The 59277-nt window shown below is 37.1% G+C and overlaps 11 protein-coding genes across 17 annotated transcripts in view; 4 read left to right on the forward strand and 7 right to left on the reverse strand.

Moving 5' to 3' along the window:
- Window positions 1-4558: 4558 nt before the first annotated feature.
- LOC111447517 (BTB/POZ domain-containing protein NPY2-like) lies at window positions 4559-15665 on the forward strand. Of its 3 annotated transcripts, XM_023086735.1 has the most exons (7): window positions 4568-5119; window positions 7893-7962; window positions 8057-9220; window positions 9351-9564; window positions 13288-13405; window positions 15031-15156; window positions 15249-15665. In XM_023086735.1, exons 1-7 carry the CDS (start codon window positions 5058-5060, stop codon window positions 15370-15372), a joined length of 1878 nt encoding a protein of 625 aa, XP_022942503.1. In that variant the 5' UTR covers window positions 4568-5057; the 3' UTR covers window positions 15373-15665. The 3 variants fall into 3 exon arrangements, 2 of the variants coding, with proteins under 2 accessions (XP_022942502.1, XP_022942503.1); XM_023086734.1 differs by lacking the exons at window positions 13288-13405; window positions 15031-15156; window positions 15249-15665 and having other exon boundaries at window positions 4559-5119; window positions 9351-10366; XR_002711283.1 differs by lacking the exons at window positions 4568-5119; window positions 7893-7962; window positions 8057-9220; window positions 9351-9564 and adding an exon at window positions 13038-13129 and having other exon boundaries at window positions 13260-13405; window positions 15038-15156.
- On the reverse strand, window positions 10967-12596 carry LOC111447519 (40S ribosomal protein S29). The gene is made up of 3 exons (XM_023086737.1): window positions 12427-12596; window positions 11265-11364; window positions 10967-11170 (listed from the first exon to the last, which is right to left on the reverse strand). Exons 1-3 carry the CDS (start codon window positions 12486-12488, stop codon window positions 11162-11164), a joined length of 171 nt encoding a protein of 56 aa, XP_022942505.1. The 5' UTR covers window positions 12489-12596; the 3' UTR covers window positions 10967-11161.
- Window positions 15666-15755: 90 nt separating the features above from the next.
- On the reverse strand, window positions 15756-19097 carry LOC111447518 (FAD-linked sulfhydryl oxidase ERV1). The gene is made up of 6 exons (XM_023086736.1): window positions 18836-19097; window positions 17890-17961; window positions 17278-17325; window positions 17030-17094; window positions 16253-16330; window positions 15756-16068 (listed from the first exon to the last, which is right to left on the reverse strand). The coding sequence occupies exons 1-6, from the start codon at window positions 19040-19042 to the stop codon at window positions 15945-15947; spliced, it is 594 nt and encodes a 197-aa protein (XP_022942504.1). The 5' UTR covers window positions 19043-19097; the 3' UTR covers window positions 15756-15944.
- A 514-nt stretch (window positions 19098-19611) lies between these two features.
- Window positions 19612-21561, forward strand: LOC111447829. 2 transcript variants are annotated; one of them, XM_023087180.1, is made up of 2 exons: window positions 19612-19852; window positions 20162-21561. In XM_023087180.1, the coding sequence occupies exon 2, from the start codon at window positions 20271-20273 to the stop codon at window positions 21330-21332; it is 1062 nt and encodes a 353-aa protein (XP_022942948.1). In that variant the 5' UTR covers window positions 19612-19852; window positions 20162-20270; the 3' UTR covers window positions 21333-21561. The 2 variants fall into 2 exon arrangements, with proteins under 2 accessions (XP_022942948.1, XP_022942947.1); XM_023087179.1 differs by having other exon boundaries at window positions 20200-21561.
- Window positions 21562-21713: 152 nt separating this feature from the next.
- On the reverse strand, window positions 21714-23351 carry LOC111447830 (PXMP2/4 family protein 4-like). Its single transcript, XM_023087181.1, has 4 exons — window positions 22897-23351; window positions 22327-22555; window positions 22131-22255; window positions 21714-22050 (listed from the first exon to the last, which is right to left on the reverse strand). The coding sequence occupies exons 1-4, from the start codon at window positions 23230-23232 to the stop codon at window positions 21970-21972; spliced, it is 771 nt and encodes a 256-aa protein (XP_022942949.1). The 5' UTR covers window positions 23233-23351; the 3' UTR covers window positions 21714-21969.
- Window positions 23352-24627: 1276 nt separating this feature from the next.
- LOC111446906 (uncharacterized protein At2g23090-like) lies at window positions 24628-27601 on the reverse strand. Its single transcript, XM_023085829.1, has 3 exons — window positions 27426-27601; window positions 27268-27308; window positions 24628-24978 (listed from the first exon to the last, which is right to left on the reverse strand). The coding sequence occupies exons 1-3, from the start codon at window positions 27496-27498 to the stop codon at window positions 24859-24861; spliced, it is 234 nt and encodes a 77-aa protein (XP_022941597.1). The 5' UTR covers window positions 27499-27601; the 3' UTR covers window positions 24628-24858.
- Window positions 27602-28992: 1391 nt separating this feature from the next.
- On the reverse strand, window positions 28993-32554 carry LOC111446963. Its single transcript, XM_023085908.1, has 5 exons — window positions 32223-32554; window positions 31632-31790; window positions 31373-31545; window positions 29565-31281; window positions 28993-29470 (listed from the first exon to the last, which is right to left on the reverse strand). The coding sequence occupies exons 1-5, from the start codon at window positions 32355-32357 to the stop codon at window positions 29414-29416; spliced, it is 2241 nt and encodes a 746-aa protein (XP_022941676.1). The 5' UTR covers window positions 32358-32554; the 3' UTR covers window positions 28993-29413.
- Window positions 32555-33665: 1111 nt separating this feature from the next.
- Window positions 33666-36940, forward strand: LOC111447762 (zinc finger SWIM domain-containing protein 7). Of its 3 annotated transcripts, XM_023087091.1 has the most exons (6): window positions 33679-33932; window positions 34018-34039; window positions 34132-34237; window positions 35501-35608; window positions 35716-35861; window positions 36664-36940. In XM_023087091.1, the coding sequence occupies exons 1-5, from the start codon at window positions 33872-33874 to the stop codon at window positions 35815-35817; spliced, it is 399 nt and encodes a 132-aa protein (XP_022942859.1). In that variant the 5' UTR covers window positions 33679-33871; the 3' UTR covers window positions 35818-35861; window positions 36664-36940. The 3 variants fall into 3 exon arrangements, with proteins under 3 accessions (XP_022942857.1, XP_022942859.1, XP_022942858.1); XM_023087090.1 differs by lacking the exon at window positions 36664-36940 and having other exon boundaries at window positions 35716-35983; XM_023087089.1 differs by lacking the exon at window positions 36664-36940 and having other exon boundaries at window positions 33666-33932; window positions 35501-35809.
- Window positions 36941-38791: 1851 nt separating this feature from the next.
- On the reverse strand, window positions 38792-41284 carry LOC111447761. Its single transcript, XM_023087088.1, has 3 exons — window positions 40613-41284; window positions 40033-40380; window positions 38792-39959 (listed from the first exon to the last, which is right to left on the reverse strand). Exons 1-3 carry the CDS (start codon window positions 41066-41068, stop codon window positions 39327-39329), a joined length of 1437 nt encoding a protein of 478 aa, XP_022942856.1. The 5' UTR covers window positions 41069-41284; the 3' UTR covers window positions 38792-39326.
- Window positions 41285-49108: 7824 nt separating this feature from the next.
- On the reverse strand, window positions 49109-51301 carry LOC111448040 (probable indole-3-acetic acid-amido synthetase GH3.1). The gene is made up of 3 exons (XM_023087486.1): window positions 50919-51301; window positions 50733-50834; window positions 49109-50612 (listed from the first exon to the last, which is right to left on the reverse strand). Exons 1-3 carry the CDS (start codon window positions 51236-51238, stop codon window positions 49244-49246), a joined length of 1791 nt encoding a protein of 596 aa, XP_022943254.1. The 5' UTR covers window positions 51239-51301; the 3' UTR covers window positions 49109-49243.
- Window positions 51302-58125: 6824 nt separating this feature from the next.
- The window catches only part of LOC111447439 (homeobox protein HAT3.1), a 9585-nt gene continuing 8433 nt past the window's right edge, over window positions 58126-59277 (forward strand). Inside the window, exon 1 of one of the 2 annotated variants that reach the window (XM_023086608.1) lies at window positions 58126-58398. The gene's annotated coding sequence lies outside the window, so the exon portion shown is untranslated. The remainder of the gene's footprint in view (window positions 58399-59277) is intronic. The other variant, XM_023086609.1, reaches the window with a different exon arrangement.

Consider the following 59277-nt stretch of genomic DNA (forward strand, 5'->3'; position numbering starts at 1 on the left):
TTTTTTTTTTTTTTTTTTTTTTTTTTTTTTTTTTTTTTTTTTTTTTTTTTTTTTTTTGTATTTTTCTTTCTTTCCAAACTTCTGATTGTTCTTGGTGAGGCGAGAGAGACAGAGCCTTAGATTTTGGGATGGACCCATCAGTAGCATTCTAAACGTGTACAGATGCTGTGTTTCTATAAACTTATTTCCTCTATTGTTTTTAAGGATATGGATAACACTTGGATTTTTCATATATTTTTGTCCTTCCTACAATACTAGTTGATTTACCTCTACTATCTTGAAAGTGAATTAGATAATAATGCAACCCTTTTCGATTTTAATCCATCATATTAATTTTTTGGTTCAGGTCCCATTTTGAGGTTAAATTATCTAATGTTTGAGGTCGTGATTTTTCATACATACATTGGGTATCTCCGATGTATCTCCTTTATAAAAGATTTCTTCATTATAGGAACATTACTGTTAATGTGTCCAAATAGTCAATAGGTGATTTTATACTATAAAATCAACTCGAACAATTGGTTGATTCTATTTTAGATGTAGTGTATTATAAACTATCCATCCATTTTAAAAAATTCTTGGCATGATTTAAAGTTTGATTTAAAACAAATATGTATAGAATGACTTTAATTCTATTTTCAATCGCATGATGAATAATTGCTAATGCTACTACAATATGCCTTATGCTATTGATTCAAAGTTGAATTCTATCCCACCACTAAGTTCTAAAGAGAATACGAAGAAAGATTAGGGTACCCATGAATGATTCAGCTTTGTAATGCTTAGTGTTGCTATCATTATATGTGTTTTTTTAATAGATAGAGAGAAAGTGGAGGATGTGAGCTGGGCAAAGATCCAAGCATGAATGTGGCCAAGAAGCTTTTAAAGCATGCACAAACAACATACTTCGACAATAATTGAGCATACCCAAAAGGTCAGCTTAGATTTTTGCATGATTGTCTCATAGCCCCTCATTTCTATGGTTTAACCATTATGACACTTACAAGTGACATCTTTTTGGGTGCCAATTTGCACACACAGATGCTTCCCTTCCCAACCACACTTTCTTCTCACAAACTAACTTTCCTTTTTTCGTGGGGCAACAATCTTGTAACAGTTCAAGTTTACCTGTAATAGTTATTATTTGTTTTGGTCGGTTACATATGGGCGTCAATCTCATAATTTTAGAACACGAGAGAGGTTTCTACACTCTTGCAAGGAAGAGTTTAGAGAGGTTTCCACACTCTTGCAAGGAAGGGGAGAGGTTTCCACACTCTTGCAAGGAAGGGTTCAGAGAGGTTTCCACACTCTTGCAAGGAAGGGGAGAGGTTTCCACACTCTTGCAAGGAAGGGTTCAGAGAGGTTTCCACACTCTTACAAGGAATGGTTCTCATAATTTTAGAACACCTATGTTAGAGAGAGGTTTCCACACTCTTGCAAGGAAGAGTTTAGAGAGGTTTCCACACTCTTGCAAGGAAGGGTTCAGAGAGGTTTCCACACTCTTACAAGGAATGGTTCGTTCTTCTCTCCAACCAATATAGGATCTCACAATCCACTCTTCTTGGGGTCCGATGTCCTCGTTGGCACACTGCTTGGTGTCTGGTTTTGATACCATTTGTAACCGTCTAAGTCCATTGCTAGCAGATATTGTCCATTTTAGTCCATTACGTATCGCTGTCAAACTCACAGTTTTAAAACGCCTTTCTATGGAAAGGGCATAGCCCCACTCCAACAAGTCCTCGCACCGTCCGGTGACTAACTCTATACCATTTGTAACAACCCAAGTCCACCACTAGCCGATATTGTCCGCTTTGACCCATTACGTTGTTAGATGAACACGACTCTCCACAATGGTATGATATTATCCACTTTGAGCATAAGCTCGTCAGCCTCATAATTTTAAAACGTGTCTGTTACAGAGAGATTTTCACACTCTTATCGTTCTCCTCTCCAACCAATGTAGGAACTCACAAACCTCCCCACTCTACTTTCCTCCCCTTTCCTTTGACAGTTCATAATGAAATCATAGGCATCATGGAGTCCTTGAAAACTCCCCACCTTAGACAGACCCAAAATCACACTGGCTTCAATATGCTACAAGCTTCTAGGATGTCATGCTTAGCTTAAACTATTCACAAGAATTGGAATGATTAGAAAAGAAAAAGATAAGCTGAAACTAAGCGTAGAATCGTGAGTATCTTGACTAGCTTTTGGAATCTTCAAACTTGTTCTTCCAAATATTTTTTCTGGTGTTGTAGAACTATAAATCTAGAGTAGTGCCATAAATGGTATGGGTTTAATATTATGGATAAGCTCATGTGATTGTTCTGGATTGTGTAGTGAACGTACCACACAGGCAATGGCTGTCATGATTCAAAATAAAGTTGTGGATTCAGAAATTTGTGTTAATTATGCAGGGAAATGCATTATTAGAAGTACTGCAAATGTCAATTTTGTTTCAGCCTTAAAGTGGCCATGTGCTTTTTGTTATGAATTTGAAGTTGAATATAATATAATATATATGAAAATGTGTACTGAGTTCGATGAAAATTAAAGAAGAATATTTTGGATTTCAGGCTCCAAATTGATCTGAGATTGTTAGCTTGTCTCCCATGAATTTGCCTCAGTTTCCCTAACCTCGCAGTGCCAGACAATGAGCAATTACTACTAGATGTGATGTGATTCCCCTTCAAATAAGGGATGAATTATATGTAGATTACCTCTAAATTATGGTTATATTGGCCACGTTTGATGTGTTCGCAAGTTGGGCTAGATTGGGTCGGATTAAGACTTTTTTTAGACTTCATTCTATTTGTTTGAGTTGTAATTTTTTTAACTCAAAATTTTCATTAAATTGATCAGTTTTCAGGTCACCGATTTTTTTTAATATCCCTATTTGAAAGAGTTAATATCCCAACTCTTCACCGAATAAAATTATGAAATTTTGGATTATGTTTTTTTTTTATAATAATAATGTTGTCATTTCTTAACGTGTTAGTTTAAAAAAGTTTCCATTTTTAAAATAGAAACGTTCAAAAGTTGAACTTTCTCCACTCGTTCGTATCATTGTCATTCTCGTAATTCATAATAAATCCATCCAATTTTAAAAATAAAAACTTAGATTAAGAGAATTAAAAGCATGCCTACATAACACGAACATGAACATATAATCTAAGAAGACGAAGAAAAAAATGTGGGGCCGAACATATAATATTGAAATATTCCTGAGAACATCCCAAGCTTTAATTATATATATATATATATATAATATGGTCCTTTTGATAACCCTAAGCCGTTGACTCTCACTCTCTCTCATTACCCTAAAAATCTCATCTTTTTCAGTTTGAACAGAGAGAGAGAGATTGAAGGGTTGAGGAATCTTTCGGTTATAATATTAATATGAGAGAGAGCAATGTTGGTACAGTCAGCACCATGTGCTTCAGCTCTTTAGATCTTTTGGGGTCCTCAATTACCTAACCTTTCCCATTCCACTCCTCTAACCAAATACATTAATAAAAATCTAAGCTTTTACCATAAACACATGGGGTGTGACTTTCATCCGCCATCCACAAGAGGAAACACGTTGTCTCGGGTCATTGGAATCTTATGAGATTAACTGAATAGAATGATAATCGATTGACAATGTTGAGCAAAATTGCTGACTTGAAGAGTGGAACTGACCCGTAACATCATCAACGGTGTAAAAAATGAAGTTCTAGTTGATAAATAGAAAAAACCTGCACCATTCTTTTTGGAGACTGATTAATTAGGTTATGAAAAATATGAGAAAACGAGTGATTGGTGGGTCCCACGACAATTAGAGAAGAAAACAAGTGTTAGTGAGGACGTAGAGCCGAAGAGCAGTGAATTGACTTTCTCCATATTTTCTTAACCCTTTTTAATCTTTACTCCAAGTAACTATAATTGGCTTTCTTTCATGGCTTGGTTTTATAGCAGATACGAATTATCAAACGAGATCGTGAAAATGCTTCAATGTTCACTTCAAAACCACAACTTTCTCAAAAAAATTGCAGAGAAAAACACAAACAAGAGACAACCAACACGACATCTTCTACCAACATATCTTATTTCAACACAGCTTCATTGAAACAACATTTATGTTCTTTCCTATGTTCGATTGGGTTCTAAAATTCAAAATAGTAAGCTTAGAAGAAAATTTTCATGCATTTCAAAAGTCCACAGATTGCCATTTTTTCATGTGGGTTTATTGAATTACAGAGCATACACAATTAAAAACTCGATCTTGATGATTCTTGACCGTAGCCTTTTCCCTACTATATATTCTGATAGATTCTTTAGATATTCACTCCAATTTCTATGCAGATTTGGTTGTTGGGTAGTTCATCATTGATTCTCTCGTTACACCAAAACAAAAGGTGAATAGCATAATAATTTAAGTGATACCAAAATGGAAGCCCAAAAGTATTAGTATTGATATCTACATTATCATTTGAATCATAGCATAGAATAGCATAGCATATGTTGGGGCTTGCAAATTGAAAGGCTTTAAGAAAAGGGGTTTAAAAAGAGGAGAAAACAGAGAAACAGAGTCACCAGAGATGTGAATTCTTTTTATTTTTAGTGTTTTAGAAGGCTTTTGGGTTAGCCATGTCTCCAGAGCTGACTAGCTGACCCGGGCACCGTGGGCTTTGCCGCCGACCGGGGAAACACCCACTTTCTTACCCTTTTTCTTTTTAAAAAACTTCACAAAACCCTTCCTTCCCCCATTTTTTTCTCTCGTTCTTACCTTTTTGCCTCGGTTTTTGTCAAGATTCCATCCACCCCACATCCATATATCCACAAATGCTCTGTTTTTCTTTACAAATTTGGTCATTTTTAGAGTCTTGATCGCTAAATCTCTCTCTCTCTCTCTCGTGGGGTTTTTGCAAGGTTGTGCATTGGAGTGTTGCTGTTTGTTGACGTTTTGAGTTCATTTTGGTGTCATTTTCGTTGTGGGGTTCTGAGAAAAAGGGGTTTTTTTTGTGGTTTTGATTGAGAAAACTTGAAGTTCTTTCATTGATTGCTTGATTGTGAAGATGAAGTTCATGAAACTTGGATCAAAACCTGATTCGTTTCAGACTGATGGGACCAATGTTAGGTGAGATCTCCTCTGCCTTCTTCATTCACTTTGCTTTAGTTGATACTCATTATTATTAGTGTTCTTGGCTTCATGCATTTTATACTTCACTTCCACCACCCAATCCGCCGCTCTCCGGCGGTGAGCTGGGGGTGGTTTAGCAACTAGCTGTGTAGCTGTTCTTATGTTCTTGAAAGAATGGTCTGTTTGAAAAGGCGTTTGTGTGGGGGTAAAGGGTCAGTGTGTTGAAGCTTTGGTTGTTATTCACTTTTTGTCTTTTCAGAATGACTGGCAAAAGCTTTCAAGTTCGTTTCTTTTTCACTCTTTTCTATGATGGTTTTGTTGGTTCAAATCTTTGCTTTGGGTGTCCACTAAGTGGCTTCATCGTTGGGGCTCCTCATTTTCTTTTATTGACTTTCATTTAGATGTGAACTGTTTCATGACTTTAAGGTGGTTTCAGAAGATATTGAAGTTGTTTAACGTTGTTTCCATGTATTTGAACTAAATAAACCATGAAAGGAGTAGCTATGGAAGCAGTATGAGCTTGACATAGTGTTGTTCTTTGTATGAGGGTGATGTTATCGAACGTGGTATGATGTTGTTGGGTTAAGTATCGATTCGTAGGTGTGAGATCCCGCGTCGGTTGGAGAGAGGGATAAAACAGTCTTTATAAGGGTGTCGAAATCTCTTTCTAGCAGACGTGTTTTAAAACCTTGAGGGGAAGCCTGGAAAGGAAAACACATAGAGGACAATATCTGATAGTGATGGGCTTGGGCTGTTACAAATGGTATTAGAGCTAGATATCGGGCGATGTGCCAACGAGGACGCTGGGTCCCGAAGGAGGTAGATTGGGGGTCCCCACATCGATTGGAGAGAGGGATAAAACAGTCTTTATAAGGGTGTGGAAACCTCTTCCTAGCATACGTGTTTTAAAACCTTGATAGGAAGCTTGGAAGGGAAAGCACAAAGAAGACAATACCTGTTAGTGGTGGGCTTGGGCTGTTATAAATGGTATTAGAGCTAGATATCGGGCGATGTGCCAATGAGGACACTAGGTCCTGAAGGATGTAGATTGAGGGGTCCCCACATCGATTGGAGAACGGAATGAGTGCCAACGAGGATGTTGGGCCCCGAAGGAGGTGGATTGTGAGATCCCACATCGGTTGGAGAGGGGAACAAAATACTTTTTATAAGGGTGTGGAAACCTCTCCCTAGCAAATACGTTTTAAAACCTTGAGGGGAAGCTTGGAAGAGAAAACCCAAAGAGGACAATATTTGCTAGCGGTGGGCTTTGGGCTGTTACAAATGGTATTAGAGCTAGACAATGGGCGATGTGCCAGCGAGGACATTGGGCGCCGAAGGGGGGTCCCACATCGATTGGAGAGGGGAACGAGTGCCCGCGAGGACGCTGGGCTCCGAAGGGGTGGATTGTGAGATCCCACATCGGTTAGACAGAGGAACAAAATGCTCTTTATAAGGGTGTGGAAACCTCTCCCTAGCATACGCGTTTTAAAACCTTGAGGAGAAGCCCTGAAGGGAAAGTCCAACGAGAACAATATTTGTTAGCCGGTGAGCTTGGGCTGTTACAGTAGGGTCTCGAGAGAAGATATGACTAACTTGGGAAAAAGAAATGAACAATGTAAGAAGCTAAAATCATTTATGTTTCATAGGATTAAGATCGTATATTAAACACAATCCAAATTACCAAATATCAACTCTTTTCTAGTAAATGATATTACCTCTTCTACAGATCAATAATCATTCTCGAGTTATAATGGTTCATAGATTATACTTTCGTTTATCGACTGCTTCATTGGATCATTCACGTGTCGGAAAGTGAATATAGTATTTTGAGCTTCGAAACTATGCTGAAATTGGAGAGCTAACATCACTTGTATATGTTCTAATGTCCATTACATGTGCATCAAATTTTCAAGTAGCGTTAGAATGTTTCCTACACATCTAGGCCGCTATGCCTACACGTATTTGGGGAAAGGATCGAATCATATGCTATGGAATTAAGTTCACGACACTTCGAACATGCTCAAATGACCACACATTAGAAAGATGCTTTGAGACAAGAACTGGAATCGTGAGCCAATAGCATATTTCGTTGCTGTCGAAACAGTCGAGAGCACGAGTATGATAGTAGAGAGATTCCACGTTTGAATTTTTTTAAACTCAAGAATCACCTTTCTGTCTCTGTCTGTTTTGGGAACATTAAGAATCACCTTTCTGTCTCTGTCTGTTTTGGGAACATTAAGAATCTTGTCACAAGGAAATGCTGAATGTTTGTGTATGTTCTTTGGTACCATTGTCCACATTCAGCTTTCACTTCTTTTCAAAGCCTCAATGCATGAGAATTTTCTGTATTGGATGGCTCACTCTGATGTATAGTAGTGGATAACTGTTATTTATATGCTTTAACGTTAATGCGTTAACGGTACTAATAATTTAGACTTACGAGCATCTTATTTGGTTGAAATATGTGCTAACGGGGAAGTGATATTCTGTAACAGCCCAAGCTCACTGCTAGCAGATATTGTCCACTTTGGCCTATTACGTATCGCTGTCAGCCTCACGATTTTAAAACACGTGTGTTAGGGAGAGTGGAACGACACACCCTTTATAAGGGTGTGGAAACCTCTCCCTAATAGAAGCGTTTTGAAACTGTGAGGCTGACAACGATACGTAATGGGCCAAAGCGGACAATATCTACTAGCGGAGGGCTTGTGCTGTTATATATTCAAATTAAACAATCATGCAACTTTCTCATTTCACGTTTATGTTGCAGGTATGTTGTAAGTGAATTAGCCACCGACATCACTGTTATCGTTGGGGACATCAAGTTTTACCTCCATAAGGTATGCTGATTCTTACCCTTTACAGATATTCGTAGATCGTGACGAACTCCGTGGGAACGGTATTAGGAAGTTAGTGATATCGGATTTTTTGCAGTTTCCCCTTCTGTCAAAGAGTGCTCACTTGCAGAAGTTGGTCACAGATCACAATGATGAAATTTACATTCCAGACATCCCAGGTGGTTCCGTGGCATTTGAGATATGTGCCAAGTTCTGCTATGGCATGACCGTAACGCTTAATGCCTATAACGTAGTCGCAGCTCGTTGTGCTGCTGAATACCTAGGAATGCACGAGACAATGGAGAAGGGAAACCTCGCGTACAAGATCGATGTTTTCCTTAGTTCGAGCATCTTTCGGAGCTGGAAGGATTCGATCATTGTTCTTCAGACTACAAAGGCATTAATGTCATTGTCTGAGGAACTGAAACTAGTAAGCAATTGCATAGAAGCTATTGCTGTAAAGGCCTCTTCTGATGTTGCTAAAGTTGATTGGTCTTACACGTACAACCGTAAGAAACTACCGGAGGAAAACGGGAACGATCCTAACTGGAACGGTATCAGGAATCGCAGTGTGCCGAAAGACTGGTGGGTTGAGGATCTGTGTGAGCTTGAAATTGATCTATATAAACGTGTTATAGCGAGTATAAAGAACAAAGGAATAGTTCCTAATAATGTGATTGGCGAAGCGTTGAAAGCTTATGCTTACCGATATCTTCCGGGTTTTAGCAAAGGCGTGCTTCAATGTGGGGATCTGCCGAAGTACCAATCGGCAGTGGCCACGATTGTCTGGCTGTTACCTGCCGAGAAAGGCAGTGTCTCAAGTAGTTTTCTGTCCAAATTGCTGAAGGCTTGCATTGTCATAGCTTCTGGAGACGAGACCAAAGAAGAGCTCATTCGACGAATCGGGCAGCAGCTAGAGGAGGCTTCAGTGAACGATCTTTTGTTACGAGCACCGGAAGGTGAAGTTATGTATGATGTTAATACCGTGCAGAAAATCGTGGAAGTGTTTCTTTTGCAAGATCATAATAGTGAAATCGAGTCGGTTGAAGAGGGAAGTGAGCTTCAAGAGCCAAGAGGGCCAGGGATTTTATCAGATGCTACTAAGTTGATGGTGGCAAAATTGATCGATGGTTACCTTGTTGAAATTGCTAAGGATCCTAATCTACCATCAGTGAAGTTCATTAATCTTGCAGAAATGGTGTCTGGCATCGCTCGGCCTTCACACGACGGGCTTTATCGAGGTATCGACATGTTTCTGAAGGTACCAGTTTGAAGTTTTTGGCTTTCGATTCATTAGAATGTTATGTTCATATAGCGTAGTCGTTTGCATCATAAGTTATGTTCATTTTTCCAACCGAATTTCAAATAGAAGTTCATTACTTGATTTACAGGAACATCCGGGGATCAGCAAGAGTGATAGAAAAAGAATCTGCAAATTGATAGACTGTAAGAAACTATCTGCAGAGGCGTGCATTCACGCCGTACAAAACGAACGACTCCCTTTACGCATGGTTGTGCAGGTACTATTTTTCGAGCAAGTCAGGGCATCGACATCATCGGGCAGCAGCACACCCGAGCTACCTAAAGGCGTCAAGGATCTAACAAGTGGGTCTCACGGAAGTTCGAGATCAGGTACAACCCCAGAGGAAGAGTGGGATGCTGTTACCATGGCTGAGGAGCTGAAGGCCCTCAAAGGAGAGCTAGCTTCCTTGAGGCTAGCTACTGGTGGAGGAGGAGGAGGAGGAGGCAGTGAGAAAGCAGCTCTTAGTAAAATGAAAGGCTTGCTCAAGTCAAAGAAGCTTTTCACAAAGCTATGGTCAAGCAAAGGAGGATATGGCGAGAACAGCGGCTCGGATTCATCGGAGAGCCTCGGTTCTGGTAATCAAGAGGAAGGTAAGTCGACACCGTCGAGGAACAGAAGGCATTCCGTTTCTTAGCAGTGGGCTTTTAGTGGTTCAGATGAGAAGAGTTTTGGGTGACCATTAATGGCTAAAATGAGGAAAGAATGAAAGTATATATAGGCTAAGAGCGTGTAGAGTATAGCAATTAAGGGCAACAGTATTAGTATGTATGGGGAGGTTATGAAGTCTAACAGAGATTTGATGAAAGAAGGATGAGAATGATTCTGTAATATTGTTCAGGTGAATGGAATAAGGCATTGTGTTTGCTTTTGAGAGCACTTTGAGTTGGTGTATTGGCCTCTTTGTCTCCTAAAGAAGGTGTCTTAGGTTAGGTTTATTGGGTGCAAAGAATTGATTCATCTTAAAATAAAAGGCTTGAGAGGGGGAATCACAAAAATATGCATTCAGATGCCAAGTGTTTGTTCATGCTATTCAACTTCAACCCCCTGCATTAACATTTGAGACCATATTTCAAATAAAATGATAATGCGAATGCCTTTTGTTCATCCTATATTCATATGAACTTATGGTCACCCACTAATACTAATATATTTCATGAACTAATACTAATACATTTCACGAATAAGATTCTATGATCGTTAAAAGTGGACAATTAATGTGTTCCACTTATTGAATAGGGTTGTTGTTCTATGATCGTTCTGTGACCACCAGATACTGAAAATGTCCTTGGAGTGACCTCGTAGCTCCCAAGGGTGGAGATGATGAGATTGCTCCATAAAATTTCCTCCTTTAGACACATTTCGCCCAAAGGTCGAACGAAATTTGTGCATCAATATTCACAATCACAAGGGTCAACTTGATCTTTTTCCCTCATGTCCCAAATGAGGTTTTATGCAAAAAAATTTCGTACCACCCTCTCTTGTCATAATTTGTGTATGGTCAATTATTTCTATTTAGATAGAAACATATAGAAGAAATTGAAATCAATTCTAAAACACAAACATTGGCAAATCACATGAACACAATTTGTAACCATACAATTTTTAATTTAAAAACGTGATGGATTAACGAATTAATCGCTGCTCTAGATGCACCAAAAAGAGACATCACGTAATGAATACGCTTAAAGACTGGAAAAACAATATAAGGAATCTTTGACAAAATATATCAAAGGGCAAGCTCAATTAAGAAACGTTAAATATGGTAGTTCATAGCAAAGTGTCACAATTGTCGTCTAATAACAACCATTTTTCAGACCAAGTAAATAAGAGCAAAAACATCGCAAAACATGGGGAAATCTTCAAAAAAGAATTCAACCCATCGTCTCTGATATAAGCTTCTTAGCGGTACTGCAAAAATGGAAAGTTCAAAGTTTAGATAATGCAGAAGATAAAGGAGTGTCACTACAAATAATAAACAGTATAGACCAAAGAGATAACTTGCCTTAATGAAGCCAATTTCCTTGGCATTGCTACGGAAGCATTGTCTGCAACACATAAGTCCATACTTCCTGATCAAACCATGAGGATTTCCGCACACACGACTGAGAATAGAATTGACAGAAAAAGGTTAATGAAATTCAACTTTCTCAGCAGTCAATGATTATGAGACAAAATTAAACCCTAGACATCCATAAGCCTGATAGCTTATAGACAAAAAATCTAGCCATAAGGCATGTTTAGAAATGATTTTAATCATGATTTTAAAATGTTTAAAATCAGTTTTTGTTACGTTCAAAGCTACACCAAAACATGTCTTTAATCATTCAAAATCAACTTAATGTTGGATCTTACATATTAAAAGGTGATTTTCATACCAAAATATTGATCTTGAATAACTAAAAACATGTTAAGTGATATTGAATACAATAAAAGTGATTTCATCTATTTCAAAATCACTCCCCGCTCCAACATGCATCTAATGGGTTGTCTTTTAAAGTTAACCAACTTCGAGAATTCTCGAATAATATTAGGCATATTCCATCTAAACACACTTCATATATAATTCATCCAGTTAAACTTAGAAATTCAAATGACTCACCCAAACGAAGAACAATCATCGTTCAGTAACGGATAAAATGCTAAAATTATAGGCAGCGTACAATGAAATAAATAATGTACTCTTAAGGACATAGAAAACGAAATACCATACATCATAAAAACTATTGATCTTTGATACGATCACTATATAAATCCAAGGTCAAACTAGAAATTCATCTGCCATTGTAACGACTCTTACGATGCAGTAACAACAGAAACCCCACACATCAGCACAAAATTTAAGCATCTCAAAATCTCATCCAAGTTGGGAAAACCTTGAAGAGGACAGCTTAAAGCCATGTTATATAAACTGGAAACAGAAACTTAGGCATCTGATTATCTATTCAATCCTTCCTGGTAAAACACGAATAGTAATACATAATGCATCATCAACCGCAATACTCTTCAGATTTGATTACAAATCGCGCAAGAACAAACATTAAAGAGAGATATATACACTAAAATATTTGTTACTTCGTAGACGAACTCCCGAATCCTTCAAATAAACCAAACAAAAACAGAAAACAAAACTAACGTTCCAGAGGAGTGAGAAGATATTTTCTTACCAGGTGCGAGAACCAGGCCCATAGCTCTTAGGATGAGAGTTCCACACGTTGGAGTGCCCCATGATCGTGAGGTATTGAGACGCTTCGAAATCACAATGTGAAGCAGAATTCTTGCGAGGAAGAAGACGACGGATTTAAAGGATTGATTTTATATGAGAAATAAAACCCTAATTGTAGCGTATTTACGATTTTATCCACTTATAAAAATACCCGACCCGCTTGGGCCGGGTTTGATAATCCGTCCCATTATAATTTTCACTCACTTTTAAATAATAAAAATAAAAATAAATGAATTTATAACAAAATTTTCATATATAAATTATGGAACACTTAGTTACTAGTTATCTGTGTCGGTTGATGAAAGTCCCACATCGACTAATTTAGGGAATGATCATGAATTTATAATTAAGGAATACTATCTCCGGCTTTTTGGGAAGCCCAGATGAATAGTGAATGTTCAAAGTAGACAATATCATACTATTCCCGCTCTAGTAATAAATTTAAAATTTTAATTTAAATAATTGTATAATATTTTAATAATAAATCGAGACTAATTAAGAAAAATGTATTAGTTAAAAATTAATGCGGAATCCTTATTAAGAAGGAAGGTCATTGCATTATCAAGTCCAAGCAACTCCTGAAATTCTCTGTTCATCGTTCATCAATGGCAAACGAAGCCGGCTCCTCCTCCTCCAACCCAGCGGTATCGTAATCAGAACACTCCGGCCAGTTCTCTTCGAGTCGCCGGAAAATATCCTAGTTCCTATTTTTCTTTTGTCGCTGTTGAATTGAATCGGTGATCTTGGCTAAAATGTTGTTTTCATCTTCTCTAGCCATGCGTAATCGAAGAGGAAGTTGGAGAAGAGTTCTTGTACGGTGCTGAATCGGGATGGGTCGAAGCTTTGACTTCTTGTGATCATCTCCCTTCGCTGTGTTCCGACCTTGCTCATATTCCACCCCCTGATACTGCCTGCTGCGAGTCAGTTTTTCTATACCCTAAACCGTGTGTGTAGTTCCTTTTTCAGTGGGGTTTTCATTTCTGCTGTGGACATTGCTGAAGGGTTATGTGCTTAATTTTTGTTTGATTTGAGAATTTCTTTGTCAGACAGTTAAGAATGATGTCTTTTTTTGGATTGTGGGTTTGAATCTCCTTGGGTATCTATGAAGACTCTGAAATATGGTATCCACCCCAAAGTTTTAGGTTAAGGTCTAGAAAACTGGCCATGTTCTTCTTCCTGGATTCAAATAGGAAATCAGAACTGAATTTCCTTTCTTCTAATGCTTTGCTATTTTCAAGGAACAAAATAGGGTAGAAATATGGTATACGTTAAGCTATTTGTTTGTGTATGCTGTATTGTGGGATCCACATCGGTTGGGGAAGAAAACGAAGCATTCTTTGTAAGGGTGTGGAGACTTTTCCTTAGCAAACGCTTTTTAAAAACCTTGAGGGAAAGTCCGAACAGAATAATATCTGCTAGCGGTGGGCTTGGGCCGTTACATTGTCTTCCTCCCATCTATTGTGTTTCATTCATTCGTGAGTAGATTAGATTTCCTCAAACCTTGCATGAACAGCTTACTAGATTTTCATCTCAATGAGGCTATTGTGATTTATGAAACATGGCAATACGTGAAAATATAGTAATGCCTTTAATGTATCGTGGACTTTCCTCTTATGCTGGCTTAGATTTGGTTTATCAGAGAATTGTTTTCTTACCTAAATTATTTTTGACGAATCTTAGATATCTGGAGGCTCCCCTCCCTGCAATTATGTTCATAGTCACCTCCACTAATCCTTAGGAGCAACACCCACTCCAAGAGACAATAAAGATTTTAAATTTATTGTCTACATGGAGGCTTTAAAACCAAGATCTCGTTTATATGACAGCAAGTGGAGTGCATAAGCCCCTTTAGAGATAGGGGCGAGTACTACACCAGCTCGTAAGTCAAGTACGGAATGAGCCTTGTCTACGAACTTTAGAAATAGGGGCGAAGCAGCTCGACTGATGGGGAGAGGGTTGACCTCATCTTGCTTGCTTATGGCGAAACTTAATACACTAGATAATCAGGTAGGAATACGACTTTTTAGGCCAACCACAATAAATATCATAAGCAATAGTGAAGCCAAGTCAGATAAAGGCGAGGAGCCCAACTAGCAATAGCAAAGCCTCTTTTTCCCCTTACTTCCTATTATCTCTTAAAGCTAGCCTTTACCACTAAGGTCACCATCGGAAGTTAGTATTCCATTGCTGCCATACATTAAAGGTTTAAGTTCTTCATGTCATTCCCAAAAGATCTTGAAGGATATATTTCAAAATTTCAAGCATTTACCACTAAGGCGGCCACCATTGGAAGTTAGTATTCCATCGATATCATATATAAATGATTCAAGTAAATCCATTTCAGCTGGACATCTCTTTTAGATGGTCTGTACGAGTCTAATATAAGTAGATGTTTTGGTATCTTAACTTTACAAGTGGTGTATAATTTTCGGTCTGTAAGTGCCTTCAGACCCATTTTTATGTTTCTGTTTGGTTTCAGTTTCATGATTTGGAAAACACCTATTTATTTGGTTTATTAATCCATAGAACAATCTACTTATGCAAGATGTGAGAATCCCAAGGAGAACTGGTTGTGTTTATGCTGTAAGAATGTCTTCTGTAGTCGTTTTGTGAACAAGCACATGCTTCAACATTATCAGCAATCAAATCACAGTCTTGCACTCAGCTACAGGTAAATGTAAAATGGTTCCTTAATGATACATTACTTTCTGCTCTTAAGGTTCCTCGATGCCTTGTTTATTAACAATTTGCATTTGGAAACAGTGATTTGTCAGTTTGGTGTTTCTCCTGCGATGCATATTTAGATGCGCAATTGATCCAGGAATTACGACCAGTACACGAAGTTGCCTATATACTAAAATTCGGCGAGGTCCCGCCATTTCGATAGGCTTAATCTTCCTGCAGGGAGACTTAAATTTGAGACTTGTGTTGTAATTTTTATAGTCTTGATATCTTTAGGTGTCTTGGTCTCTTAGTTTGAGGAAGTGAGCATTTCAAAATGTGATGTTCTTCACATGAATTGGGTTGAGCTTGTCAGATGTTCATGATGGGTTGCTGATTGTTTCTTTTACAGAGATATGAGGGACAAAAAGTTGGAATCTCCTATCTTGTTCAGGAAAATTTTAGGGACTTCTTACAGATCTTGATGATAAATCAAATTGGTTCTCACAGTTTCAACTATCTAGCAAAATATATCTCTTTTCAAGTCATTTTCGTCAATCCAGCTTCACTTATCATTGAAGAAAATTTAGAAAAAAAGAAGACAGAAGAAGATGTGAAACAGAGACATTCAATTCGAACGCAGTAGAAACCTATATCAAGCCATTGAAGTTGCAGCATTGCATAAGAATCAGTATGATGAAGATGCAATGTTTTAAGTATGACAAATAAACATCGTTGCAACTGTAATTACTATGAGAATGTAGACCTCGCTGTGATAGTTGTAGGCTGTAACCAGTATCAACGTCTATCTTCGTCCCCAAAATTTGGCAAGCTTCCAAGCACATCACAGGCACGTTGCTCACATTCCAATTTGCCCCATCTTGCGTCGACACGTTCGCATGGGAATTTTGGTTTTCCGAGACTGCAGTAGTAACCATCGAAACGGAGATAACCAAATTAATACGATTTAAAACACTGGTTCAAACAAAATATGTCTTGTGAGTCAACTAAGTGAAACCTAAAGAGTTATGATATAGAAATTATACGGTTGAAGACAAATTAATTAGTTTGGAACTGATGAAATGAATCACTGTTTGAGAAATAACCTTCGATTGACAACATTATGTACACGGCACAGCCATCCGGAGAACTCAGCATGAGATCCTGCCTCCACAGGGTTTGCTCTGTAAAACAATCACCAAAAAAATTACTACTGGAAGATTTTGGGTAAAAAATAAGATTATTGTGAGATCTTACATCGATTGAAGAGGGGAGTACTTAACAGGCCAAAGCGGACAATATCTACTAGCAGACAATAATACTTAACAGGCCAAAGCGGACAATATCTACTAGCAGCGAGGGTTTGGGATGTTACAAATGGTATCAGAGCCAAACACCAGACGGTGTGCTAGAAAGGACGCTGGCCCCCAAGGAGGGTGGATTTTGAGAAGCCACGTTGGTTGGAGAGGAGACAAAACATTTCTTATAAGGGTATGGAAACCTCTTCTTAATAGACGCATTTTAAAAATCGTGAGACTGTGAGCGATATGTAACGGATCAAAGCGGACAATATCGGATGTTACATTAATACTCATTTATAAAACATTTTTTTCTGAACAAAACCATTTACTTCAATGATACATAAAATGTTGAAAAAAAAGGGTAAAAGAAAAGGAACAAGATATGAGTTTACATTTTATCCATAGGATTATATCCTTAAACAACGAAGTTTACATTTTCTTTAAAAAATTATTATTAGTCCCCTTTCCATTTTCTTAAAAGGATTATAAAAGGTCATAGTATTTTTAGAAATGAACAAATATTAAGGTCTAGTGGAAGGGCTTCCAGGCATACTCAATTTGAAGAGAGGATAAACGACATACCTCAAAACTTCTTTAAAGTGGTCTGCACATTCTCCACAGGGATACATGCGAGATAATATTGCCATCTGCACACACAACACAAGTTATTACATATAGCCATTGTCCATGCTTTATCACAAGCTCAAGGATCCGTTTGTCTAAGTTAAAGACAAAATTAATCATAGCACTCAAAATGAAGCTTTACATCTTTGAAAAGGCTAATAGAGTGGAACAAGAGACCTACACATGGTTTAAAAAGGATACCCTACCAATTCTTTTACATCCTTCTTCTGCTGCCTCGTCGGGTGATCTGGGTACTGTCAAAATTAAAGGCCAACAATTCAATAGATTTGAATGGAAGGCATGGAATATATATTGAATTGTTATCTCTTCATGCTTGAATGGGGTGGGAGGTTGTTTCTTCTAATTAGAGAAAGACATTTAATTTATAAAGAAAAATACACAAAAAAGGGGAAGAGAGAAAGCCAAAGAGATTACAAAAACAGCTGCAGTCTGAGAAGAGCATGAAGGAAGGAAGAATTACAGGGTTCTCTCCGAAGTTACACCATAAAGAGGCCAAAAATCGCACTGGTTTTCAAAAACCACTGTCCTTTTTCAACGTTATCCTTGACGGTTCTTGTATGTCCTCATAACCAAATTTCCCAAATCAAAGCCTTTACCATTTTTTTTAAAATAAAAAAACTAGCTGTGGATTTGAAAGGATGAGGACAAAGGAGTTGATCCAATAATTCCTCAAGGTTCTTGGGGAACTAGATAATTATACTTGGGTTGCATTGCGTGTTTATATATACACATATAAATAGAGATTTCAACGTCAATGGTGGAGAACAAAATTAAAAAGGTAACATTGCTGAGAAAACCTGAGCAGCAAGGATGTGAAGAAAAGTCCACGTAGCCCTTCCAAGCGCTTCCTTAGTTACAGGTGCAGCAGGCTTTCCTCAATAAAAATTTTCAAATCAAAACCAAACCAGTATGAGAATTTCAAAATCAACTCTATAGGAACTACACAAAGAAGCTGATACATAACACAGCCGAATGATCATTGCAACTGAATGAGTTCAAAATTTTCTCAATGGTAAGTAACTTTGCGTAGATGGATTTCATTTTGTTTCTTCAAGCAGTCTTTTTTCATACCAACCCAAGCTCCATTTTTAGATTACAATGGAAATTGGTATCAGCTTAGCTGTGATCATGAGATATTAAATCCTATTGTTTTCTCTGATTCAGTTCAAGAAATCCATTAAACTGTTTTATTTGATACAAAAGCCATTTCTTAACCTGGGACAAATTCTCAAGAAGCTACCAAGTAAAAACACGCAACCCAAAATGGCCTCAAGATTTCAGAAATTAGATGCACATGCTATGAATCACAAATTCAACAATCTCAAAAAGACAAATGAAAAGCAGATTACTTTTCTTTCAGGATTTATATCAAACACTTACAGAGCATACGAGTCAATTCACGAAAAATACAGCTACGGCAACCAAAATTTGAACATAACAGCTCAATCGCAGGCAAGAGAAGGAAAGAAGTGAAAATAAAATTAAAGAAGCTACCAAGTAAAAACACAACCCAAAATGGCCTCAAGATTTCAGAAATTAGATGCACATGCTATGAATCACAAATTCAACAATCTCAAAAAGACAAATGAAAAGCAGATTACTTTTCTTTCAGGACTTTAATCAAACACTTACAGAGCATTCGAGTCAATTCACGAAAAATACAGCTACAGCAACCAAAATTTGAACATAACAGCTCAATCGCAGGCTAGAGAAGAAAAGAAGTGAAAAAAAAATTAAAATTACCTTTTTGAAAACTTCATCAGATTGCAAATAAGTGGCATCAGTGTATGAAGGAGTAGCATATGACGATGAAGAAGGGGAAGAAAGGGGTTTATGGTAGGGCCGTGAATGGTGGGGCGGCTGCGGAAGAAGATTAGAGAGATGGGTTTGAATGGAAGTCGAAATCTTTTGAGCAGTTTCAAAGAGAGCTTGCAAGGCGAACTCAGGCATGTTCGGAAATCTGAGCGGGAAAAAGCTCTGCGGATGTTATCAGATACGCTTAATCGGAAATGTCCGGAAATCTTCCTCAACTTAAATAGCTTTAAAACTTTTAAAAGTTTATTAATATTTTATTTTTAAAATATATTTAAAATTTTAAAATAATTTAAAAAATACCATTTAAATTTTAAAAGTATTTAAAAAAATATTATTGAATATTCAAAATTTTCATTAATACCTTTAAAAAATATTTAAAAATTTCAAAATTATCTCAATGGACATATTAAAAATATTTTTTTATTCTCATTAATTTATGGATAATTTTTTATTAATTTCACATTTTTATTTTATTTAAAATTTAAACTTCAAAAAATGAGATGAATTAAGACGAAATTCACTCAGATATCTTTAATTTATTTAATGGGATCGCGTAGTCTAATTATTTTATACAAAATACGTGTTTTATTTATTTATTGAAAATGTATTTTCTTTTTATCCACTCCCAACAAATGGGAACTATAAACAAAATAAAAATAAAAGAAAAACATGTTTGGAATTAGTGGGAGGAAAAGAAAAAAGGAAAGGCGCACGTGCGTAATTGAAATGCGATACGATTGGCCGAGGGACAAACGCATTCGCAAGAACTCTGGTCGATGATCGCTGTTTTGATTTCGGTCTCCTATCTGCAAATCACCAAAAGCGATCGATTCAAGATTAAACAATTTAAAGAAGCGGCAAAAACTTGCGAATTTTCGATTCAGAAGACGCCGCTAAATTCATCCATCATTCATCCCAGTTACACAATTCCGTCATTTCTTTTCGGTGAGTTTCTGAATTGATTGCCTGCTTGTTAGGGTTTGCACTTCACCTTCAAATTTGAAGTTGGAATTGAATGATTTTTTTACGTTTACGATGCTTTAGGCTTTTAGTTTTTATGTTTTCGACGATGATGAAAACCCTTGTTAGAGCGCGATTTTGCTGCAATCGATGTTTTGTTTTGAATCAAATTTGGTTCGTTTCGAGCTGTTCTCCAGTTTGGTTTCTTCGTTGTGATTCATAAGTTCGGCTATTGATAATCAATCGTTTAGTTGCGATATTGGAAAAGATTTGATACTTAGCTGTGAAATTTAGGTTTCTGGATTTCTGATGAAAAGTTCTTGCCCTATTAGTCTACTTGTTGAAGGGGGATTCTTAGGGCTTTATCTCGGATTCAGCCATTGTTGAAATTACAGCTCTGAAAATGATTCCGAGGAAAGATAGTTCTCGTATAGACACTTCAGAGCTGAAAGCGATGATCTACCAAAAGCTTGGACATCAGAGGTCGGAGAAATACTTTGATCAGCTTAAAAACTTGTTGAGTTTAAAGATCAACAAGAGGGAATTCGACAAGTTTTGTATTCAGATCATTGGGAGGGAGGTTATACCTCTTCATAATCGGCTTATCAGAGCGATTCTTCGAAATGCCTGTGTTGCTAAAATTCCCCCTGTTCTTAGCAGTTCTAGGAAAGTAGGAGCCAATCTCAGTGTCAAGGTTGTGCATGGATATCAGAAGAGTTGTCTTCAATCGCTTAATGGAGATGCATTTCTCTCTTCCCCTCGTAAGGGCAGGTCTCCGGTTAGTAGAGACCGCAAGATTCGAGATCGCCCGAGTCCTTTAGGACCATGTGGGAAGCCTCAGAATATTGAACTTGAAGAACTTGCTTTCAAGGCACAAGAACAGCAGAGTGCAACTGAGTTGCATTCGCTTGGTAGTCGTCCTCCTGTCGAAATGGCATCTGTAGAAGACGGTGAAGAGGTCGAGCAGATGGCTGCGAGTCCAGGAGTTCAGAGCAGAAGCCCGGTTACTGCTCCATTTGGTATATCCATGAACTTCATTGGATCTGGTAAAACTCTGTCTAATGTAACTGTAGGAAGAAACTACCGTTTAACAACATGTCAAAATGGTGGCGAGCTACCCGACACAAGGTTGCTAAGAACTCATTTGAAGCAGAAGTTGGAAACGGAGCAGATTGATATATCTGTGGATGGTGTAAACCTTCTCAACAATGCGCTTGATGTTTATTTAAAGAGGTTAATCGAGCCATGTTTGAATTTCTCTCGATCAAGGTGCGAACGAGAGGGGAATCAACCGATCACTGACTCAAGAACCAGATCCCTGGAACAACATTGGCATAGATCTCAACGGTTGAGCAACGCATCCTTGTTGGACTTCAGTGTTGCAATGCAACTGAATCCTGAATTACTCGGAAAAGACCGAACAATACAGCTCGAGAAAATTAGTTTACGAGCTTTAGAAGAGTGATAGTAGCTGAATATATTCAAAAGGTGATCATATATTGTGAATAATTTGATGGTTTTGTGTCTTTTTAAAGTTCCACGCTTATTTTTGTGATTCTTGTAATGAAAGGGTTTGAGATCCATTTGGTGCCTTAAATCATGTTTATTAGGTTATATGTAGATAAAGGCTCCAATGGTCATTGTCCTGAGGAATATGTTTATGATCTAATAAAAGCTTATTACATCTTCAGGTACTCCTGTGTTCATGTTCTTAGCTCATCGTAATGCGGTTAAACTACAAATTTAGCTTCTATAATTCGTAGATGAATTTAGAATTTAGTCCCTATAAGTAGAAAGAAAGTTAGAAATGGTAAGTCATCTCTTTAAGATCGAACTAGAATCTCAATTATCTGAAAGGCTATGTGATAACATAAATGATAATACATGGGTCTTCATTACTAAATAAAAACAAGAAGAATGTACACCAAGTAGCTGCTAAACAGAATCCCAGAAAGTTCCCTCATGAAATTCTGTACAATTATATGAACTGAACAAAGAATCTCTCTATTTTTCTCCCTCCTGTGCTAATAAGCTGCCAGTTTCTGCATCAGCCTGCAAAAGGGACTGTCAAAATCCCAAATTGCTCAGCCATTGGGATCGGATCATGAGGCAGCTTTCTCGAGGCTTGCCATGTATGTCATGTAAACAGTCCACGCGTATGAGAACGAATTGCTGACCAACGGCTGCAAAACCAAACATACACTCAAAACCACAAGAGAAGGGAAGAGAATCAGATGGACAAAGATTAAAGAACAGGGCATACTTGAAGATGAACAGGGACGAATCTGAATGTGATGAAGTCACAAACTGGCCAGTACATAACACCATTGAGCATTGTAGGAAGTAAATCTCGTTTCAATCGGCCAATGATTTCAGAACCATTTTCACCTATTTTCAGGCACATCATTCTTAGTAATCTAAAGGTTGAGAAATGAAGCAGGTTGTGGAAAATGGCGTACCTTGGAGAAATGCATTCATGGAGAAGAAAATGACTGTCATGGAAGGGCCATAGAGGCTCTGGCCCAAGGCCATTTTCTTCAAGGTGGAGAAGATGTCCTTCTTGGGGAAGAGTCTTGACATGAAGTTAAACCAGTAATGGAGAGATGGCCCTAGAATCAGCAGGCCATATCCAGCCATACGTAGTGTTCGAACTAAATCATATGGCTCTGAAGATGGCAGAGCAATGGTCTGAAAGAACATTTGATTCCAAAATCAGAGCAGCATTTACAATTACAATCTCCAATGAGAGCAACGGATTAATAGTAGTAGACGAGAACAATAAGTTGCACGATGAACAGTTAAAAACAGAGAAAAGGACTCATCAAAGTATATTTGATTCCCAAACCAGAGCATTCGAAGTGGCGATCTCTAACGAATGCAGATGTTCAAAAGCCTTGATCGAGAAGAAAATTATTCTATGAAGAGCAATCAAAGAACAGAGAAAATGACTATAAAAAAAAAAACCTAAAAACAGAGGTTTCAAATCATCAAACACATCATGAGTAGATGCAAGCTCCAAAACAATTCACCTGAGACGACAAATCAGCAGCCGTGTAAATAAGCGCAGAAGTGATACTCTTCGTAAGAACAGGGCGACATTTCACCATAGCCAAATACCATTCGAGAAACTCAACCTTCGCAAACGAAATAACCGACCACACAGACGAGTGCTGCAACGATGGAAAAACACCAACCTCCTTCGTCTTCCTGAAAGAATCCGGCAAACGGAAATACGGCCGAATGGGCTGAGATTGCTTCCTCACGATCGCAGTAGCTTCAAAAGCCTTAGAACCTTTCAACTGAGAAGAACGGCGAAAATGCAACAATCCAGACAGCCCGGAGCTCCTCCGGAAAGCGCCGATCATCCTTTTAGGGTTTAGGGTTGAAAATGAGAAAAGGGTTTTGAAGTTTGAAGCGAGACGAAAGACGAAACAGAGAAAATTTTGCAAAATTTGCGTTTCTCGGTCCCATTCGCCACGAGGATTTTATATTGCATTTGTACCAATAAGCAGTCAAGTACAATTTGTTTTCTTTGCCTACTTGCTCGACTATGAAATTGCTGTACTCGCCATCTTGTTCACAAAAAATTATTTATTGTTTTTCTCTCGATTATAAGAAATAAACCGATAAAAAAAAATATTACCTTTAAAATTTTGCCGCCTAAGAGACAACTATCCTATTTTATTTTTTTTAATAAAATTTAAAGTCGGACTTATTATTTTTAATTTGTTATTAAATTTCTAAAACTTTGTTTATTAAATTTTAATAATAGTTTTTTTTTATATATATAAAATTTATTATTATCATTTATCTATTAAAAATATAGAGATTAAATTTGAACGAAAGTGTACGGGGATGAATTAAATTGAAAAAAAAAATTGGACCATCTTAAAATTTTGTATTAGTTAGATTGGTGATTCGAATAAAGTTCACAAACTCAATTCAACCAAACTTATTATTTCTGGTCGGGCTATTGAGTTGTTCTCTTTTAAAAGAATTATTAAAAATATATATAAAGTTTATCGCTAAATATTAAATATTTAGTAGGGTAATTATTGAGTGATATAAAACCACCATAAATTTGAATATAAAAGTTAAAAATAAAATAAACTCAAACTATAAAGATTAAAATAATGTTTTGGTTAAGAAGTGCGAGTGGGATTGGATTACGGGTGGGGAAGGGCTTTATTCCGGTTAATTGGGGAGACGTCAGTTTCTGGACACGTCTGATTAGGGACCATAGCTTTTTTGACACGTGTCCGGGGAACTGACACGTGGGTTGGTGACTTTTTGAAGCAGTCGGTTTCTTGAATTAAAAAAGAAATCTGGGCACCAAACTTGGTTGTTTCTAGCCCTTTCTTTTTTTCCTAAAATTGAAAATTGTGAATTATATATATATCTATATACATATATAATATATTTCCAAAAATTATGGAAATTATTGTGATCCTCTCAAAAATTTCTTTAAATCTTTCATAATGTCGTCTTTATTTAACCATTTCCACATAAGTTCTAACCGAATATATGCTTTAAGAGAGATAAAACTCAACCCGATCGATACCAAACAAACCAAAAACAATTCGAACGTACTTATATTGTAGTAAACAATATATCCATTGTCGTTTTCAAGGTATCAAAGAATTTGACCTCTCACTCTAGAATTGTTGAACTAAAAAACGATCTATTTGAATATCTTGAAAACAAAACGAAAGCAACTCAAATTATTTATCCTAAGAGATGGGTTATGTGTAATAGCAAAGGATCCAACCAAACAGACCTAATCATTCACATTGCACCACTTCATTGATAGAGCTTTCAAAGGTTAAGAGGGACATACAGAGACATAACAGGTAGAAGCATTGCAGCAGAGCTAAAGAAAGTCACAGTTGTATGAGCAGAGATCAGAACCAACACTCTTAACTACAAATTTCATAAATTATGTTCTATATATAAACACCCACCTTCAGTAATGCAGTTTGATGTAGAATTGTTCACTTTTGAAGATGGGGGAAGCAGGCGTAAACATCAGATTTTGGGTGTTTTGCTTCAGCATGCTCCCTACATTTCACCTCTGAGGTCGTACACATGAATGTCTGCATGCATACCTTGCACTGCAACATCCAAATATCAATTCATTCATCATTCTTCATAACAATAACCAATCTACTAAATCTATATATAAGCCAGTGGTCTTCATCAAACTTAAAAAGAGGCCCGGATCACCGGCTAAGACCCCTAAATGACCGTTCAGTAATAAATATTTGATTTTTCCATAAAAATATATTCGTTCAAAAAGGCCCCTATAAGTGTAATAATCGGTGATCAACAAGAAGAATATCAGGCTCTTCAAGAATGTATCACGTTGGGAATTCTAACTCCTACCGCTTGCTATCCTAGATTTACCTCCATGGAAAGGATGATGAATTGCATTGAAAAGACAAGTATGCACAATCTAATTCTTACATTATACGATATTTTTTGTCTGACAACGTTGGACCATAATGTATTTTTTATGGATTGTCCTTGACATGCTTGTCTCTCTTTTTTTTACTTTTTGAAAAACTAAGGTGTATGAATGTTAATGTTTGTGTTTCTTAGACTGATGAACATAAGTTTATTATGTTTCCATTTCTCTAAATGGTGAAATATAGAATCATGCCATCGATAAAAGTTAGTACATGGTTCAAGATTGAACTACTTCTTGCACAAAAAGAAAGATCCAACATTCAGAGTCAAAGATGTAGGTAACTTTCATCATAATATCATAGATTTAGGAACAAGAGAGAGGGAGAGTCAGAGAGAGACCAACAATCTTTCATAGATCCTACGGCCAACATAGAGTTTCTATATCGTTTTCCCTTAAGTAGCCAGGATAGATACAAACTGATATCCAAGACCTTTATAGTATCTGTCTAATGTAATTCATAATCAGCATACAAAAAAGAATATAAGGCAAATGGCCGTCTTACTTCTGATCCATGGTTAAATTTGATCAGAAGTATCTCTCCTGAAAATGTGTTATAAGTTTTTAAATGCTTCCTTAATGATTAAAGAATTATAGAATTCCAGCCTAATAACACCATTAATGGCTTAGAAAAAGACAGCTGACCAAAAAATCAAGGAACCACTAAAATATTTTAGATATGGTACTTGTGGAAACATTGACCGTGAGATCATCCCACATCGGTTGGAGAAGGGAACGAAACATTCCTTATAAGGGTATGAAAACTTCTCTCTGGTAGACGTGTTTTAAAACCTTGAGGGGAAGCCCGAAAGGAAAAACTCAAAGATGACAATATTTGTTAGCGGTGGATTTCGGCTATTACACGGACACTAGGTTCATAAAACTCAGAACCCAGTAATACACTCGCGGATGTCAGGCGCACTGAGTTTATTGGTCTATACTTCCAGATGCTATACGGTTGAATTGAGCCTTGTAAAATGCTCAGGTGATGAGGACACAAGGATGACGTGTATAAAGCTGCCACCAGTTGAGAGAAAAGGAATATGAATATAAGATACATGGTAAGTTTTCCTATATATCTACACTCCAAGGTTCTTAGGTTAACCCTGTAACTGTAGTCTGTAAACATGACAACCAAGGGAGTCCCTTTTACTTCAGATTATGAACACCCGATCGAATCTATCAAGAACAAGCTGACAATTACCGGAAAAACAGCTGACTGCAGTCCCTGAGCCCAACTAATTTTCGATCTCACACTAAGCCAAGAAACTCAAAAACGATAATCGATAAATTTTGAAATATGGGGAAGAGAATGATAGGGATCAACAAATTATTGAAAATTGTTTTTCTCGTCGTGGTTCGTAGCCACGTGCTCTAATCCTCTGAGCTACAGGCCCAATACCAAATCAAATACAACGAGTAGTGGGGTCCTAAGCTAAACCTTGGACATCAGTACACGCAAAAAATAGGTCAATTTGGCAGCCTTTTGCTCAATTTCCCGTGGGGTCAGATTCTGATCGGGAAAAGGTTGAATTGTAGATTGTTTTATAGACCTAATTGTCCTTTATGGCTCTCTTATAGTGTAAACCTCTTCTTTTTTTAACAATGACAGTACTAACAGTGTTTTGGCTTAATTGAAACAAGATTATGCAATTTCCTTGGGTTCGTTGTTGGAAAATTTGTAGTAGCAGCTCCAAAATAGTTTATTGTTTCCTTGGGGGAAAAGATACTGTTAGTTTCCATGCCTAAGACTAATAAGACGCCAAAATCAAATGAACTTAGGGTTCAATCACGGAAACTATTACGATCAAACCCTTTTCTCGTTCACAGCTCATTGAAGAACAGAATTGCGGTACAAAGTGAACAGATCAAGTGCATAATCGAAACCCAAGAACAAAAGAAAAGAGGAGTAAGCACTACAATCAATGAGAGTTACCTGAATAGTCATAGCTTTCTTGTTGGAATCAAGCTGGCTTCCTGCACAGGATCGGATCAACAGCGAGATCAAGATTTAATAAACCCTAAATAAAGATCACGAAAATTGGGAAAAGCGAGGGATTGAGGAGGCAAAAGAAGTTGGTGAAGAGAAAGTACCCTTGGCGCCTTTTTGTTTCTCCAAGTTTTTCTCGCGAGCCATCTTGGCCTTCTGCCCGTTGCCTCCTCCCATGGCGGAATCGATCGCTTCTGCGTTGAAAGGAAACAGAGGAGACCGCCAAAAACGTTTTTTTCCACTGCTAACGCGGAATGTACTCAGAACATGAATCGAATACGATAAAAGTTTTTTTTTTTTTTTTTTAAATACTTTTTAATAATTATCAATCAAACTTTTCAAAAAGGTTAAATAATATTTTTTAAACCAAAATATAATTTTTAAATAAATATATTTTTTTAATTCTTTTTAAGTTAAAAAATATTGTGATTTAATCCACTGAATCCCTCAGACCCTCTTCCATTTCAATAGGTTCAATTAGGTTGGTCGTGTTCTTTTAACTTAGCAAGTTTAGTTTCATGTGTATCATTATGTCTAAATCGACTTGGATCGCCTCAATATATTCTATAAATAGCTATTAAATAGTGTGTTTGGTTTATTAGAGAAGTCGACATAGTTTTTTAGCTCGGCGAAAACAAATTACTTTTCTTAATAAGAATTATATTAAATAGAAATAGGGAACAAAATAAATAACTATCGATATAATCTACTCTGGTATAAGGATCATAAGCAGGGTCCTTTTGAATGAAAGGCTAATTATGTGTGGGTGTCATTTTTTTTTTTTTTTTTTTTCTTTACGTCTTACATGTAAGAATTTATTCATCTTCCATACAGGAGTCGAATGAAATCAAAGTTTCACGTTGGGTTTTGAATTAGAGGGAGGTGTGACTAGTCGTCAACTCCTTTCACCTAGATTTCGTATAACCGTTCGGCAAAATCAATGCCTACCAAACCTAAATGGCCTCAAAATGTATTTATAGGGAAATTGTCAAATTCTCCCTGTCCAAAAAGCTATATGCTATTTAAACCGTTGGGTTGCTTTTAGTATTGTTTCGTTTGCTCTTTTGATTTGCTTTCTTTGCTCTTACAAGCATGACAATCTGTAAATAACATGCTTGACAGTAAAATCTTCGTTTAACGGGTTCATCGTGCTCCATTGCATATAGGGAGGTCTGCAGTTGTATCTGAATCTAATGGCTGACTGATCTGTAGTCATTGACCAATCAGCCACTCTAGAACATCGAGCCATTAGAGTGGAAGGACATTTAGATGCAGAAGTAGCATGAGCATCAGCAATCCGCTACTCTAATGGCTCGATGTAGAACCAGGGAGGCTGGGTGTTGAACTGATATGGATATGAGACAAATGTCACCTTGTTTTTGACGTGGAGAGACATGCTCGGGATTTTATGGAGGCAATTAAAAAGCTTCCATAACCAAAGTGAGGATCAACCAACCAAAGTGGAAATGGTAAGAAAGGTAAATAATGAATCAAGCACCTTTTTTAAGTTCAAACAGGGAGCCTTTCTTATGATTTGAGAGACCAGTAAGTCAAACAATACAATGAGTTAAACAAGGTTTAGTAGCTCTGTTGTTTTTCCATTATTCGTTAATGAAAAATGTGCTAGTTTTCTCATCGTTTCTCTACCACGAATCCGATCAAGAACATTTGAATTCTTAACTAAATTTCAAAAATAAGGAGTAGGTAGCAAAAGAAGGAAGTCCATGAGTGTGGAAATTAAACTTAATTTTCGAATAACAAAATCGAAACTCGAATTGGTAATTGAGTAGGGCATACTTTTTTGAGTTCTTGATATTTGGTTTGGATTTTAACAATGTTCGTAAAGAGTTGATAAGAAAACACAAAAGAGGGTTTGTAAAGTTTAATTTTTAAGAACTAAAACCAATGGTTATAATGGTTATAGTGTTTAAAAGTAATCTGTGGACAATGCAACTCAGAATAGCAAAGTGCTGTCATCATATCTAAAGATAAAGAACTCAGGCACAGCCGTGAGTGCCAATGATTCGAGGCAGGCAGGCACACACAATGTGTAGAACACAGTTAAATTACTCACTTTGATGGGTCGAGGTGACTACACTTGGTTCAAAACTTGCTTCCTTTCCTCCTCTTCAGCTTTGATCCAGGCAGCCTACACGACATGAAAAAACAATAAGCAAAAACAGCTTCATTGTATAAGTTTGGAGACCTGCAAATATTTATGAACTGCAATATTGTGTAACTACCTTGTCTCGTTCAAGTTTGGAGAGATGTGGTGGTCTCATGGAATCTCCCAAACTTAAGCCTCCCCAGGCTGACTGAAGATCTCTCTCCCTAGCTTCACGACGCGATAGAAAGTTTCTCTTCTGATTTTCTGGTTCCTGAGAAGACGACATCGACGACATCGTCTTCTCTCGTTCAAGTCTTGATTTATGTTTAACCAGAATATCTCCCAAACCCCCACCACCTTCTCCATTCATCTCCGTATGCTTACTTTTCTCACTTCTCTTTAAGTTCTCTGGTTTGCATTTCATTTTCTCTTTCTCCAGTCTTGAGACGTGCTTTACTAAAATTTGGTCCAAGCTCCGGCAATCAGGTGTGCGGTGGTTAACCACCTGTTTCTTATTATGTCTTTGCTGATCATGGTTACTTTCAGCCAACACGGCCAGCATCTTTTCCCTTTCCAGCCTTTGCACCGGCTTCACTAAGATCTTATCTAGGCTGTCTTCCCTTTCCCTTCCCATCTTCAGTGAAGACTTTGGCATACTAACATTTTCCTTTTCCTCTGTGTCTATGTCCCGATTTTCTTCGCTCCGCTCAACTTTTCTTCTATTTTTTGCTTCTTGTACTTCTTTTTCTAGTCGTGAGACATGTTTCACGAGATACTTATCAAGACTAGGAACTGCTGAAACAACTTCTTTACGCCTTGCCTGCAACTTGTTGCTATGGATCTTGAGTTCTTCTCCGCCCCTGCAATTAGTCTCTTTAACTTCCTTCTCAAGTTCTGAAGGTGGCTTTGTCAGTATAATTTCCAAGTTAGGAACAACTTTCTTGTCATGAACACTGCTCAATTTTTGAAGGTTTTGCGACGTATCTAAGTCGATCTTCCCTTCCATCGTTGTTTCCGAGTTCTCCGAGGTCAATTCCTTTTCTTCGTTCTTTCTGCTATTCTTTGCTTCAAGCACCTCTCTTTCCAATTTAGTCACATGCTTTACCAAGAACTTGTCTAGACTGGGAAGTTCTGACTCAGCTTGCTTCCTCCCATTGTGCAAATTATTGAAGTAATTTCCAGAACCAGCAGAGGGCGTTCTCCAAGGAAGGTTAAGAGCTGAAACAGAGGACTGAACTGCAGAGGAACCTGCATCATGAAGCTTCCCACTTTCTACCTCGGTCAAGGCGGCATTCAAACCACAAGTAGCTACTATGGTGGCAAGAGAAGAAAGTTCATCTTCTTTCAAACGCCTAAGCCTTTCATACATCAAGTCCTCAATCTTGGTCTCCTTCTCAAAAGTTTTATGTTTCAAATGTAAATCCAAGTTGTGAGAGCTTATTAAATCATCCTTTCGAGGCGCTTTATCAAGATCCAAGTCATTCTCTGATTCACATTCAGAAGAAAGTTCAGATGAGTCAACATTATTATCACTGTCTGGGTTCTGAGAGATTTTTCGTAACAGTTCTCTGAAGTCATCTTCTTTTAAAGAACAATTTGCAAGCCTAACCAATGCTGTTTTTACTGCTGCAGCCACTTCCTTATCAACCTCAAATTCTGTCTCAAAAGAGGCTGTGATGGTGTGAGTTGTAGACCCAGCACCACTAGAAGATGAGGTTTCCATATTGTAAGTCTTCTGTGGACAATTTGGTGTATCAAACATGATCACTCCCATAGCCGCAGCTGCTTCAAAAGCTTCAGCTGCAGTTTTCTCAGCTCTGTACATCTGTTCTAAAGCTTCTTTACATTGAATTCTGAAGAACAGAGAACAATTCAAAATATGAGAAATCAAATAAGCTCAACAATCCTCCATAGGTGATGAAAAAGAGTATACGATATACATACCTAGCCGCTTGGAGTATTCTACACCAAGAGGTTTCGACCAATGCTGCTTTTCTAGCTTCCAGGGCTTTATGTGCTGCCTCTCTTGCTGCCATCTTTTCTTTCAATACTCTCGAGTAATGTGGATTAGAATCACCTAGAGTCTCATCTAGTGTTAAATTCAGGCCATCTACTTCCTGCAGTTCATAAATTTCTAGTTTAGTTGGGTACAGAAGGATAACATGAACTGTAATGCCATACAGAATGGACAAACGTACTACACCTGCAGCATTTTGATCTTCCTCTTCAAGTAAGAGTCCACTTTCTTGCGTGGGAACCAATTGATAGGGGAAACCTTCCTATGAGGAGGCTTCTTGATTTGCGATGTAAACTTGTTAAGACCGTGCATTGTGGATTGGTTTGTCTCTTTCAAAAACTTACTCTGTAATCATTGTATAAAGATAAACAAATTTTAACATAAACAGCAAAAATCCACGACAACCGGAAGTGTTGTTAGGGCTTCCGAAACATGGCCTCGATCAAATTCGATGCAATGGAGGTTTAGATTTAACATATTCTAGAATAACAATGGAACAGATTTTATATAACTGAACCAAAAGAAAGTGGATCAAGAACTTGAATCTAACTTGAGTCGCTAGGGCTTCCGAAATTCCGATTTAGTTCTATACAAGTCGACAACGGATTTTAAATTCAAACTCGGAAACAATCAGCAGTAAACTGAACTACTTCATTTCTCAATTCTAGATACGAATCATTTGCAAGAAACGAAACAGAATCAAGACATACTGAATTCGAATCAAGAAACGTAAAACGGAAATTCAAACGAAATTTTTTTCTGAGTTAGAAAATTTACTCTTCCACTTTTTGAGCTTGCAGAAACAGTCTCGCCAGAGTCGTCCTTCTTACTCTCCGAATCGATAGCAATGAAATTGTTACCTCGATCTTCCGACGCTGAGACTGAGTCCAAGTTCGAACAAGCCGAATCCATGGTCGATCTTCTCAGAAATGCAAATGGAATACGATCAACTTTCAGAAATCAAACAGATTTGATGCAACAGATTCAGTGTGTGAATCACTTGCGAGACCTCTACGTATTTCGGAAGAAATTTCGCATTAATTTCACTTCTTGCGTACCAAAATTCCTCTAGATCAATGAGAGAGAATTTTGTTTAATTTTCTTTTCTTATGAACATGAAAACTAGCCGTTACGTCTTAAAAGGACGCTTCTTTAGAAATTCCCAACGGTCATTTAAAAAAGTTGAAGTTATCCTCTGCGTTTCTGTACACATTTTTTATTGTTCTCGAACCAATAAACGAATTACACGTAGACTTCTAAGAATTCATGAGTTTGGTTTATTTTTCATACAAAATAAACTAATTAATTAAAAAAATATTAATATTATATATTTGTATGAAATAATTAAAATTGACTATAATACAAAATAAATAAATAAATAAATTATCCCCAATTAACTAAAAAATTAAGTTTCCATTATAAATTCAATTAAATCATTGCACTATTAACTTTCTATTTGAGACCTCAAATAATTTGGAAAGAATTTCAAATTATTATGGATTTAAAATCATTTCCAAATTTTTATTTGAATTAAAAAAAAAATCAAAATCAAATTCTTCGTATTTTTTTCCGTCGAAAATATATCACATTTACTATAATTTTAAATTAAAAGGTAGTTACCAATTTGAATATATCTCGATTGATATAATTATATACTCGACCAATAGTATTGTTGGATGAAAGTTTCAGTTAATTTAGAGAATGATCATGAGTTTATATAATTAAATAATACTCTCTCCAATGATACGAGACCTCTTAAGAAATCCAAATCAAAGCGACGACTCTTGAGAAGCCCAAATCAAAGTAATGAGAGCTTACACTCAAAGTGGACAATATCATACCATTGTGAAGAGTTGTGTTCAATCTAACATGGTATCAAAGCCATGCCAATAAAATCCTCAAATGTCGAACAAAGGACCCCAAAAGAAAGAAGAGTAGGAGTCGAGCCTCGGTTAAGGGAGACGTATTTTGTTAATGGGTTTATAAGCAAAAGCCTTAAATGTAAAAAAATAAAAATAAATTTCAGCTATTATCTAATAATGCTGGTCACAATTAAACTAAAAATAAATAAAATTCATATTATTTAGAACTTTTTTTTTTTTTTTTTAACAAATTAAAACTTCAAAATGTGAAGATGAACAATTTTTGCAAATTTGAACGCGGGGGAGAAAAATTGTCAAAATGTTGAAGTATTTAGCTTTTGTGCCTAAAAGTTATTAGAGAACCGATATATTTGTATAATTACATCTAATCGATATTAATTTTGTGGGGGATTCATTCAATAATCGGACCCAAAAAAGAAAAATAAAATTTTGTTGAATAATTTGGGGGAGAAATGGATTTAGATTATCCAATATTTCTATAAACAAAATTTAAAATCACACCCAGAAAAATTTGCTAATTTTTTACGAGGAATTTCCTCCAAAATGAGTGCGAGTACCCTCGCCGCCGAAGCAGTGTGGAAGCAGATCGAGTCGACTCGATCAGGTTGCGTTTATCGATTGTTTTCTTCCCTAATTTTCGGATTTTCGTCTTTCAAAAAGTTGTAATTAAACTGAAACTGATTTCGCAGTGACTGATGATCAGCTTTCAATGTGAGTATTCTCGATTCCTTCCATTATGAGAAGTTCTTCATCTTGTTATGTTTATGAATCTTCGAAGTTGACTGCGTCGGCGCTGGTTCCAGATTGCATTTCTTGTTTGGCAAGAACTTCGAGCGAGCTACTCGGATTGTGGATCAAAGTGGAGTGAAGAAAATTTCTGGCGAGCCAAGCGGACGGTCCATCTTTCAGGTGATTACAGTATTTTTCATCTTATTTTTGTTGAAAATTCGATCAAACATCGATTTTAAGTTCACGGTTTCCATTAGGGTTTGCTTAAACTGCCCTAGAACAGATCGTAGTTACATTCTGTTTTTGTTTAAAGCCTCGTGAATGAATGGTCTTGAATTAAACCACGTTTTTTCTCCATCTCTCTCGTGGTAGAGAAGGATTTACCCGACACTTAAGGAATGATTTGAGAAGGAATTACACTGTAGAATGCTGTTGGTTTGATATCATGTGCATTGTAGAATGTTGCTGGTTTGATATCATGTGCATTGTAGAATGCTGTTGGTTTGATATCATGTGCATTGTAGAATGCTGTTGGTTTGATATCATGTGCATTGTAGAATGTGCTGGTTTGATATCATGTGCATTGTAGAATGTTGCTGGTTTGATATCATGTGCATTGTAGAATGTTGCTGGTTTGATATCATGTACATTGTAAAATGCTGCTGGTTTGATATCATGTACATTGTAGAATGTTGCTGGTTTGATATCATGAACTGTGCTATGTATTACTGAACCTGAAAACTATATTCTGGAATATGAATATGAGATTAAATCTTTAACCTATCCATTTAAGCTTTTGGATTTAGTCTTGATTTAACATAGTATTAGAGTCGACCCTTTTGAGTCGTAGCGACATTATTCAAAGTTGAACCCTCATTATGTTTTAAGTTTGCTTGGCCATATGAATCAAAATCGAGAAAACCAAGAGCTACTGTAATAGTCCAAGCCCACTGTTAGCAGATACTGTCCTCTTTGGGCTTTCTCTTTTAGACTTCCCCTCAAAGTTTTTAAGACGCGTCTGCTAGAGAGAGGTTTCCACACTCTTATAAAGAATGATATGTTCTCCTCTCCAACAGTTGTAGGATCCCACAATCCACTCCCCCTTCGGGGCCAACGTCCTCGCTGGCACACCGCCCGGTGTCTAGCTCAGATCTCACATCAGTTGGAGAGGAGAACAAAACATTTTTTATAAGGGAGTAGAAACCTCTCCCTAGTAGACACGTTTTAAAATCCTTGAGGGGAAGCCCAAAAGGAAAAGTTCAAAGAGGACAATATCTGCTAGCGGTGGGCTTGGGCTGTTATTTAGTCATTTGTACATGTTTCTACAAGACTTTCCCCAAATCTTTGGTTGCCAGATTCAAAACCAGCCAAATTGTTTGTTTAGAACAAGTAACATTCTTGAGAATCGTTCACAGAACGAGTTCTGTTTTCTTTCAATGTAAGGTTGTGGGAGAATCTCGAAGGAAAGAGGAGTATCTCTGTTTCCCAGAAAACTTTTGTGCCTGTTATTCCTTCTTCTATGACATTGTGAACAGAGGAGAACAGCTTTGCGTAAGGATCACTTCTTTCTTGTTAAGTGTAGCTGAGTTGAAAGCTTTAAGAAAATCCTATTCCTTCCACTTCCCAATCATCTTTATTTGTCGTTCTTTATTTCATAGTGCAAGCATCAGTTAGCTGCAAGGCTTGCTGCTTCACTAGGGGCTTGCATTGAAGTTAAAGTATCTGATGAAGAGCTGGCGATATTATTGTCCAATCTTTAGTGACTTTATCAAAGCCAAAGCTCTCAGTACTCAAAGTTTGAGAGGTAATCGAACACATTGTTGTATTTTACCAACTTTTTCCGTCTGTACTTGAGCAGCTTTTGTATCCCGTTGAGCACATAATGAAACTTGCATAATTATAACCATCACAACGTCCTAGGTTTCATTGGTGAGCTGGTAATTCTCACTTGTTTGTCACGCATTGTGAGATCCTACATCAGTTGGAGAGGCGAACAAAACATTCTTTATAAAAGTGTGGAAACCTCTCTCTAATAGACATGTTTTAAAATATGAGGGGAAGCCCGGAAGGGAGAGTCCAAAGAGGACAATATTTGCTAGTGGTGGGCTTGGGTTGTTACAAATGGTATCAGAGTCAGACACTGGGCGGTGTGTCAGCGAGGATGCTGAGCCCCAATGGGGTGGATTGTGACATCCCACATCAGTTGGAGATGGGAACAAAGCATTTCTTATAAGTGTATGAAAACCTCTCGCTAGTAGATGTGTTTTAAAACCTTGCTTAAACTGTTACAAACTACCATCTTCGACAAACCCAACCCTGCAATATCCCCTCTTCCTCGTTCCTTTTTCTTCAGGTTCCAGAATATTTGAGGGGAAACCATAAACATGGTAAAACTCTAAGCAGGACTTACAAAAGGTGTATATCTTATACTTTCCAGATTGGGTTCATATAAAACGTTGCAAGTTTCTGTTATGAATATGATAGTTATTAATGATTGTGTTTGATTTCTGTAAGATATATCATTGATTCATATCTATGAACATGCTTGCATATTAAGTTTTCATGATAGATGGATATTGACCCATGGATGTCAATTATTATTCTAGAACTCTTTGGAGGACAGTTTTTCTCTTGCAAACAGATTTTGTACAAGGAAAGTTTTGGCCATTACCATAAGTCAAGTCTGCCGTTACTATTAACATCCAGTTCAAATATATTATTTATGAGTCGGGATTTGTGACAGGATTCCTTGTATGATATATTTGTTTCGGGGCATTGGATATTTGAACCAAAAGTACTTGCCTGAAATAGTTGAGCTATACTTAAGTTGACAAAATTGCAAGAGTTCGAAAGTTTGATATAAAATGGAATTATTCAGTAAAACAATTGAGAAAAAACGAGGACTCCTTTAGGGAAAAGAAACATGCAAGTATTGTCTCTTTCCTAAAAATCATGGTTGTGCAGCTCGAGACGGTTACCAACACCTTAGGTACCGATGATCTTTTAATAAACAATTTATCTACAGTCCAATCATGGGCCAGTGAAAGGGTGTAGTCTCAAAATTACAAGCTTATTGAATCAACTATAAAGGTCAGTCTGACTGTCCCAAGATTAAGATTGAGTTGTATATGATCATCTTGTGAAATATTAATTACGAGACTTTATATCGTAAATCCTAGTAATAAATACTTTTTCTTCAAGTTGAAGAACGTAAACTCTTCCTAAATCCTAAACTCCAGCTAGCGGTAAGGGCCATACCAATTTTATCGATGTTGTCACATGAACGTCACTTGCATTACCCAGTCTGAATTTTGACGACAACAACTTTAAAGAGCCCAATTATGACCGAGCTTACTAACTCGAATAAAGTGACATACTTACATCTAATCAAGTCTCTATAATTAAAGCAGGTATGAATTGAATAAAAAAGTTGAACCTTCTTAGACACACCACATTTATTAAGAGTAGGGTAGACGTACGGATACACCAACTTTTTAAAAGGAACGTAAATCGTTAGACCATTAAGAGTTATACTCGGGTTAGTTGTATGAACCCGAACTCCGAACTCCGAACTCGAGATTGAAACAAAACAATCTAGCTAAATCTCTTGAAGGGGTACAAAAGAATTGAAGCCTTCTTGGACACACCCCATTTATTGGGAGTAGGGCATAGTGTGAGAGACACCCACTTTTGAAAGCCCTAAATAAACAAATAAATAAACAAATAAATAAACAAATATGGTCACCAATACATAATATATTTATAAAGAATGCATTGGTAGAAACATAGCTTCATTAATGTGCATCATTTTTTAGGTCATCTAAGTCCCACGCAGTCCCTTGGAAACTTCCTTTGCCGACATTTCCTATGGAACTTTACCTCATTTTTTAAGGTCATTTCGTTCCTTTCGAGACTGTTCTGTAAGTCACACCCTATGTTCGGAGGTAAACTCCATCTTTGACGGGATCTAATATCAGTGTTAACAACCATAGAATCAATAAAGGACGTCAGTTGTGTAACAGCTCAAACCCACCACACCCTTATAAAGAATGTTTCATTCTCCTCTCTGATTAAGTGGGATTTCACAGGTTTCTACTTGTGAAAAGGTGGTTTAACCCTAGTAAAAAAAAGACGTTAAAAAAATGTTGGTTTTTTTACCTCAAAAACTTCAAATTTGGGTGTATTTTAGAAAAGACAAACATAAATGATAATGGTCCCTTTTTTAATATTAATGTTTTTCATAATTGGAATTAATTTGGTGTAAGTCATAAATAAAGCTAATGTAAAGTCATATTCAGTCATTTATCCTACACTTTTTACACCATTTAATTTCTTTCTCAAATCGAAAACGATTGCCAACAACTTTTAATTTTTATATTTTTATCATTTAATTAAAAATAATCAATTAAATGGGAGGTTTTATATACTTATTATTAAAATTTAAAATTTAAATAAATAAACAAACTTTAAACTCGTGCAACATGCAATGATGGTGTGGCCTCCCATTAGAGCTTTATGGAGAAACGAGCCAAGCCAAATGTAATTTAAATTTAGCTAACTGGCTGTCTATATTTTATGACAAAAAGCTCACCGTTAGTAGATATTATCTTTTTTAGACTTTTCTTTCATGACAGAAGTGGACTAAACTCGAACGGTTCGGTACAGTTGTGGGCTTTACTCAACAAAAGTAGCTGAAAAGAGTTAAAGATGAAGGAACACAAGTGGGTAACATATTTAAATAACAAAAGGGTCAGAAAACACTGATATTCTAAACATCTTGAACATTATCAGACATTGCCTCTTAAAGCTGCACCCTCTGCTCCCTAAACTTAACAATAATAACACAGAAACAGCAATGGAAGGGATTCAGTAACGGGACTTTGGTGTGTCGATCTCGATACTGTTCAATCTCGACCGAGCAGGTGGGTGTTTCCTTAAAGTTCCCACGAACAGCGTTTTTGTGTTGGGAAGCAAATTAGTAAGATTAAATAAGGGTAAAAGGTTGTTGTTCCATCCCTAAGTTTGCATCGAATGTGAACCGAAAAAAATGGACCTCCATTCGCTCTATCCCGAACAGGAAACCCGAGCTCCAACGCCATTGTTGGATTCTGCTACCGAGTATAAAGATTCATTCAGGCTGGCTTGTTTTTGAAGCCTGTGAATTTTATCTCTATTTACAGATTAACAGAGGCATGACATGACTTGTAAAGATATCTATAAGCTTCCTAAGATTATAAACAACTGATCTAAATGCATACTCTTCCCGTGGTTAGAATTCCGACTTCCATAACATGTTATCGAAACTGTCGTTGTCGGGTTTGTCGGGGTTCTCCAGTGCCGAAACTTTAGCTCGGTAGGCTGCTAAGGCAATTGCACTTCTTTCCCTTCCATCCTGAGGGAGCTCACTGACTTCACTGATGGAACATGATCTCAAGTCAGCTGGGGGAATGAAACAATCCATCGACAGGCCCGGGATGTTGAACGCAACCTCTTCGATCGTCCAGGCTTCTTCCATCTTCGTTTTCGTATGACTCATGGCCATCTCGCCGAACCTGAAAAGGGTGACCACGGAGCGGCCAGCGTGCGCTATCATGATACCTTCAACAGGCCTGTAATCGTCAAGGAACGAATTGATCGTGGTTTCCCAATATACTGCATCGCCACCGTTGGACTGAATCCGGGTCAGATGAGAATCTTCCATGTACACCAGCAATCCTGTTTTCTGGCTGAAGTAGCCAAACAAGACATGTCGTATGATTTCGGCCGGTCCTTCGCTTCTCGACTTCAACGTTTGAGCGTCGGCACAGAGCTTGAGAATGAAGCAATCCTCACCATTCATTGTCTTCTCCCCAATGCATCTTGCATCAGCAAACATCCTGGCTATTGTTCTAGGATCAAGACCCTGCAAAGACACAAGACATCTTCTCAGACAAAAGCCCATAGTGTTAACAAAATTCAACGTGCTGAAATCTTACCTGAAGCGCACGGCGTAGAGGTCGAACCGGTCCTTTCGCAGTGTGAGCCCCAAGCCACGGCGTGTGCCTCCAAACCAGTTTCCCATTGCAGCCAGCATGAACTTTACTACCTCCAACAGCAAGCTCAACATACCACATATCTGGATTCATCTGCCATAGCACGAAACCACCCGGTTCGGCTTGGGTTGAGGGATTTCTGTTCTTCGTTACCTTTGTAGCAGTTTCAAACTCAGCAGCTACCATTCTAAGCTTCCCCATTGCATATGCATTTCTAATGGAGCTTTGAAGCTTCTCCCCACCAGAAGCTGCTGTGTATTGCTGCAATATGTACTGAGCTGATGAAGTTTCCTGAAAAATAATGACAAACCCACTAAAGATCAAGAGATTTCTATACTTTGATCCTAATTTTACATTCAATTCCTTATAGAAACAGAAGCAGATCCCAAGATTTGTTCAACTATTGTTCCAACATCCATACTAATCAAAGTTCAAAAGCTAAATTCATGATCCATTCATAGTGTTCATTGCTCAAGAACTCAAAACAGAGGAGAAGAAAAACAGAGGAGAAACAGAGACTAACAATGGGGGTATCTTTTATACTGAGATGGGGCAGAGGATCGGAGGTGCTAACATGCATAGGAGCAAGAGGAGCACCCATAACGCCAACCAAAAGCCTCAAATCGGACCTCTTATTCGCCATGGAAGAAGCAATGGAAGGAGTTCGAGAGATTTGGCCTTTCATCCATTGCCCTAACCCTAAACTGATTCTCTTCGAATCGCCAATTTCGCCGCCGTCCGGATCAGGACCTTCAACCAACGGCGTAAGCGCCTCCCCCACCGGCCGAAAACTACCGGATCGATCAATTAACTGCTGCTGAGTCCCGCCATAGCCGCCGTAGTGATTCTTCTTTCGACGCATTAGATTAGAGAATGGCGAGGCAGTTCTGGCCGGGTTTTTGGCGCGAGAACGCGAGGGCGAAAGGCCACGAATGACCTCCTCTTTCAGAACAGAGAAGAAGCTGGGTTTCTTCTCCATTAGAGAGAAGGGGAAGAAAAATGAAAAGGAATTGGAAGAACCCAGAAGTTTAAAAGGGCAAATTGGTGAAGAAGATGAAACCCAGAAGAGTGAAGAAGAAATTGAAGAGGTTTAGAGTGTGTTGGCAATGGCGGTGCAGCAGCTTTCATAGGATGAGAGAGAAAGGAAAGTGAATTGTTTTCTCTCTCTTTATTTCCGCCATTGGAGCAAAGGAGTAGAAAGGGGAATTACAAATACTACAAAGACTACAGACCAACTTTGACCATATTTCCATTCTTCTCTTCTTCAATCAAACAAAACAAAACAAAAAAAAATCATAATTTTAATAATCATATCCAAATTTTGATGTTTATTGGAAAATATTACTAATGGCGTCAAAACGGAGTTTTGGGAGAGCAATACAAGCGTCGTGCTGCTAGACAAAGCGGTGGAGTGCTACACCCTATATGGCGAGAGTCCGGTAGTCAAAAGCATCACTAGCTTACGCTCTGATCCGAGTAGCATGGGACATGTGGAATCCTGTGTGAATCAGCAAGGACCATCTTGTAAGGCTAAATCTCCTGACATTGAGAGTTTTAGATATTATATTTTAATGAGTTGAACTATGTTCAAATCGGAGTCCAGTAATCGAAAGCATCATTAGCTTACGCTCTGACCCGAGTAACATGGGGCATGTGGAATCCTGTGTGAATCAGCAAGAACCACCTTGTAAGGCTAAACCTCCTGACGTTGAGAGTTTTAGATGTTATATTTTAATTAGTTGAACTACTATTAATTATGACATTGAGAATTCAAGAACCGTACTAGACATGGTCGTAATAGTTTCGTGATCGAACTTGTAATTCGGCTCGGGAAAGTAGGAGGTGGAGAGAACGCGCTAGGGAGGAGAGTGGGGTTGTTTTGTGGAAAGGGAAAATGGAGTCCACCACCGATAGATGCCATATGAGTGGGCTACACAATGTACGGAACCGAACCCAAAGCCACTCCCATGTGACAGGACACTCTCCATCATTCATTCAAACCCTTTTAATTTTGTCTAATTATAATATAAATCCTTATTTAATTCACTAATTAATTCATTTTCCTTCTCCAATAAATAAGTTCGGTTAACAGTGGGTTTGGATTGTTACAAATGATATCAGAGTCAGACATGAGGTGGTGTGCCAACGAGGACACTGGCCTCTAAGAGGGTGGATTGTGAGATCCCACATAAGTTAGGGAGAGAGGAATAAAAACATTTCTTATAAGGGTGTGGAAACCTCTCCCTAATAAACATATTAAAAACCCGTGAGACTGACTGACGGGCGATACGTAACGGGTCAAAACGGACAATATCTACTAGCGGTGGGATTGGACTGCTACAGCTACTATCTATACTACTAAGGTGCACCTCTTTTTTTGGTGGCTCAATCATAAGAACTTCAAAGTATATTAAAAAAATTTCTAAGAAGCACGTGAATAATAACAAAGTATATTAAAAATACTTACGTAGGGAAATGTTGGGGCACACAGATACCAAATCGAACATAACTTAGAAGTAATTCAAGACAAGTAGGCAACATCATGGATATAAAACAGTACAAATGATATCCGAGCAGAACCTTTCCTGATAGGGTGTGTGATGTTTAAACTGTAATAACATATTGTCCGTGTTGGTCCGTAACGTATCGTTGTCAGCCTCACAGTTTTAAAACACGTCTACTAGAGGGAGATTTCCATATCTTATAAGAAATGTTTCGTTCTCCTCTCCAACCAATATGGGATCTCACATAAACGAGCTGATTTTCGATGGGTCGGTCAATATTTTGAATTATTAAACGAAAGAAACGAGATATAAAGGAATATGTGAATTTTTGTTGATGTGTATGTATAATATATATGATAAGCTCATATCAAAATCAAATTGCGTCACCATATCTATATGATAAGATTGTGTTTCTTTTATATATTGGCATCACATAGATTGAGACTCAATAATTCATTTGAATTTTCATTTATTTATTTATTTATTTATTTGTATTATTATCATTATGATTCAAAATTATAATGTCTTTTTGAGTCTCAACATCCAAACAAAATATCTCACTCCTTAAATCTTTCCTTTTAATATAATAAAATAAAATAATATAATAAATATTTGGACAATTATGAGTAAATTGTTTCTACCTAAATAATTTTTATTTAAGCATCCAATTTATGTCCATTCTTAAAATTATATTTTTATTTTTTTTAGTTGCTTTTAAAATTTCAATCATTAAAAAAAAAATTTAATTAATAAAAATCTATTATATTACCTGAGTAAAAAATATATTATAGTAATTTTTTTTACCCATATTGAAAAAAAATATATAAAAATACAACTTTATTTTAATCCAATTTGATATAAAAATGTATATATTTTTTTTTAAATGTATTTTTTTTTATTTGTCACCATGCATGTGGGACAACTTTGTTTCTTTGTTTGGCTTGGTTTGACCAAATTAATTAATTAATTTATTTATTTTATTTTATTTGTGTGCATTTGGGCTTTGGGTGAGCTTGAGAGAGTGTGGTTTTAATTCCAACACTTGGGAATTAAATATATCATTATTATAATAACAATTACAAAATTTGACTTTAATTAACATTTCAAATTTTGACTATCAAATAATAATAATAATAATATAATAATAATAAAAGTTGCGGTCTCAAATGGAGAAACTTCCGTGCAAAATCTTGACCGTCCATTTTATTTGCGATTGCCAAGCTCATCCATGGTTTTAACGATCAGAAATATGAAATTTCTTTTCTTTTTAAAGTTTGTTTAAAACGGCGACGTTTTTTTTTGTGCATGTGAGAAATATTATGAATTTATAAATGAAGATAATATATTTTTTATTAAATAAATAAGATATTTCAAATAATGAGCTGTAAATTTGTAATATTTATATCATGTTTTAAAGAAAATAAAAATAAAAATAACGTTAATTATTTTATCTTTTTCATTTTATGATGAAATATTGGATGGGACCAAAAAGGCAAGCTTTAAATGAGGACACTAAGAAAAAGGGTTTATTAAATGAGATAAAAGTGAAGACTTTTTAATTAGCAATTGGGATTAAATGTGCATTTTTAATAATTTTCTAAAGCCCAACTTTTTGTTTAGTGCACCATTTTCAACAATTAGGGGCTGTGGCGGAAAGCAAGTTTCCACATTTAAGAATCGTCCATAAGTCTATTTATTTGCTTAAAAATATTATGTTTTACTTTATATTCACCTAATTTCTCATCATAATTGAGTCGGGCCGAGTCAACTTTGGTAAACTAAAAAAAAATTAGACATCGATGAAATTACCATGTTGATTGATGAATTTTTGGATTGAGTTGATTCAAGATTTTAAGTAGTATTTAAAAGAAGATTTGAATCTCGAACGCCCATTGCCCACGTGGACTCAACACATGTCATGCGGGTTGTATATAAAAAGGAGAATCCCTGATGAGATTTCTTGCACTAACCAATTCAAGGAAGGACGGTCGAAGAATTTGATGGATAAGAAGTCTACCAAGCTTGAAATATAGTTAGTCAAGGCACGTTTTTGGGACGATGAAAAACAATATATTTGGTCGGAAACTCGTAAAAATAAGCATGAAGTTGCAGTCTTTAAGAAACTAAATCAATAGGGAAATAAATGTTATGACCTAAGTTTAATAATCTTTTCTCATTATTTTGTGTTTGAAGCCATGCCCAAATCTTTTCACAAAAAGATTAGTGGGAAATGGGCCTCTCTTTGTACAATCCATAAAGTTTTGGAAACTGGGCCTATAATTAAGGCCCATGATAAGACATGGGCCTATAATTAAGGCCCATGATAAGACTTGGGACTATTTCAGAATAAACATTTTATTTAAAGCTGTGATAGAATAAATAATTTTGAGAAATCTTACTTTTAGGATTCTCAACTATACAAAAATACTTCAACAAAAAGAAATCGTTATGAACAATAATAAATAATTTAATCCCAATCAAACAAAATTTGGTAGTAGATTCAAACCAGTATTCTTTAGTCGAATATCGATGAGCCAAACTCGAACGATAATCGAATCAAATTTAGAACAACAAAACATACTCTTCGACACTAAAATTAATATGGACAATGATAAGACTGAACATTCATGTGGGATACTGTGGCTATTGAATGTTCTTACAAGAAGAACAAACAAATTTATAGATAAACTCACAAACATGCAGGCAGCTATATAAATAGATTTAAAGGAAGAAATGGTCACTTCGACCTGTGGAATTTGTTCATGAATGAGTACCTGTTATCAAGTTTACTGATTTTCTGCACAACTGTTCTTCCAAATAGGTGGGTTTTAAGAATTGGAGAATGAACATTGATACTGTTGGATGATGGAAGTCCCACCTCGACTAATTTAGGGTGTGATCATGGATTTATAAGTGAGGAATACTAACTCCATTGGTATGAGGCCTTTTGGGAAAGCCCAAAGCAAATCCATGAGAGCTTATGCTCAAAGTGGACAAATATCATACCATTGTGGAGAGTCGTGTTCGTCTAACAGATACATTTGACCAAGTTCTGATAAACATCTCCAAACCCCTGCCATTGAAAACAAAACAAAAACATCTCCATTCGAAATTAGAATCGAAACAGCATTCATGTTTTCATGTTAAGAACGAGAAACAAAAGTAGGATTGAAAGTCCGAGAAACATTGGTGGAATCGAAAGTCTATCAAAGGCATCATTCTTAACATCTCATCTTACCCGGGTAAGAGCTTGTTCAAGAGCAGTTTGAAGAACGTAATTGCCATGAGGATCTTCAGCAATGCTAAGAAGCTGAGTTGAGTATGTCAATTCCACAACAATCTTCACAACTTCCCTCTGTTCACCCTTCTCCAAGCACCTCTCCACCACATTGCTGCCTATCTTACTCTTCGCCAGTCTGCTAAATCTCCCCGCCAACCGCCTCACTATGCATTTTGTTATGCCTTCAATGCCCGCCTCAACTACATGCTGAACCACATAGTTCCTACCCAAAATGCCACACCAAAACAGTAAACCAGACACTCTGTGTCCCCACAACAAGTTCTTAATTAGACTCACAAACTAACTAACCCGTATCTGTCCTCTGCTGGAACAGCTGAGTTTCTTATGATCCCGTCGAGTAAATATGGTAATGAATTGGTTTCCAAATACATTGGACAGATACAATGTTGAAGAACTATGCATCCTAATCGATTTGTTGCAATCTCTACACACTTTCTTGACATTGCACAGAAAATTCACTGCAGTTTCAAACACAAACATGAAAAGGATGTATGATCTCGTACCATAATCGATCGGATTAAGCGGTGAGTGATTACGTACCCTTCTCCCCCAATCAGCCTTGCAAGCTTGGATGAAGAATTCCAGGATATGTTGAGCGTTTCTATTGTTGGTGAAGCAGCAAATACAATCCTCTAGAACATTTGTGATAGTGAGCAGGTGGTTTTCAACTTTGAGATTCTCGATCAATGTCTTTCACGGCCTCCATTCTGTCAAAATAAATTGAAAATGAGTAACAGTAATTTGATATAGTATTAGTTATGCACAATTTTGTTTTCGATTTATATAGTTTTTGAAGATCAAACAGGCTTGCTGATCAATTATATTGAAACTATCAAACTAAAACTATTACTGAAATTTAGTAACATTCTTCCTGTTTCTAGCTTTTTCTAATAAAGAAACAATTACCAAAGAAGCAAGAACATTATGAATAAACTCAAAGAAGCAAAGAAGATTCACCGCTGATTCAATCAAAAGCCAAAAAACGAAAAAGAATAATCAAAGAAAATTAAGAGTAAATGTTGATACCCGTAGTTATCGTTACAAATATGAACGAATCTCAATTAGTTTTCAATGACAACCAGCGCCAACACTTTGCTCATTTGCATTTCATGGCACGAATTGAACACCGTCTTCGTAAATTCATATCCAATCTGAAGTACCATTAGAATCGGAAGATCCGCCATCTCTTTCCTAATGATCATCTCTTTAACACTCCGATTCTTCTCCACCAGCACTCTTCTAAGTTCATTGCATCCTACAATCGTCACCGTACACTTCGATATGTAGTTGCATTCCTAATTAGGTTTTCTTGATTCTCGACATTCGGCAATCGATTCTTCGCAAAAATTTTCAAATCCCTGCCGCCGTCAGTTATCGGTAGTCTATTGAAGCTAAACAACGTTTAAGGACTATGGTACCGGAACAATGGTGTTGACGATATAGGGAATCTTCATTGGACGGCGCCGATTGCCGGCGATTTGTTCATGTACAAAGATATATAACCATATTCACTGAACATCTAGGAGTTGAAATCAAAAGAATCGATGATGGAGAAGCTGGAATCAGGAAAAACGGTGGAGAAGGAGTTGAAATCGTTAGAATTATTGTTGTACCTCTGATTCTGATTGTACTTCCATTTTCTTTCCATCTTTTGACGAAGATTCAGAGAACTCGAGAATTGAAGATATTGTTGAAGATGAAGATGAGGTATTCAAGAGCCAAGCGTTCAATTGAAAGAGCTAAGCGTTCTTCCCGCCAATTTGAATTGCGACATAAATATGAATGAATTGAATCTTTGATTTCCCTTAAAATCTTTTCTTTTTGCCATTTATCTCTTCTTTTTCTTTCAAACTTTAAGATATAATCTCTTTTAATTTTTTTTATTTTTTTAATTACTATATTACTAATATACTCTTTATTTTTATATATATATATATATATCTTATATATTCGCTTAAATTATGGAATCTAAAAATATAAAATACAATTCTTATCGTGTATCAAATTGACTTTAAAATCTTTCATTTTGAAAACGAGACTATAGTAAATATATAATTGTATATAAAAAATAAATATTTATTTAATTCAAAAGACCAAAAAAAAAAGAAATTAAAATTAAAATTAATAAATAAAAAAACCTCACTTTAATAAAACTAGACTTAAAAATTATAGAAAATTCAAAATTCTCGATCATTTTGGTTTCTAACGCATGCACGGTTTGAAAAGCAAAATAAAATGATGTATACGAAAGAATATAGAGTATATATTAATGGTGGGTCCAATAAATATGGTATAAAAAAATATACATTGTGATTGTTCATCCAATGTCACATCTGAACTAGTAACCTCAGTTGTAGTTAGTTAGAATATTCATTAAACCAGGTTGGATTAAGTCGATCCATACCTTTTGAATGAAAATGAACGACTTCGAAGTCAATATAGATATGTCGGTAAATATACAGGCAGATGATTGGGTTCTTTGCATCGAGGCCAAAATTAAGTCCAATAATATACATTTTGATTTGATTTAGTTGTGTCAAGTCATTGTAAAGTTTTTAGGTCCTAATTTTAAAAACATAGTTCATAAATAAAAACTTTAATCCAAATTAATATTTCAAGATAAGAATAAGATGATAAACATTAATGTTACAACTCATAAGGTGGGCCTTATTTTTTACTTTTTTTTTCTTTTTAACATGTGTTTGTAATGTTGTCCAAATTTAATTTATTATTATTATATTAATATTTTTAAATTTATATATGTTAGACAGAAAATTATATTTGGATATGTTGAGGTAAATAAAATAAATTATTATTAATGAAAAATAATAATAATAAAAATGTCGGTAAAAGTAAGAGAGTTATGAGCACTTTTGAGTGAGTGGCCAATGGGATGAAAAAGTAAGAGACATTATCCAATTCTTTTTGCATTTTAAATATATAAACAAATTAACAAATACTTTACTTAAAAATTATTATTTTCAAAATATAATCAAAATTCTCAAATATATTTTTTTAAATATTAATATTGGTGGAGGAGAGAGAAATTGAGTGGATAAGAATGGAAAAGGTGTGAAAAGTTTGTTGTTGGGTTCATTGAATAAATAAATATTCACTATTAAAACTTTTTGGTACTAAAACAACACTTATTGGACACCACCTTTTCATTTAAAATTATAGATTCTAATTTTTGTTTATTAATCAAATGTTGGGATAAAGTAAATAAATGTGATTTTTCATTTAGTTATGAGAACCAAATACAATACAGACTTCTAATGCATCCTAAATTCTTCCCACTTACATTTTCTTTCTCAAATTAATTAATTTAAAAGAAAATTAAATTAATAAATCAGCGTCTCCTAGCTGGAGTCCAACGTGGCAGAGCGGGACTAAAATGCGCCGATACTACTCTAGAATCGAGAAGTTCCATTATGGGAGTAAAATTCACGCACCTTGGCACCTTGTACTGGTTGATGGACGCTCCTCGGGAGATAGCGTAATCCATCAATTCTTCGAATGTTCCGCTCTTCACCACTCTGATTTCTAAAGCTCCGATTGAATTGTCTGCGACTCGTCCTTGCCGGTAAACGGAGTTTAGTGATTCTTCCATTGCCAAGCAGCACTGTTCCATCGTCTCCTTGCTTGGCCATTTCCCTTCTGTTTCTTTCACCATTAGTTCCCAGTATATCACGTAGTGCCCTGGAATTGTCGTTGTATCGGCGTAACTTGTGTACTCCACTACGCTTGTTTTAACTTCCTTCAGGAGTTTTGATGCGTTCTCCACAGCTTTCTGCAACTCTGCTTCGTCTGTTTTGTCTGAGTCGATGCTCAGTACCACGTTCTTCCTCCTCACGAAGTGGAACTGCGGCGCTGCGTTGTGGAATCCGGTTACTCGGAGTATGTCGCCGACTCGGTAACGGTATAGTCCGGCGTATGTAGTGATTACGAGTTCGTATTCTTTTCCGACCTCTACGTCGACTAGGTCGACGAGTTTCGGCGCTGAATCGTTTCCGGAATTTGGCTCGTGAGGGAGGAACTCGAAATAGGCCATGTTTGGCATTATTGTGTAGGAAACCTCTGATGGCTTGCACATAGGGTTCAGATTCAGTCCGAAATAACATTCGGATGAGGCGTACATCGTGCACGCCAGAGGCAATCCGCCGCTGTAGTAATCGAGCGTTGGAATGTATTGCGCCATCGCTCCAGTGACGATCACGTCTAGGTATTTCGTTTTCGGCCAAATCCTCGTGACGATTCCCTCCCAATTCTCCTTCGAACATTCCTCCGAAATGAAATCCGCCGATTCCTCATCTGGTTTCAGGATCTTCTCGATACAATCTCTCAACGACGGATCGGTGATCTTCGTACTCAATTTTCCAGTCCGGATATCGTTGGCAAGATCGGACCAGTTCAACTGTAGGAACCGGATCGCGCGGAGTAGGCCGGAGGCGAAGACGGCGCCGAGGCGGAGGACTTGGTGGCGCTCGAGAAGGCCGCAGAGCATCTGCGTATACATGCTCTGGAAGGAATCGGGGCAGAGTATGGCTTCATTAGGGCTCGTATAGACCATATACGGGTCGTAGGGTCGGGTCTTGAAGTGTTCGCTCTTATAGTAACTGGTTAAAACGGGTCGGGCCAAGAGCCCACCCGGAGTCCTCGTCTCCGATTTCACAAACAAGAAGTAAAGCCCCTTGCCTTTATCCAACCCAGGCACATAGCTGTCAGAAAGCAATAAGAAATTAAATTTTACGCGCTTATAATTTTCAATAAAATAACAAACAATAATTCATTTTCAAATTAGCTTTGATTTTGATGATCCTTGCTTTGCTTATACTTACAGGTTCATAACTGGCATGAGAAGACTGTACAGAAGTTGACGACGATCCAGTTCCTCCTTAATCGTCGGCATAAGCTTCCTCTCACCGGCAGAAGTACCAGAACTGCAAAAACCACCGCATCAGAAAATCGATTCAACTATTTGAAATTCCTAATTCCTCCGATGAAGAGATTTCAGTGTAATTTACCTGGTGAGGAACTCGGAGATAGGATGGGAGGAGAGGATAGGAGAGCGATCTCCACTGGCAATCCGTTGGATTTCGGGCTGGAGATCTTCGTAAGTGATGACAGGAAGCTTGTCTTTAAAGGTGTTAGGATCTGTAGCGCCGGCAAGGAAGTAGCGGCGGAGGTACTCTGTGGAGGCATTTCTAGTCAAGATTTCGGCGAGGACGGTGCGCTGGACGGCGTCGGCGTTTCGAGTCATTTGTTCGATGAATTGAAGAGCCTTTGCGTCTTTTTCGCAGGCAGGAGGACCGAGAGGTGAAGAGAGAGAAGAATCGACAGCCATTGGAGAAGAAGAAGAAGATGTAGGAGACGAAGAAGAAGAAGAAGGGGTGTGGTGGATGAGTGAGATGGGGGGCAGGGGATTATTGACTATATATAGCGGAGGAGAGTGCCACGTAGGAAGGTTGACCGGGTCGGACCCAGCTGGGAGGGGAAGAGAGGGGAAGAGAGAGAAGGAGTTGGGAGGAAGCTTACGGAATTATACGGAGGCGTAGAGAGAGAAAGAAGAGACGAATTTTGTCTGTGGAAATGTAGGGAGAAAAGGAGACCGTGATGGGCCCACAACACGTAGACATTGCAGCTAGTGAGACGAGCACGTGAAGGTTAGGTTACGTGATTTCTCTTTCTCTCTCTACCTAAAATTATTTTTCTAAATTATATATATATAGAAATGGACAAACATTAGTTATAAGAACGTGAAAACCTCTCCGAAGGGAAAGCCTTAAAAAGAAAGTTTAAGGAGAACAATATCAAGGACTTAGGCGGTTACATTAAGTGCACAAAATGTGTAGACTTAGGCGGTTACATTAAGTACACAAAATGTATTTACCCGAATTCCTAATGTAAAAATTATAATTTTGACCGTTGGATCAAATCTAAAAAAGGGTTTAAACTATTAGACTAAATTAGGTTAATTAAAGTGGGATTAAAATGATTAGATATTGTTATAATGGAAGAAAAAAGTGGTCAAAGGTATAGTTTGACCAGAAAACAATATTTAAGTAAACCTGAATAGTAGGCATAGAAATGGATGGGGTTTTCCCACAGTAATTGTTTAGGCGTCAACCAACCAAAGCTACTGCTTTCAGGTAAAGTGTTGGGCACAGATGGCGATGGGCAGTGGAATCTCCCGGCAATTCCCTGTAACTCGTTTCGCACGTGCCACACTTGCCACAAATTTCATCCTCCTCTCTCTCAATATATTTGAATTAAAAAATAACAACCCCATTTGCTTCAAAATAAATAATAAATTCCATTACGTCCAAAATGATGCGTGAATTCCGTTAAATAGCTTAATAATATATTGATTTGTTGAAAACAACAAACAAAAAGAGTGAGGTTGCCATTAGAGAGTCAGAGGGGGAAGGGGCAGGCAGGCAGAGGCAGCTGCGCAGCGCAGCGCAGACCATCGCAGACCATCGCAGACCATCGCAGTCAAAGAATAACAAACACCAGCCGACACACACACCATTATCCCTTCAAACTTCTGACCTCACTCTCTCATCTTTTATTTGACCCATAACCCCAACTTCCCATCTCGTTTCCCCTCAATTTTCGCCTTCATCTTCTCTCAGGCATTTCATCAAACACTTCGCCTGCAAGCAGCCACCCATCCCCATTTCATAACCATCATGGGATTTTCACTAAAAAATAAGGAAATCAAAAGGACTTCTATTTTAAAAAGGAAGTGAAGACAAAATTAGTTTGACAATGGTTTAGGCAAATTTGAACCAAACAAAAGAGTAGTAAGCATGCGGTGGCGTGCACCCAATGCCACGGCACTCCCCACCGCCGCAGCTAGTGCTGCTATGTTTCATTTCTTATGACGCAACTGCAGCCTTTCATTTACCCTTTTTTTTTTCTTTGTTCAACCCAATTTCAAAAACATCATCTATAACACAAATATCAAAAACACAGTCATAGTCTTACTGTTTCTGTCAATTCTAAACAAAAGCTGGTTGTTTCTACACGAAGATCAGACAGATATCGACCCATCACCCGCTCAATCCCATCCCATAAACACACAAACAAAAAGAAGAACACAAAAAATAAAACCCCCAACTTTCAATAATACATCCAAATCCATGATGCCTTTTCCCCACCCCTTTTGTTTTTTTGGTAAAATTATTAAAATAAAAATAAAAATAATTGATAAATACTATTATTATTGGGATATATGTGAGACCCACTAAAAAAAGATATTAAAAAAATATGTAAACATTTTCTGTGGTCCAAAAAAGCAAATAAAAATAAAAGTGAAAAAGGCATGTCCAAAACAAATCTCACTTTCCTTGTCCCCTTCGTCTTCCCCTCCTACATACACACCTAACTTTCCTTTATAATTAAATTAATAATATTATGGTCCACAATGTTTTCTTTTTCTTTTATTTTTTTATTTCCTTTAATAAATACAACAAAATAATTTAACTTAACGAACAATAGAAATCACAAATTATCTTTATTTATTTCCTAAAATATAATTTCATACTGTAAAAAGTTACAGGTGACGTGGAATTTATTCATATTTTTTCGACTTTTTGTGGGCCCCACAATACTATAATTTGGTAATATATATTTTAACTAATTGAACGGAAATTATTAGAGTAATAAATAATATTTTAAAAATAAATAGAGGTCAACAACAAATGGGGACTACAAACAACTTGGTTAGGTTTAATTATTTATTAAGGAAGTACACAAACACAGAGAATGTTTTTTTAAAAAATAAAATTAATTTTTTGCAATAAAATAAATTGTACGAAAAAATTATTTTTATAATTAACATGTGGGTCACGAAGCAATTTTTATTTTTATTTTTTTTTTAAATTACAAATAAATTAACCGACTTTTCATTTTAATTTACAAAATTAGCCTTGCACATGAATTGCCCCCATCATTAATTAGCTTGTATTAAGGATAATTAAATGGCCATGTTGTGGACAAGGGCTACTTACATTATTTATTATTTTATATGATTTAATTAATTTAATGATTATTTTATAATTTAATAATATAAATAATAATTTAAGCATAATTTAGTACATAAAGTACCGTTTTTAACGTAATTTCGATTAAAAATGGGTAATTTGCAATTAAAAAAGAAAGCAGGAGGACAAAAGCGTAAATATTGTAAAAGAAAGGACTGAAAAATAAATAAAAATAATATATTGGAGGATTGGAAGAGTGGTAGAAACGTGGGGGGATGAGGAAGGTAGGAGGAAGGTGAAAAATAATTGCAATTTACAAATTTGCCCCCACAAGTTGAAAAGTAAATAATAATAATAATAAATAAATAAATAATAAATAATTTGCACGTGAAAGAATTCCTCGCTAACCACTCTCGTGGAGTGTCCTTTTTTTTTTTGTGCTTTTATTAACATATTTATTTTTACCCACAAAAGAAAAAAAAAACAAATTAAATAAGTAAAAGACAAATGTTTAAGAATATCTAGGGTTTAAGGTTGACTTATATGGGTCTCGATTAAGGGGAGACGTACTTTGTTTGAGGGGAGGTGTTGGATGATGAAAGTTCCACATCCGCTAATTTGAGAGCTTACACTTAAAGCGGACAATATCATATCATTGTGGAGAGTCGTGTTCATCTAACATACCCTACATAACATGCAGAAACAAACAATATCTGCTAGTGATGGATTTGGGGTCTTATAGAATAACACAATATCATACCCATTGTGGAGAGTTATGTTCATCTAACAGACCCTATATAACAGGCAGAAACAAACAATATCGGCTAGTGATGGGTTTGGAGTCTAATAGAATAACACAATATCATACCCATTGTGGAGAGTCGTGCTCATCCAACAGACCCTAAAAGTGGACAATATCATACCATTTGTGGAGAGTCGTGTTCATCTAACAGACCCTACATAACAGGCAGAAACAAACAATATCTGCTAGTGATGGGTTTGGGGTCTTATAGAATAACACAATATCATACCCATCGTGGAGAGTCATGTTCATCTAACAGACCCTATATAACAGGCAGAAACAAACAATATCTGCTAGTGATGGGTTTGGGGTCTAATAGAATAACACAATATCATACCCATTGTGGAGAGTCGTGCTCATCTAACAGACCCTAAAAGTGGACAATATCATACCATTGTGGAGAGTCGTGTTCATCTAACAGACCCTACATAACAGGCAGAAACAAACAATATCTGCTAGTGATGGGTTTGGGGTCTAATAGAATAACACAATATCATACCCATCGTGGAGAGTCATGTTCATCTAACAGACCCTATATAACAGGCAGAAACAAACAATATCTGCTAGTGATGGGTTTGGGGTCTAATAGAATAACACAATATCATACCCATTGTGGAGAGTCGTGCTCATCTAACAGACCCTAAAAGTGGACAATATCATACCATTGTGGAGAGTCGTGTTCATCTAACAGACCCTACATAACAGGCAGAAACAAACAATATCTGCTAGTGATGGGTTTGGGGTCTAATAGAATAACACAATATCACACCCATTGTGGAGAGTCGTGCTCATCTAACAGACCCTAAAAGTGGACAATATCATACCATTGTGGAGAGTCGTGTTCATCTAACAGACCCTACATAACAGGCAGAAACAAACAATATCTGCTAGTGATGGGTTTGGGGTCTTATAGAATAACACAATATCATACCCATCGTGGAGAGTCATGTTCATCTAACAGACCCTATATAACAGGCAGAAACAAACAATATCGGCTAGTGATGGGTTTGGGGTCTAATAGAATAACACAATATCATACCCATTGTGGAGAGTCGTGCTCATCTAACAGACCCTAAAAGTGGACAATATCATACCATTGTGGAGAGTCGTGTTCATCTAACAGACCCTACATAACAGGCAGAAACAAACAATATCTGCTAGTGATGGGTTTGGGGTCTAATAGAATAACACAATATCACACCCATTGTGGAGAGTCGTGCTCATCTAACAGACCCTAAAAGTGGACAATATCATACCATTGTGGAGAGTCGTGTTCATCTAACAGACCCTACATAACAGGCAGAAACAAACAATATCGGCTAGTGATGGGTTTGGGGTCTAATAGAATAACACAATATCACACCCATTGTGGAGAGTCGTGCTCATCTAACAGACCCTAAAAGTGGACAATATCATACCATTGTGGAGAGTCGTGCTCATCTAACAGACCCTAAAAGTGGACAATATCATACCATTGTGGAGAGTCGTGTTCATCTAACAGACCCTACATAACAGGCAGAAACAAACAATATCTGCTAGTGATGGGCTTGGGGTCTAATAGAATAACACAATATCATACCCATTGTGGAGAGTCGTGCTCATCTAACAGACCCTAAAAGTGGACAATATCATACCATTGTGGAGAGTCGTGTTCATCTAACAGACCCTACATAACAGGCAGAAACAAACAATATCTGCTAGTGATGGGTTTGGGGTCTAATAGAATAACACAATATCACACCCATTGTGGAGAGTCGTGCTCATCTAACAGACCCTAAAAGTGGACAATATCATACCATTGTGGAGAGTCGTGTTCATCTAACAGACCCTACATAACAGGCAGAAACAAACAATATCTGCTAGTGATGGGTTTGGGGTCTAATAGAATAACACAATATCACACCCATTGTAGAGAGTCGTGCTCATCTAACATACCCTAAAAGTGGACAATATCATACCACTGTGGAGTGTCGTGCTCATCTAACAGACCCTAAAAGTGGACAATATCATACCATTGTGGAGTGTCGTGCTCATCTAACAGACCCTAAAAGTGGACAATATCATACAATTGTGGAGAGTCATGCTCATCTAACAGACCCTACATAACAGACAGAAACAAACAACATCTGCTAGTGATGGATTTGGGGTCTTACAGAATAACACCATACTTTTTAAGGCGAATACACGGGTAAAACCGTATAAGACCAGTTGGTGTCGGTGTCGGTGTGAGTGTGATATTGTTTAAAAGAGAGAATAATTAGCTATTGACTTTAGAAGACAAAAAGGAAGTAAACAAATGCATTGGTTTCTAATAATTTGGTATTGAAGTTGTGGAAAGAGTTATAAAGGTAAAGAAAGAGAGCATGGTTGGATACATTCAATTTGGAAAACTAAGTCCAAATATTTCCCAAATTGAATGATTTTAGGTAATGGAAGTAGAAATCTTTGCTTGCTGGTTTGGCATCATTAACACTTCTTAAAGCTATTTCAAAAGCCTTCATTGTCGGCATCATTTGGATGCATGTCCTTTTCAATGCCAAACATTTTACTTTCTTTTTTATTATCTTTCCCTTTGCTCCTCGTCTTCGCTCGAGATTTCATGGGTCGTTTGTTATAAACGTCAAATAAATGAAAGACCGTTCGAGAAGTTATTTAGGGTTACTCTGTTAATCGAGCTACGAACAAAAGAGGAATGGTTCGAGAAGTTATTTAGGGCTACTCGTTTTGTCTTATTCTGAAAATGATTAGGGTATCCTCTACGATCTCTTAAACCTCAAATTCTCAACAAAAGCTTTACCATTCACGTTATTTATACTTGTAGGCTTGTGTCATGGCATGTAGCCGACGATGTCCTTTGGAGGACGATTATGTTGCGAGCTTATGCAATGATATTGATGTGAGATCCTACATCGATTGAGGAGAAGAACAAAACATTATTTATAAGGGTCTGGAAACCTCTTCTTAACCGTCGCATTTTAAAACCCTTGAGGGGAACTCGAAAGAACAATGTCTTGAGTTACGAATGTCTACTACGGTGACTTGTCTTGCTTTAGTTTAGTCTTGAGTTACGAATTACTACGGAGTGACTTTGAATAAAAAATAGATTCAACCGGCCAAAACCTCTGCTCGGTTGTTGGTAGACTGGGGATCGAATAGCAAGTACCCGGAATCAGCCATCATAGTCTATAAGAATAAGACCTCTGGCCCCCGCAGATCCCTTTTAGAGGCAGAGCCATCTTTAGCTTGACTCTACCCTGGTCTGGATGGAGCATTGGTTGGAGCATTGGTTCGAGTATTGGTTCAATAAGCTAGTTTTGTGCATTCTCAACGAGTCATATTGAACTGGGCCTAAGGCCCATAGAAAGAAAGGGTGGGCCCAAAGTCCAGGTAAATAAAAGATGGGCCAAGATATGGAGAATGGAGCCCAGAACCAGAGGGTGCTCGCGCAATATGAGCGGCGGTAGCGGAACGGAGACGGTGCGCGTGGAGGCTGGGCAAGAAATTCAGATAGAAACGGTGGCCCAGATTTGGAGGACTTCGAGACTGAGACGAAGCCGCTGTATTCTTTCTTCGCGCTGAGGAGAAGAACAAGAACCACCGCCACCATCGCCAAAAAATCTTACTCGTCTCACTAAACTCCCTTGACAACCGCCAACAAGATCCAAAACCGCCTTCTTTCACGGGCAATACTATCCTCTTTTTCACCAACACTAGGTACCTCTTTCCAGTAGTTTTTTGTTTTTCGCGTTCTTTGTGTTTCTGCTAGATTCTGATTGATTCCTGCTAAAAGGAAAATGAAGTTTCCGAGGCTAATGCATTGCTTTGTTCTTCTATTCAAATGCTTAGCTCGTTAATTGCATTTGTTTCTTTACTTTCCTTTTTCATACTTCACTGTTTTCTTAGCTTAATCGGCGGAGAAATAAGCGTAATGATTGCTGGAGTTTTACTTCAATTGTAGCTAGAAGAGTTTTACTTACTGCCCTTCTATCTGGAAGAATTTTATTGCTACAATCTCGATTTCGTAAACTCGAGCTTCACTCTTTTCCCCTTGGAAGTTTATTTCCACGTAATTGAAGTCCAATAGGAGCTCGGACGTATATATTTCGGAGGTAGGAGTTGGAGTACCGGCCAACCTGAGCTGAGCTTATGGTTAGGCATTTGTTACTCCCCTCGACCCTCACCCGCGCTTTTGTGCAATGTAATATTTTTGAATAATGGGTTTCAATTTTTTAGGAGTTGGAGTGTACGAAATTTCGTGTTAGGATTACGCTTATGTTAATATGCATGTTCTGTTTTTCAATTACAGACCCACTAAATGTTTTAACCCTTGAACATCTTTTGGTCTTTGTTTTAAGTGGAGGTTTTTAAAGTCCACAGTTCATGGGGTTTACGATTACTTTTATGGTGATATCTTCCAATTTCATTGCCACAACATCGATAGTACAGAAGGAGGTGCTTGCAAAGTTGCTCAGACTCTCATGTAACATACTTTTGTATCCAATCTTGATTGAAAAATTCCTATAACTAATTTTAGCTAAAATCTAAGTGGACTTAAAAACCCAAATATGCGCCCCCCCCCCCCCCCCCCCCCCC

Source organism: Cucurbita moschata, unplaced genomic scaffold, assembly GCF_002738365.1.
Source record: "Cucurbita moschata cultivar Rifu unplaced genomic scaffold, Cmos_1.0 Cmo_Scf00009, whole genome shotgun sequence".
Taxonomy (NCBI): Eukaryota; Viridiplantae; Streptophyta; class Magnoliopsida; order Cucurbitales; family Cucurbitaceae; genus Cucurbita; species Cucurbita moschata.

Coding starts and splice junctions, on each gene's coding strand:
- LOC111447517 (XM_023086735.1), top strand. CDS start 5,058: ATGAAGTTCATGAAACTTGGATCAAAACCTGATTCGTTTCAGACTGAT. Junction 13,406..15,030: donor CCTGATACTGCCTGCTGCGA/GTCAGTTTTTCT, acceptor TACTTATGCAAG/ATGTGAGAATCCCAAGGAGA. Junction 15,157..15,248: donor AGTCTTGCACTCAGCTACAG/GTAAATGTAAAA, acceptor ATTTGGAAACAG/TGATTTGTCAGTTTGGTGTT.
- LOC111447519 (XM_023086737.1), bottom strand. CDS start 12,488: ATGGGGCACTCCAACGTGTGGAACTCTCATCCTAAGAGCTATGGGCCT. Junction 11,365..12,426: donor GGGCCTGGTTCTCGCACCTG/GTAAGAAAATAT, acceptor TTCTATTCTCAG/TCGTGTGTGCGGAAATCCTC.
- LOC111447518 (XM_023086736.1), bottom strand. CDS start 19,042: ATGCCTGAGTTCGCCTTGCAAGCTCTCTTTGAAACTGCTCAAAAGATT. Junction 16,331..17,029: donor CACTTTAAAGAAGTTTTGAG/GTATGTCGTTTA, acceptor ATTGTTTTACAG/AGCAAACCCTGTGGAGGCAG. Junction 16,069..16,252: donor CATAATGTTGTCAATCGAAG/GTTATTTCTCAA, acceptor TTACTACTGCAG/TCTCGGAAAACCAAAATTCC.
- LOC111447829 (XM_023087180.1), top strand. CDS start 20,271: ATGATTCCGAGGAAAGATAGTTCTCGTATAGACACTTCAGAGCTGAAA.
- LOC111447830 (XM_023087181.1), bottom strand. CDS start 23,232: ATGATCGGCGCTTTCCGGAGGAGCTCCGGGCTGTCTGGATTGTTGCAT. Junction 22,556..22,896: donor CTGCTGATTTGTCGTCTCAG/GTGAATTGTTTT, acceptor ATGTTCTTTCAG/ACCATTGCTCTGCCATCTTC. Junction 22,051..22,130: donor TCGTCCCTGTTCATCTTCAA/GTATGCCCTGTT, acceptor TTGGTTTTGCAG/CCGTTGGTCAGCAATTCGTT.
- LOC111446906 (XM_023085829.1), bottom strand. CDS start 27,498: ATGGGAGGAGGCAACGGGCAGAAGGCCAAGATGGCTCGCGAGAAAAAC. Junction 27,309..27,425: donor GAAACAAAAAGGCGCCAAGG/GTACTTTCTCTT, acceptor GATCCTGTGCAG/GAAGCCAGCTTGATTCCAAC. Junction 24,979..27,267: donor AGAAAGCTATGACTATTCAG/GTAACTCTCATT, acceptor TGGATGTTGCAG/TGCAAGGTATGCATGCAGAC.
- LOC111446963 (XM_023085908.1), bottom strand. CDS start 32,357: ATGGATTCGGCTTGTTCGAACTTGGACTCAGTCTCAGCGTCGGAAGAT. Junction 31,546..31,631: donor GGAAGATCAAAATGCTGCAG/GTGTAGTACGTT, acceptor TATGAACTGCAG/GAAGTAGATGGCCTGAATTT. Junction 29,471..29,564: donor CCAAACTTGAACGAGACAAG/GTAGTTACACAA, acceptor CATGTCGTGTAG/GCTGCCTGGATCAAAGCTGA.
- LOC111447762 (XM_023087089.1), top strand. CDS start 33,872: ATGAGTGCGAGTACCCTCGCCGCCGAAGCAGTGTGGAAGCAGATCGAG. Junction 34,040..34,131: donor ACTGATGATCAGCTTTCAAT/GTGAGTATTCTC, acceptor CGCTGGTTCCAG/ATTGCATTTCTTGTTTGGCA. Junction 34,238..35,500: donor GCGGACGGTCCATCTTTCAG/GTGATTACAGTA, acceptor TTTCAATGTAAG/GTTGTGGGAGAATCTCGAAG.
- LOC111447761 (XM_023087088.1), bottom strand. CDS start 41,068: ATGGAGAAGAAACCCAGCTTCTTCTCTGTTCTGAAAGAGGAGGTCATT. Junction 40,381..40,612: donor GTATAAAAGATACCCCCATT/GTTAGTCTCTGT, acceptor ATTATTTTTCAG/GAAACTTCATCAGCTCAGTA. Junction 39,960..40,032: donor CTCTACGCCGTGCGCTTCAG/GTAAGATTTCAG, acceptor GTGTCTTTGCAG/GGTCTTGATCCTAGAACAAT.
- LOC111448040 (XM_023087486.1), bottom strand. CDS start 51,238: ATGGCTGTCGATTCTTCTCTCTCTTCACCTCTCGGTCCTCCTGCCTGC. Junction 50,835..50,918: donor ATCTCCGAGTTCCTCACCAG/GTAAATTACACT, acceptor TGGTTTTTGCAG/TTCTGGTACTTCTGCCGGTG. Junction 50,613..50,732: donor CTCATGCCAGTTATGAACCT/GTAAGTATAAGC, acceptor GCTTTCTGACAG/CTATGTGCCTGGGTTGGATA.